This window comes from Mauremys mutica, chromosome 3, assembly GCF_020497125.1.
Source record: "Mauremys mutica isolate MM-2020 ecotype Southern chromosome 3, ASM2049712v1, whole genome shotgun sequence".
Taxonomy (NCBI): domain Eukaryota; kingdom Metazoa; phylum Chordata; order Testudines; family Geoemydidae; genus Mauremys; species Mauremys mutica.
The window spans coordinates 204,354,547-204,425,545 of NC_059074.1; the positions used below are offsets into that span (position 1 = coordinate 204,354,547).

General features: G+C 44.5%; 3 protein-coding genes across 7 annotated transcripts in view; 1 reads left to right on the forward strand and 2 right to left on the reverse strand.

The window, feature by feature from the left end:
* Positions 1–5,977: 5,977 nt before the first annotated feature.
* On the reverse strand, positions 5,978–43,457 carry SNX5 (sorting nexin 5). 2 transcript variants are annotated; one of them, XM_045009918.1, is made up of 13 exons: positions 43,353–43,457; positions 22,629–22,733; positions 19,941–20,051; positions 19,170–19,291; positions 18,514–18,637; positions 16,469–16,564; positions 14,428–14,533; positions 14,266–14,341; positions 12,336–12,375; positions 12,167–12,253; positions 10,193–10,352; positions 7,674–7,759; positions 5,978–6,571 (listed from the first exon to the last, which is right to left on the reverse strand). In XM_045009918.1, the coding sequence occupies exons 1-13, from the start codon at positions 43,368–43,370 to the stop codon at positions 6,521–6,523; spliced, it is 1,182 nt and encodes a 393-aa protein (XP_044865853.1). In that variant the 5' UTR covers positions 43,371–43,457; the 3' UTR covers positions 5,978–6,520. The 2 variants fall into 2 exon arrangements, with proteins under 2 accessions (XP_044865853.1, XP_044865852.1); XM_045009917.1 differs by lacking the exon at positions 43,353–43,457 and adding an exon at positions 43,122–43,266.
* Positions 43,458–43,545: 88 nt separating this feature from the next.
* MGME1 (mitochondrial genome maintenance exonuclease 1) lies at positions 43,546–54,651 on the forward strand. 4 transcript variants are annotated; one of them, XM_045009920.1, is made up of 5 exons: positions 43,546–43,697; positions 47,305–47,912; positions 51,018–51,240; positions 51,855–51,987; positions 53,306–54,651. In XM_045009920.1, the coding sequence occupies exons 2-5, from the start codon at positions 47,372–47,374 to the stop codon at positions 53,465–53,467; spliced, it is 1,059 nt and encodes a 352-aa protein (XP_044865855.1). In that variant the 5' UTR covers positions 43,546–43,697; positions 47,305–47,371; the 3' UTR covers positions 53,468–54,651. The 4 variants fall into 4 exon arrangements, with proteins under 4 accessions (XP_044865855.1, XP_044865854.1, XP_044865857.1 ...); XM_045009919.1 differs by having other exon boundaries at positions 43,652–43,744; XM_045009922.1 differs by lacking the exon at positions 43,546–43,697 and adding an exon at positions 43,768–44,453.
* Positions 54,652–63,306: 8,655 nt separating this feature from the next.
* The window catches only part of OVOL2 (ovo like zinc finger 2), a 13,856-nt gene continuing 6,163 nt past the window's right edge, over positions 63,307–70,999 (reverse strand). The window contains exons 3-4 of the mRNA XM_045010819.1: positions 67,971–68,160; positions 63,307–65,877 (exon numbers count right to left, since the gene is read on the reverse strand). Of these exons, the coding sequence (XP_044866754.1) occupies positions 65,567–65,877; positions 67,971–68,160 (501 nt within the window). The 3' untranslated portion in view covers positions 63,307–65,566. The remainder of the gene's footprint in view (positions 65,878–67,970; positions 68,161–70,999) is intronic.

A 70,999-nucleotide genomic window follows, 5' to 3' on the forward strand; every position in this document is an offset into this window, starting at 1 on the left:
CCGATGCATCACATCCATCTATTATTTCCTGCATATTGCCCGGAGTCCCAGTCCTGCACAGCAGGACCCGCTGAATGGCCCTGGTGCACCTGGAGGACAATCACCCCACCAAAGATTTCCCAGCTCCAAACTCGCTGTCCACAGCGTGATGGCCACCCATTTCTTCACTGCCAAAGCAGCTCTCATTCTAGTATCTCTGCGCTGGGACAAGCTCGACCCACAGATCCAGGAACCTGGCCTTCCCCATCCAAAAGTTCTGCAGCTGAGCCTTCCACACTTTGAAATGAGCATCGGGATGTGAGGGGATCACAGACCCAGAACTGCCACGCTGGGGCATGCAGCTGGTCAGTGAATGCCTACAGCATTATCCCCTCCTTAATGGTCTCATTTTCACTGCCGCACACCTGTCCACCCCAGTGGTGGTTGTAGTTCCCCGAATACAAAAGAATCATCCACCTCGTCTCAAAAAAATGGACCAGAGAGCTCGGCTGATCTGTTCAGTGTCTTTGTCAGCAAGATGGAGGAGAGGTTGAAAACCAGCGAGAGGAAGAGTTTTCCTCCTCCAGGACGACTGCCCATGTTCCTACATCGAGCTCAAAAGGAGGCGAGAGAAGTGACTGTTGAGCTGCAATCCACGCACTGCAGCAAAAGTGTTAGTCTCCGGCATGCGACTTAAGGCCCCGTGCTGCTAACACCAATGCAAAGGCTTAGCTCTAGGCACATGCGTAAAGGCAAGCTGGTGGAGAAGCACAACCAGAACAGACTCATTCCTGAGCAGGATCATACATGAAAGCTGCTTGCTCCTCCATGTAACCCCATGAATCATGGAGCTGTTTTTAAAACCTCTTTATTTTAAGATGAATCACCTCCATTTTGGTTCATTTGTTCTGCCAAAGGCTTAGGCAAGGCCCAGCTCCAAGGAAAATGAAACCAAAGCAAACTTTAGCCAATTACAAAAGGAAGTCTGAGGCAACGTCTTCTGTCATCTTAGCACGGCTGCCCACAAGATTTATGGATGGATGGGTTGTGTGGGCGGCAGCTTGTTTGGTGCCATCACGTTTCTCTAACCTACTGCATGAACGCAGCACTGGCAGCTTAACAGATGTGCCATTTAAACAGCTGGATTGTCCAGCTACTTATAGTCATACAGTAAATCCATGCCACATAGTGTTAGTTACCAGCTGTAGAAGGCTGTCCAAGCCTGCCACCCACAGGACTGGGGGGAAAGGGGACCCCACTACCAGTTGTATTCCCACAACCCATCAGGAAATCCCTTATAGCTCAGGCCCTTTCAGATGTCAAGGCCTGATTGTGATCAACGTAAAGCAGGACCACCTCCCCAGTGCTACTGATGTGTGTTTTATAGGGATGTAGCTATTACTCTGCAGGCAGGGGAGTACCTATACCAGCATAATGTACTTTTTATACTGATAGAACTGCACCCACCAGAGGGGTTTTACCAGTATTTATTTCTAGTAAACACACACACACACACACACACACACACACACACACCTCTAACTGAAACAGCTACATCAGTACAACGTAAGTGCAAATCAGCCATTTAAATTACAGCATTGCAATGACTGATGTCGTTTTAAGTGGGAATCCATCATTAAAGTTGCATGCACATAGCTGGGTTTGAAGCATGTGTAACCTTTCCAATGCTAGCTTAAAAGAGAAAATTCAAACCCCAGGAACTGCAGAGTTATGGTCACATTCCTCACACGAGGCACTTACACGCCGTTAACAACTTTAACTCTGCTCCAGTATGGTACAACACTACAGCACTCCCTGAAAAGAGATAAGCAAATACACCGAGAGGATGTCCCCCGGTGTGCTTCCAAAAGAAACCGAGATGTGTTACGCAGTATCGCCAACTGCCAGCGTTAAAAAATGACAAGACTGGCTTAAAACCTCCCCAGGAGACTTCTAAACAATACATTTTAGGTTCTGTTTATTTGCTTTCTGTGTTTTTAGCCTTTTCAATGCACCGGTGGAGGAAAGTTTGAAGATGTGACCCAACCAGGAGGACTAGAAACTTTGATTTAAAAATAAAAAATGTGTGGGGGGGGAGAGGGAGGAGATAAGTTCTCCCCACTCACCTGATTCCAGAAGCTGGGGCTTTAAGAAACACACCAAATATTGCAAGAGACAGCAATGCTGCTTAGGCAAGGTCCTTGCCCAAAGTGTTAAAAGGCACTAGATCTCCGCTAGGGGAATCAATGGTATGTTAGAAAGAGACAAGGAAAAGAACAGAATTAAGGAACTGCAGTCACCCACCATATATTTCAAGGTGGCCCAGACCATAAACCCCTAATGTGAATCACAGTAGTTGTCAGGGTGACAGTCTCCCAGGGTTACAGAACTAACCCACTGAGATTCAGGGTAATATTTCTTTAAATTTTAGGAGTAGACAGAAGTCAGGTTTACAGTGAACACTCAGTTACAATCTTAGCTGTGGTGGAGCAGCTGCCCCTCTGTAGTGTCACTACTGCTGTCAGGTCAGTAGCCACCAGGCTCAGCCAGGATCATCCAGGTAGTTGCTGGAAAACTAGTGCCCTTCACTGGCCTGAAAGCCAATCAGCTCCCTCCCTATAGGTACATATGGTATAGGGAGTGAGATGCTGGGAGCACAGAGCATCTGCCTGCAACTGCACATGCACATCTCCAGATACAGCTGCTCTCAGAAAAAAAACAAAACAAAAAAACCACAATAGCACCCTCTGCTGGCTGCTATTGCTCTGCAGAGTCACTGCATATACTGTACTCCTCCCAGCTGCAAACTACAGGCCACCGAGCAAAGCCCTCTAAAGGTGGACAGAGGGAGCTCAGGGTAGGCCCACAGCCTGATCTGCAACTGACCATTCCCCTTGAGGGCTGTGGGTGAATCATCTGGCAGTCTAGCATCCATTCAGACCAGTGAGGGCCCCACTCCTTCAGCTCCCACACCCCAATAGAGTCCAGGAACTATTGCCTGCAGGTTGCTTTTGAGGAAGGAGGGAGATTTCAGAGAATAAGGTGGTTACATGGCCAGCCAATAGCTACTTTTCATGGTAATTCTGTTTTTCTGCTGCCCCACAATTCAGCTGGTGACAAGTGTTTCAAGGCACCTTTGTTGGGCTACTATTTCACCAGCTCTAGGCTGTCAGCTGGTGGGGCCCACGGGTTTTCAAGCCCATCACTGCTAGCCCCTACCACCCCAAGCATGAGGGAGAAAGCAGTATCGACTGCTAGGAATTCTCCAACACAAAGCCCCATTGCCAGTTCTGACAGGGTCACTCCCCTGGTTGCGAAAGGTGGCCCAGATGAACTACTTGTGGGCTGGCAGCTTGGAAAGCTGGTGCAAATCATACAAGTCTTCCCAGCAAGGGGTCCCTGCTTCAGAGGATGCGAGGCCAAGACAGACAAAGCCTAAAGGTCATGTCGTAAGGCCTTGTCTACACGTCCAAGCTTACAGCTGCGCCGCTGTAAGATTGCTCATGTAGCCACGTTATGCCGACCGGAGAGCTCTCCCGTAGACACAATAAAACCAGCTCAACGAACAGCAGCAGTTGTCAGTGGGACAGTGTCTCCTGCCAACATAGCGCTGTGCACACAAGCGCTTATGCGGACAAAACTTATATTCCCCGGGGGGGGGGGGGGCGGGGTTCTTTCACACCCCTGGGTGACAAGAGTTTTGCCTATGTAAGTGCTCCTGTAGACATGGCTTAAGAGTCACAATGGAGCTTGAAATATACCCAAACTTGAGATAGGAAACCCCCTCCCAAATCAAACTGATGGGAACAAGCATTGGCCAGCTGTAGCTTTTACCATAGGAAGGAGCTGCAGCCAGAGACCCTACATGGTTTAGGCTGATCAAAGTGAACTGGGCAGAAGAAACGGACCGAATCCTGTAACCAAATGGAACTCATGCGAGTGCCTGAGAGAAAGGGGATAACCATGGTGATAGAGCAGGGGTTCTCAAACTGGGTGTTGGGACCCCTCAGGGGGTCACAAGGTTATTACATGGGGGGGTTGCGAGCTGTCAACCGCCATCCCAAACCCCACTTAGCCTCCAGCATTTATAATGGTGTTAAATACATAAAAAAGTGCTAATGTATAAGGGGGGGTCGCACTCAGAGGCTTGCTGTGTGAAAGGGGTCACCAGTACAAGAGTCTGAGAACCCCTGTGATAGAGCATCACCTACTGCACAGGAGCCTACTATTTTGACATGAACCAACTGGCCACCAAGGCCACCCAATCTAGAAAATTGACACACTGACTCACTTAGAGCTACAGTTTTAAATACTAGTTCTTGCTACAGATCGTTTATGCAGGAAAGAAGTGGGTTAAAGAGGGCAGTGTAGTGTTTCTTTAAATCCACGGCAGGAACCCACGCAGGAGAGGGCTGGAGAAAAGGTTTAGCCAGAACCTTACAGAAAAGCGGAGACACGCTGGGGTTAGTACTATTGTCCCACTTCCCTGGAAACCTCTTGGACAGCGTCAGAAGCAACTTCAGCTCTTGCCAGAGTCAGACACATAGTGGCCAATTAAACAGGAAGCAAAACAGTTGCAGCTAGAGGAGCTGTGGCTACAGGAGGTGTCGTGGATATGCCTTGTGCTTTACTGATGACTGGTGCATAATGAAACCCTGAATTTATAGTCAGAGTAAAGCAGGTTTTGAGAGACCACTCAGCCTCTCTAGTCATAAGCCAGCACAGACCATGCAAGTCTATTTTCCTTCTTTAAAAGAAGTTGTGTACAGATACTTTGTCCATTTTAGGACTGGTCTTATCCTTTCCCATACCCCCCTCCCCAGCAGCGCTACACCTACTTACTCCATCTGGTCAGACTGCAAACTCTTCAAGACAGCACCTAGAAGAAGGCCCCAGTCCTGCTCTAGGGCCTCTGAGATGAGCTGTTGGATTGCCTGTTGGGTAGTTTCTACCCATCTTGGAAAGGTGAAAAGACTAACGCTGGATGGAGGCAGGGACACAAGAACAGGATGTAGCAATGGGGCAGGGAAAGGAGGGTGGCTAGTTATAGGACTAGCCAACTGCATTTTAGACAGGGTCACACTGTCTAAACTGATCCTGCCTAGGTCATGTGGTGACTAATTAAAGCTACTGGATTGGAACTCTGGAGACCTGGGCTCTCTTCCCACCTCTGCCACTTGCCTGTTAGAGGACAGTGGGCAAGGCATGTCATAGCCCCATGCCTCTGTTACCCATTTTACAGATGGGGGAAACTATCCTAGAACATGAGGGCTAGAAGGGACCTCAGGAGGTCATCTAGTCCAACCCTCTGCTCAAAGCAGGACCAATCCCCAGATGGATTTTTGCCCCAGATCCCTAAATGGCCCCCTCAAGGATTGAACTCACAACCCTGGGTTTAGCAGGCCAATGCTCAAGCCACTGAGCTATTCCTCTCCCTCAGAGATATTACTTTCATAAAGCACTTTGAGATCTGATAAAAACACTATACAGGCGAAGTATATGGTGGAATAATGAAATTCAGCTGTTTACAAAAGGTCGTCCCATGAGAGATCAATCTGCCCACCCTTGCACTGACAATACCCAATTCACCTGCCACTCAGAGCATACCAAGATGATGTATTTCTTTAGGACAACCAACCTGAGCTCAGCTACCAGTTGTTAGAGAAAAGGAAAGTGCCAGGAAGCAAAGTACAGCAAGAAAGCAGATCTTCAAGGAGATCAAGCCATTTTAGTTCAAGAAACCCTTCAGGTTTCCTATTGGATTGTGTTGTGCAACAGGTTTTTTTAAATCTTAGTTTGTAAGAAGATAATCAGACCATAAGCAGCTGTACCAACTTCAGTCTTGTTTTTGCCTTTAATTGCAACAACTATTCAGGTTAGATATTCAGTGTGTAACAGGTTTTCATGATTCGAAAACCATCTTCCCCTAAACTACTTGGGGCTTTAAATCCCATATACAGATTATACAAGGCCATTTAGTTTATAGAAACACACTTCATAGTATTAGACATCTTTATTTTTGCTGTATTGCTGAGTGTACAAATACTGAATGTAGTCATAGAAATCCAAAATACACTGTAGTAGAAATCTGTCTATGAAGTGGAATGTATTTTACCTTATAAAATTGCTTAAGAATATACACAAGACCCTCCCAAATATGAACTTCTTTAACATATAATTTAGGCTAGAGAGAAAGATTGCAATACCACCTAAATTTCATTCATACTTGGAGAGAATTGCCCCTTTTTATCATTGGAAAACTGGTCAACATTCTGGAATTTAGTACTTGTAGCCTATCTTGAGATATTAACTCAACAGGAAATTGGCTACATCCAAGTAGTTCATATGCAATTCAGCTTTCATTTATACCATGGAAACCAATACGATTGGCATCAACATGGTTAAGTATTAGTCAAACAAAATGTTTGAGCCAATGTCTTTATATATTTTAACCTAATGAAGTCTAGCTAAATATAAATTTTCCCATGGCTGTGAAGTGCAACCCATGCTGTTTTTTCACATTCTTTCCGATTAAGGCGCCTTAGTTGTTCTTGAACAAGTCAATGCAGCTTTGCAGGAGAGAGACACTGTTCTGGAAGGGAAGACAATTCTCAGTGAGAAGCATGGGATCAAAAACAGACACCAAATTAATTCACACTCTGGAAACAAGTGAGCTTAGCAGTTTTGATGCTTTCAAAAATGGAAAGGCTGAATTTTCTGGACTGTCTGAAAGCTACATGTAATATCAGTACAAAGACCACTAGAAGGATGCTAAAGTTGCACAGACAAGCAAACAAGTTAGGAAGTTCCAAAATTAAGGTTGCACAAGCAACCTTAATTCTGCCCCTTTTGAAATGTGCATATATAGTCCTTAATTATGAGGTCACATACTATCCTCCACCCACAGGGCCCATCTCATTCAGTGATGACTACAGAACAAGCATTTGCAAGATTGTCTGTGCAACTTGAGATAGGAAGTACCCTCCCCATTTTACAGCTGGGGAACTGAGGCACAGGGAGACTCAAGGGCAGGATTTGCAAGTGTCCACTAATTGAGTGCCAGCATGATTAATGCAGCTTGATTATTCAGAGGTGCTGAGCATTTGCAGCTCCCATGGACTATTTGGAGGTCTCAGTGCTCAGCACTCATGAATGAGGCCTTAGGTGTCTCAAGTCGGGCTCTCAGAAGATGAGGAACACAGTGGCCACCTCTGAATTTAAGTGATTGTGCAGTAGCACAGTTTGTGGAAGAGACCCAGGAGAACTGGGTCCTATCTTCTTCCTGCAGCATTCTCTACACCTTTCAACTACTCCAGCAAATGAGACAGGGGTCCTACAAGCAGCCTCATTATCCACACTGGATATTCAATCCCTGAGCAACCTCCATCCTGCACACAGAATACCGCAGAGGCCTGTTGAAAAAATTAGTATGCAATCATGTAATTAAAGACTATATCATGCACACAGGGGCCAACCCAACCTGGCTTTTCCTAGTTTTAGTACTTGACTCAAATTTAACCTTTTAAAAAGGTTATTTTGCATGTAATTTCTTAGCTTTACGAGGAAAGAACAATCCTCTAATGTGCAACCAGAGTAAAAAGCAATTTCTCCAGGAGAAAGGTTTGGGAGTATATGTGGTCCCAGATGTGGTGTTACAGCTGTGCACTTTTACACATTAGGGAGAGAGTTCTTACCTTTGCGTGCTTGATTTCCAGCTCAGCCATTTCAATTAGATTTTTACGAAAGGCTGCTATTCTCTTCCGCTTGAAGCTGATCAGTTCTACAAACACAAGAAGGAGGGAATATATGAATATTAAATTCTGGGGAAGCAGGGAATGTAAAAGGACCTGCCCTTTTCTTTCACCCCCATGCACATGGTATCAGTCTGCCAAACTTCAGTTTTAATTGGCAAAGTTTACATGCTTATGGTTGCAAGTCAAGCCATCCTAATGCGACTCCCAGACTACAGGCAGCATTCAGCACTCAGAACAAGTTTGACACCCCTGCCTAGCTCCTCCTCTGAAGAGTAGTGTCCCCAAGAAGTTGAAATTCTGAAGAGAGCAGACCCAAGGAATAGCCCTTCCGGCCTCCTGTTTCCTCTTAGAAGGAGAGTATAAAAGCAATAGTGTGGCACCTGTACAACAGCCCAGGAATCTGGACTTTGAACTCCTTTGCAGCACAGGGAGACTGACTATAGGGTTGTACCACAGGAAAAAGGGAGCTAACTCCATTTAAACCCTGCTTAACACAGGGCTAGACTCCATGTGTAAGGAATCAGCAGAGGGAAAGAAAGTGTGGCTTCCCTCACCTAGGAAAGCACTTGGAATGGCTGGCAGACAATGTGTTGTGCCTCCTCTCTGCATGGAGGCAGGTCAGACAAAAGGGACTACCCCTTGCTGGGCTGCCCGACGTTCCAGAAGCACCCAAGAGCCACCATGAAGCATGGGGCCCCAACACAGCACCCACTAGATAGCGCTTCACCCACCTCATCTGCTTATGAATTTGAATCCCTTCCCTCATCCCTTGTGTGCTTAGTCCTAGATTAAGCGGTTTGTAGTAGGAACCTAACATCTTTGCAGAATCCCTAGCATACACAAAAAAAAACCTGCTATATAAAAGGACTAAGTTAGAGACAGCGACAAAGTCCTGCAGCACCTTATAGGCTAACAGACGTATTGGAGCATAAGCCTTCGCGGGTAAATACCCACTTCAAACATGCGTCTGACGAAGTGGATATTCACCCACGAAAGCTTATGCTCCAATACATCTGCTAGTCTATAAGGTGCCACAGGACTCTGTCGCTTTTTACAGATCCAGACTAAACACGGCTACCCCTCCGATAAGTTAGACAGACACTGACTAGATACTCTAGACAGTCCAGCAGAAATGGGAGTCAACTGTTTTTTTCCTCCCCTCTCCTTAACAAACCTACTCTAGACTTATGAACATACTCCTAAGTAGCAGTGGTTGAATGCAATGTGCAGTAGATTACAGAATAGCTTTAGTCATTCATGCTGCAATACTACATGAACTTTTATGCAAAGCAAGTACTTTGCAGAGTGCTTAGAAACCCTTAAATCCAGTGTTTACGTAACTGGGTGGGAGGTTATGATTTTATATGCAATAAAACAGCAGCACCAAGAGGCTAAGTGACGTACCCTAAGTGACAGCAAGTTAGAGGCAGCTCTCCAAGTAGAACTGAATTCTCAGTTCTCTGCTCTAGCGGTTAGATCACAGATCTGGAGTTGCACCGTCATGCATCTTAACGTGTGCTGAGTTTGTGATGCACATACTGAAACCCTTAAGTCAGTTTCATAAATCAAGTTTTTCCTTCAGACTAGTCAGAAGAGTCACTCCATGTGTGACGTTCTGAAGTTTCAGCCCTATACTCCTGAAGTAGTGCGTGCAGTTCTCTAGTTTATTTGGCCACAAGAGAAGCTGCAGTCATGTACATTTACGTTCTGGCCAGCAGCACGTGCATTCCCAGATCACTCCTGCCCTTGTGTAAAAGGTGCACAGATGTTCAGGTGAGGGTATGGCAGACCTGTAAGCTCTGCCCTAGAATGCCCCTCCTAGGAGGTAGAGCAGACTTGGGAGTGAGGAGTGTTGGGAAACAAGAATGAGGTAAGACCACTTTCCTCTTGCATGTTTTACTAGCGTGCTTGGGCTCTGATCAGAAGAGTTTTGCCTTGTTTTCCATTAGATACCTCACACTAGACCTGCGTGACTAAAACGTTGCTCTAAACGGACCACTGACCTCCACCCATTTGGGCATCTTGACTTTGTGCAGCTGAAGGGATTTAGTTCCAAAGTTACCCTTGGGGAAGGGAGACAGCAAGAATGAAGTTTCAACCCAAAAGGAAAACGCAGGACCATTAAAGCACCATAAGGACAGGCCCCTGTTCTTTCTTCAGTATTACAATGATCTGCTTAGTTTGAAGAACACCAGATGACTGAACGTTTAATTGAGATCACTGATTATTAGAAAGGAATATTTAGGGATGCTGAGACTTGACCATGTGATGTAAAACAGTTTGCTTGACTACCTTACTCAAAGCCTGCTAGCCTGGAAAGAAGAGTTAGGAGAAATGGGACTTCTGGGTGAGCTGTGGGGCATGGAACTCCATGGAGTTTTACTATGGAGAAATTCCCTCTGAGAGGCCTGGAAAGGATGCAGAGGATCAATGAAACTTAGTGTGCTGTGATGTTTTACCTTCCTTTGCAGACTCGGAAAGCTTTTCAAACTTCTGACAGCAGTCTTGCTGGTGTGCTTCTGCCAGTCTGACATCTTTGCTTTTCAATCTAGCTTTGTCCAGGGCTTTGTTTGAATTTTCATAGTCCGCAAGACTCCGGGTACGTCTGTATAGGAGATCCTTTAATTAAAAAAAAAAAATACTGGATGTTACTCTTACTTGCATCAACAGCATCTAGAGAAATTGGTTCTGGATTCTGGGCTTTGATTGCAGAGTAAAGGAAGCAATAAGCCTAACAAACTGTACTTCTAAGAGGTAGGATCAAGTGCTCTGCTGGCTTAGAAGGACTTTAGGTGCTTAAGGAGTGACATTAATGGCTGCAGAGATGTAAATACAGTAGTAGTGTATACTAATCTAGAAATACTTGTGCAAAACAGTGTTCTGTAAAAAGAGTTCAGGCATCAACAATGCCCTATAAAACTACAAAGGATACTGAGGCCACTGTTTGAGTTGCTAGAGTGTTTGTATTGCATTTCTCTGAATGATCCAATGCAGTAATGTCATTCATTAACACACACACAAGCCTGACAAACCACCAGCTATACTAGGGTTTCCGTCTGCACTATCTGCAGCATCTTCTCCAGCCCACCAGCACCAGTATGATCAGAATGGAACACTGACCTGCAAAAGTACATGGAAGGTCCTGCCATAAACTTGAGTTCAGATTCCATTAATCAAGTTCACACCAAATCCATAACAAAGCAATGAGAAGTGGCAGGAGGCAGGTGCCATTTTTAATCTTAAACATGAAGGGTATTTTTGAAAGAACTCCGTGCTAAGTTAAGCCTCTCCCTGTTGAGGTCAGTGGGTTTACCATTACTTGAATGGGAGCAGCATTAGGACTACACTAAGCATTTCTGAAAGTCCCACCCTAGAGCTTTATGGGAATGGTGACAGCTCATGGTATATCTACACAGCAAAGAGAAACCTGTGGCTGGCAAGGGCCAGCTGACTCAGGCTCACAGGGCTTTTATTGTGGGGTAGATTTCCAGCTTCAGGCTGGAAACCAAGTTCTAGGACCCTCCAACTGTGCAGGGTCCCAAAGCTCAGGCTCCAGCCCGAGCCCAGAAGTCTCTACAGCAATGAAAGCCCTGCAACCCGAGCCCTGCATGCCCAAGTCGGCTAGCACAGGCCAGCCACAAGTTTCTTTGCTGTGCAGACGTACCCTCAGGGGACTTGGAACATAAGAATGGTCATACTGAGTCAGACCAATGGTCCAGCTAGCCCAGTATCCTGTCTTTGGCAGTGGCTAATGCCAGGTGCTTCCAAGGGAATGAAGGGCAATCAAGTGATCCATCCCCTGTCATCCAGTCCCAGCACACGTCTGTCAAGATTGGGGACGAAAGGCTGTTACACACTGAATAGCTAACTGGAGATTGTTGCAATTAAAGGCAAAAACAAGACTCAAGTTGGTACATCTGCTTATGATCTGATTATCTTCTTACAAACTAAGATTAAAAAAAAAAAAATCACAACAACCCAATCCAATAGGAAACCTGAAGGGCTTTTGAGAGACTCGAACTAAAAGGGCTGGTAGACTTGACCTCCTGTCTTGAAGATCTGCTTTCTTACATTAAGTGGTAAAAAGGAAGTTGAGACTACTTGAGAGTCTCCCCTCAGTTGATGACAATTGCTGAGCTATTAAAGCTGTCAGGTAGCAGATCCCTGGTTTTGGAGGGAGGAGAGGCTTGTCAAGGGTCCCCTCAATACTTTGCTCTGAAATTCTCTACTCTGTTCCGCTGAATTAAAGCCCAGAAAACATGCACAGCACATTTATTTTTCCAGGGACAAGGCGGGGGAAGAGACTCAGGCTGTATTCCTTGTTGGGGGGTGGGGGTTGGAACACATGCACAAGCTCGCGTGCTAATTAGCAAGTTCGTAACTAAGTAACTTCAGGGAATAATACAGGATGAGCCTTAGCAGAAGTGGCTCACCTTTGCTGCTTCTATGTTGAGCATGTAGTATCGTAACAGTTCAGACAGCTTTAAGTCTTCATCTGATGACACACGACTCTCTACCTTCTACAGAAGAAAGGAGCAAATAGGAATGACGGAACAAGAGACAATGAAGCCTAGGTTTACAGATCTTCAAAGAAGCTCTTACCCTGAGTTTTTCAAAGAGCTCAGCAACTTTCAACAAGTACCTAAAAGAAAGAAAAAGAAATTTCCTTACATTTCATTGAGATCTGTAACGTAGCACTTAAAGAACAAGATTCTTAGCATGAGAGCAGAAACCTACACAAGTTTGCATACTGGTGTAGGTGCTGGTTTAGGCGAGTCCTTATTTAAATGAGGAAATTCAAGTACAGGTAAGAAAATATATGTCTGGACTGAAACCAGTGAGAGAAGACAAGGCGCTTTTAGCTTAAGCCTGCTTATGAGAGTCTACCCAACGTGCAAGCTCTTTGTTCCAATGGGCTTGTCTTTATGCTCTAGAGCCACAAAGAAGTGGCTAATAATGCTTACAGGACACCACCTTGAGTGGACATTTTGCATTGCACCACACTTATTTATGCAAGTCATTCAGGCCTCAGATACATAATGGTTCTCTCCCAGGAAAAACTGGCCTGATAAATTAACACATTGCTGACTTGCATTGAGAAAGGAGCCTCAGTGCAGACAATTATAAATTAGTGTTTGTCCAAACCCACAAACAACCAATGAATGGTATCAGTGCATTCTGGGAAGACACCGACAGCTATCCCATGCACCTTAACAGCATCTAGGAAGTATCATGTTGTGGGTGCGCCTCTATACGTCCTAAGGGCAATACAACCTGGTTACAGGAGCTCGGAAGATGGAAGACTGGCCAACCTGTTTACAGGTAGTCAGGGGTCCCTTCTACGCTAAAAATTCTGACATCCCCAGAAGGCAGCCATATGTCAAACTACTATGGCTCCAGGCAAAGGACACACACAGTTCGTTGCCACCATGAGTATTGGCTATGTATGGACACATGGCAAGTTTACAGACAAGCTTGTCATATACAGGGTACAAACTTAGTTATGTTAGACGGGGCTTCTAACACATTTTGTATAATATACAAAACGGGAAATGACTGCCTAGAAAGGAGTACTGTGGAAAGGTATCTGGAGGTCATACTGGATCACAAGATAAATATGAGTCACTGTTGCAGAACAGACAAACATCATTCTGGGATGTATTAGGAGTATTGTAATCAAGACTCAAGTAGTAATTCTTCCGCTCTACTCCACGCTGATTAGGCTGCAATTGGAGTAGTGTGTCCAGTTCTGGGTGCCACATTTCAGGCAGGATGTGGACAAATTGGAGAAAGTCCAGAGAAGAGCAACAAAAATGATTAAAGGTCTAGAAAACGTGACCTATGATGGAAGGCTGGGAAAAAAAACTTGGGTTAGTCTTCTCTTCTTCAGACTAAACAGAGAGGGGACATAACAGTTTTCAAGTACATAGAAGTTTGTTACAAGGAGGAGGGAGAAAAATTGTTGTTAACCTCTGAGGCTAGGACAAGCAGCAATGGGCTTAAATTGCAGCAAGGGAGGCTTAAGGTTGGACATTAGGAAAAACTTCCTGTTAGAGCAGTTAAGCTCTGGAATAAATTACCTAGGGAGATGGTGGAATCTCCATCATTGGGATTTTTAAGAGCAGGTTGGACAAACACCTGTCAGGGATGGTCTAGATAATACTTAGTCCTGCCTTAAGTGCAGGGGACTAGACTGGATGACCTCTCGAGGTCCCTTCCAGTTCTATGATTCTATAAGGCTAAAACTTGAGTCCAAATCTGCTGGATTCTACTAGGATTCTATTTTAAAACATTAAGCGGAAGTGGATGGGGGGAGGGAAATGTTAAGTGTGCCATATTGATAGCACCATTAAAAAAAATAAAAAATAAAAAAATCCCACATTCTCAACACCAACACTAGAGATACTAATTACCAAGGAGGGGACCTCAGACAAAGCCAGGATTCAGTGCATTGTGTAACAAAATTAAAAATTGGAGTACTCCAGTGAATACCTACTCTTGGATTTTTGTATGAATTAGTGGGTTTGCTTACTTTTTAGTGACTGTGGGCTCTTCTAAAGCCAAGCTGTTCAAGCAAGCTGAAGTGCTGATGTAGTCATCTGCAACATCTGCGGGAACAAGGACAACGCTGTCAGTTTTGTCTCTAGTGACATACACTGACATTACATAGAAAAGGTTTGTAAAAAGAGTTCACTTTTATGTGATCTTGTCATCTTATCTGCCTTTGCACATGCATCTTTGATTCTGTTGTAATAGTTTACGAGGAAAGTCTTCTCTTGCTCAAAGAAGTCATCCACCTCCTGAAGAGAGAATATGATCTGTTAGACCGATCGCACAGCTAGATTAGCACTGCCTTCATTTACCAATGAGTTCAGTAAGAGACTTTAAACCTTTGCCCCTATGTTGTGAATCTGTCCATTAAGTGTGGCTACACATTTCTAGCCTCCCCTTCACAATGAAACAAGCCAATGCTGCTTAAAAAGTCTCTCTAGTACAAGTTTCTTCTTTATGCAGAAGTGACGAGGGACCCCTACAAAGTCTGGTGGCACTGAATTTTCATTTTCCTTTTGACGTACCTCCACCCAACTTGGGTTGCTACTAAAGAGCCCCAGGGCATCCTGGGCTGCAATTTAGTGATGTTGCAGACCCAATTCTCCAGGCCACTGGTGTGTGATGGGCAGGAATTTAAAACATGACAAAAAAAAGTTCAGAAGTTATGGTTCTTACAGTCATAACTGGCATTACAGCATGTACTATCAAGTTTAGTGTTTTACTACTTATTTAGTGCAGCCAAGTTCATTAACATGGTAATCCACTTAAAAAGCACAACCAAAGGAAGTTAAAGGCAAAATTAACACTGAGAATGAAGAGAAAAAGCTCTTATTCAACTCTTAATTAGTGCAACTGCAACACATGATGCACGTGCATCTGTTGCTCTGCACTTCAGAAGGTTGAGAACCACAGGAAATGTAGTGTAGAGTTACCTGAACTTTTCATTGTCTAAGGAAACTGTGCTACTCTGTGCTGGACATCACTAGTCAGCACCTCCCCAAGTTGTGAACACTTCAAAGATAACTAGTTCTCTACCTACAGTCAGCAGGAGCTGGACATTTAGATCTGATTTTTTGTGGCATTTCCTTAGAAAAAGCCTAGGTCAGGGGAGATTAGCATTGCTGTATGAAGGGGCAGAGGTTCAGAAGCAAGCTCCAGATTCAGTGGTCGGTCTCCTAAGGTTTCACTCAATGTTAACAGTTCTATTGTTCTAGTGCAGGGGTCTCCCAACTTTTTATGCCCAAGATCACTTTTGAAATTTAAGGGCAACCCAAGATCTGCCCCCACCCTGCTCACGCCACACCCACCCCTTCCATCCCCCCCACTCACTGTCACTGGGCTAGGAGAGGGCTCTGGGCAGAGCCTGGGGCACAGTGTTGGGGTGCAGGAGGGGGAGAATTAGGGTGCAGGCTCTGGGAAGGGTGTTCAGGGCTGGGGACAGCCTCCCGCAGGTCAGCACTTACCTTGGGCGGCTCAGTGAGGCTAAGGCAGGCTCCCTGCCTGCCCCAGCCCCACACCACTCGCAGAAGGGGCCAACATGCTGGGCAGGGGGGAGAGGGGTGGCTCTGCGCACTGACCCTCTGCAGGCACCACTCCCAAAGCTCCCATTGGCTACAGTTCCCCGGCTGAAGGGAGCTGCAAGGGTGGTGCTTGCAGGCAGGAGTAGCGTGTATTGGTTTCTGGAGCTGAGTGGAGGCATTCTAGTACTATTAGATATGCAAAAGTTTCAGCAGGCCACCACATTTTTGCCCAAGAGTTAACTACATTCAGAGCAGTTTCTTTAGCAGGATATTACTGTGCGACTCTTCACGGTGTACTGAAACTTTAGTTGGTTTGTTTTTTTTAAGGGAAGGACAAAACTGACTCCTTGGATGCCCACCTCCAGTATTTATATCCTTGGAGCCCAGGATTTGTCAATTTCATCCCCAGCTTGCCAGTCATGTACTTCCTCTAGGCAGGCAGGCTTTACCTATTCAGACACAATCAAGTGTTCTCACAACTCTGCAATGGATTGGCTGAACTGATCCTTAAGATTTGACAGCAAATATGAGGTAGGAAAGTTATTGAGTGTACTCTTGACAAAGCTAGGAGAAACCTGCACCAGGAATAAAGCAATCCTACATAGTGGAAAGCAAGAGTGAAAAGGTATCTGATGGTTGTTGAAGGGGAGCAGTTCTTCTTACCTTCACTCCAGAGAAGAGGACTTCATCAGCACTCTTCACCATGCTTTTTAAAAAGCCACCAAACATTTCTTTAGTATTTTTTCTCCGAACACTTAGCTAAAAACAACACACACAAGTTTTAGGCAAGTAAAAAGCAGTTCAAAGACAAGCTTCAAGTTTAATGTTGTACTGGTGTTGTCACTGCACCAGGCAACGTGATGTTTGTACTGCACTAACTTCCAGGTATATTTTAAAAGTGATTGAATTGCAAGTTTCCTCTAGAATTCCTGTTTTCAAGTTATAGCACCAGAGAGGTCTTCTTGTAATGAAGGAAGGGACTATTGATTAACTTCCGTGTTTCTAACAATTCAGCACAAAGACAAATTTATAACATCCTTGTTCATAACAGTCTTTCCCACAGCTGCAGGTGCATTAGAAGTAAGGTGCATTTCAACAGCTTGTATTTAATCCCTCTGAATAAAGAGGGAACATTACACAGCATCTCTGCTTTGTAATAGGCATGTTACACAGCAGCCCCTACAGCTGGAGAAAGACAAAGGGTCTGAGGTGCACAGGCTTTTCTGAAGAGGCTGAATTTTTAGGGTAGATAAAAAAATCCTTTAAAAAAATTTATGTACATTTTTCTTTAAAAATAATCCTATTGAAAATTAGTTCTGAATTATGATACCTATGTTAAGGCCTATAATTACTCTAACACTTCAAAACCAAGAATATTTGAGAAGTATGTTTGCTGAAGTCTTCCAGGAAGTCACTGGCTAAGCACCTGGAGTCATGGGGGGGGGGGAGAAAGAGAGAGAGAGAGAGAGAGAGAGAGAGAGCACACTCGCTCAGTGGTTTGAGCATTGGCCTGCTAAACCCAAAAAAAGTCTGGGGATTGCTCCTGCTTTGAGCAGGGGGTTGGACTAGATGACCTCCTGAGGTCCCTTCCAACCCTATATTCTATGATTGTTTGTTGAAGGGCTAAACAAGCTTAGCAGTAGCCTCTTCTACAGACGCAGAGAGGTTATTTTCTTTATTTGTGTATTCAACTAGTTCAATTCAATTACTAGTTTATTCAAAGTGGAGGTTGAAAGCTTGTTTCCCGCCCTTCCAATCTACAGAAGTGGGTATGGGAACGAGATCTACAAGGTCTAAAATCTTGACAACATGGGGACCAAAAAGTCAATTCAATTCAATTCCCTTCCTACAGTGAAAGCTCACTTGAATAAGTTATAAATTAAAAACATTTGAATATGTAAGAAAAAAATCCAGTCCAAAAACATTTAAAGCAGATTTAATTAAAGCATTTTTCAATGCTGTTTATGCATTTTAAATTGAATTCCAAAATTTTTAACTAAATGTAGTTTGACACAAATCATGATTAGTGGATCCTCCCAGCTAGCAAAAAGTAATTCCAAATTATACCACCCATGAGAATCAGCCTCTGTTGGAAGACAACTGAAAGGTACTCATGAAAAACAAGATTTGAATCAGTGATTTAAATCAATGTTTCCCATTTGCCAATTTAAGTCCTGATTTAAAGTCAGCGTTTTAAGTCAATTGAGCCTGGTTTGTATGCCTCAAAATATAAATTGCAACAATGATATTTCTGTCATGAATACTGACTCAGTTTTTTTTGTTGGTTTGTTTGAGTGAGATGACATTTTTGGCCCTAGGATATTCTTTGAGACGTTGATTGCACAATCCTACGGAGATTACAGTATAAACCAGTGGTTCTCAAATTTTTGTACTGGCAACCCCTTGCACATAGCAAGCCTCTGAGTGCAACCCCCTCCCTTATAAATTAAAAACACTAATATATTTAACACCATTATAAATGCTGGAGGCAAAGTGTGGTTTGGGGTGGAGGCTGACAGCTCATGACTCCCTGAGGAGTCCCAACCCCCCGTTTGAGAACCCCTGGTATAAACCCTATGTAGGATTGTGTGTTTACATTAGAATTTGCTGTAGTTGTAACAAAATTGATAAAACGAGTTCATGGAAACTGACTGCATTCTTAACATCCTGTCCCAGAAGTGCAGAGGAAATGGAGGAAGATTCCTTACATCCTGGTCATACTCTAGGAAAACATGGAAGTTGCGATCTTTGTTGAGCACAGGATGAGAAGAAAGTCGCTGAAGGAAAACTTCATGTGATGACACAGTCTTCTTAAAGACAGCAAGGTATTCACTGGAAGATCAAGGGGAAAAAACCCTCAAAGTTAAGCACTGATGAAGATGTGTAGTCTGTACCACCTACTTCACTGCACAAAGTGTTGCTCTGACAAAAATAATTTTATTTAACGCTTCAGGTTTTGGCCTAGTGCTTCTGAACAAGCATTCCTGTCTCCACCTGGCCATTTCCAGTATATTTTAGAACTCACACAGTGATGACCAAAAGACATCTTATGAAGGTTAGAGACACAAGCTGGGTAGGGTAATCTCTTATTCTACCATCTTTTGTTGATGAGAGACAAGCTTTTGAACTACACAGAGCTTCTCTTCAGGGCTGGGAAAGGTACTAAGGTTGTTAGGCATTTATATGGTTTATCTAACCAAGTCCAAGACGTTCTAGAAACAGAGACCTGGTTAAAAAAAGTGTTATGGTGAAGTTACACCTCAAGCCAGAGCCTTATTTTAAACAGGGTTGATGCTACCATGCAAGTAGATCCTCCATCAAGATGCAGACTGACTTTGGTGTCTACACACAGCTACATACTTACGCTTCTAGTTCTTGCTTCATTTTTGCAAATTCCTCTTTTGTCATAGAGACTTCTCCTTCCCCAAGTTTCTGCATCTTCTCTCTGGGACCATCAAAGTCAGGCTTTGAAGGCGCTGGAGGTATCTAGTCAATATAAAATAGATCGTATTAGTTGCAAGTACCTATCACTCTGTAGTGAAAGTTCCTGGAATTTCCATAGCTACCTTGTAAACTAATGTACTGCTGCTCTTTTTACCCAGGTTGTGTAGTGCAGTTTGTTTGTGGATGCAATAGGGCTCATCCAGAGTGCCCACAAATCCTGTGTCACATGATGTGGAGACATGGGCCTGTTTATCCTGTGATCAGCATTGGCTCCTGGAGAAGCCGTACTAATGGAGGCTCTCCACCAGCTGCTACCCCTGGACTCAAACACTGAAGTGTCAAGTTCTCAAAAGTCCTGGTAGCAGGGTAATCAATGGCGCTCTCTCCATAAGGGCTTCTATGGGGTCAGGAATGATACCAACATGGGGGCAAATCCACTCTGCAGTACCTGCAGGATTCCAATACCGTGAGCTTAAAAGAGTGGAGGGCAGGGTCTGGCAGAGTTTGCAGACAGTTCAGGGAAGATAAAAGCAAAGCTATGTTACAACCACATTGAATCTGCATAGTTAAGATCCAAGACAGAAAATACTAGCAGTATTTACTTTAGCAGGGTTAGCATCCTTACCAACTTCCTCTTAGGTGCACCATTGTCCCATTATAAAATTCAATCCTAAGCAAAACAAACACTTACAATAAATCCTGCATACTCTTCAGTTTCAGTAAGCGTATCATGTAGCCACACAAAGTCTTCATGCTGCCGCGTAACTGAAAACTCTGGGCTTTGAAAAGTTGGCAGTGTAGTCTGAAAGAGAAGAGATACAGAAGCCCTACTGTTTCTAAAAGCACTAGCTTACAAAACAATTTTGTTCGTTAGTTTCTACAACAGGCCCTTTTGACTAGTAAAGGCCACACCTAATTGCCTTTTCTGGTGTTGGCTAGCCCTCAGTTAAGGTGAGCCTTCTTTGCATAGCTCCCTTAGCAGTGAAAGGATAATTTTGTAGGAACAAGTGTGTTATACCACTTTAGCTGACCAGAATTAAATAATGATACCTACCTGTTATATAATGCTTTCAGCAGCAGACTGCAAACTTTAGAAGAATGAGGCAGGTATTATCCCCATTTTACAGATGAAGAAATAGAGGCATGGGGAGGTTAATTTCAATCCACCACTGCTTAGCAAAGGTAAGAGTGGCAGTACTGATCTGTCTGGAAACTCAAGACAACAACCCTGCATCAGTTACTTGGGTTCCATTTGGACAGTTTTCTTCCCCTTCCTAAGGTGAAAAAGTATAAATAGGCAGGACCCCAAAAGAGAGAGAATTTGAAAAGCAATTAGCAAAAAAGATGTATAACTTTTTTTGCTCATTTTTTAATTACATCAGAAGCAGGAAGCCTACCAAACAATCAGTGGTCCCACTGGACAATCGAGATGCTAAAGGAGCACTTAAGGAAAATACTGCCATTGTAGAGAAGCTAAGTGAATTCTTTGACTCACTTGTCTCTGCAGAGGATGTGAAGGGGATTCCCACACCTGAGCCATTCTTGTGTGACAAATGTGAGGAACCATCTAAGATGGAGGTGTCACTAGAGGTGGTTTTGGAACAGATTGATAAATTAAACAGTAATAAGTCACCAGGACCAGATGGGATTCACCCAACAGTTCTGAAGAAACTCAAATATGAAATTATAGAACTAACATCCATGGTACATAACCTATTAATTAAATAAGCTTCTGTACCAGATGACTGGCGAATAGTGAACACCATTTAAAAAAAAAAAGGCTCTAGAGGCGATCCTGGCAGTTACATCCAGTAAGCCTAATTTCAGTACCAGGCAAGTTAGCTGAAATTATAGTAAAGAACAGAATTATCAGAAACAAGTGAACACAACTTGTTGAGAGAGTCAACATGGCTTTTGTAAAGGGAAATGCTCCACCAATCTACCAGAATTCCAGGGGGCGGGGGCAGAGGAGGAGAAAGTAACAAATATGTGGCTAAGGGGGATCCAGTAGATACCATGTACTTGAACTTTCAGAAAGTTTTTGACAAGGTTCCAAACCAAAGTAAGCAGTTATGGGATAAAAAGGAGAAGGCCCTCTCATAGATCAGTAACAGGTTGAAAGACAGGAAGTGGTCGGATTTCAGAACAGAGGGTTAAATAGCTGGCTCTTCAATGGATCTGTACTGGGACCAGTGCTGTTTAAAGTATTCATAAATTATCTGGAAACAGTAGCAAACAATGGGATGGCAAAATCTGCCTACAACACAACTACTTAAGATCGCAGTCTGCTTTGGACTTGGCTAAGAGTTAAAGGAGTCTCAAACCTGTAACTAGGCAACGAAATGGCAGATGACATTCAGTGTTGAGAAATGCAAAGTAATGCACATTGGAGAACATAATCCCAGCTATACAGACACAATGATGGGGTCTAAATTAGCTGTTAGCACTAAAAAATAAAATAAAAAAAGACCTTGGAGCCTTTGTGGATAGTTCTCTGCAAACATCTGCTCAGTGTGCGGCAGCAGTCAAAAGAACTAAGAGTGATAGGAAAGGGATAGCTAATGATCAGAAAATATCGTCATGCCACTACGTAAATCCATGGCCTGCCCATACCCACACCTTGAATACTGCGTGCCGTTCTGTTGCCTGATCTCAGAAGAGATGCATTAGAGTTGGAAGAGGTACAGAGAAGGGCAGCAAAAGTGATTAAGGAGAGATTAATGAGACCAGGACTTTTCTGCTTGGAAAAGAAACAACTAAGGGGAGATATGATAGAGGTCTACAAAATCATGACTGGTGTGGAGACAGTAAATAAGGAAGCGTTATTTACCCCTTCACATAAGAGCCAAGGGTCACCTAATAAAATTAATAGGCAGCACATTTAAACAAAAAAGGAAGTACTCCTTCACACAATGCACAGTCAACCTGTGGAACTCCAGGAGGATGTTGTGATGGCCAAAAGGACAACTGGGTTCAAAAAAGAATTAGACAAGTTCAAAGAGGATAGGTCCATCAATGGCTATTAGCCAAGATGGTCACAGATACAGCTCTGGGTGTCCTTAAGTCTGATTGCCAGAAGCTGGGAGTCGATCCATGCCCTGTCATCCCTCAATTGCCTTGTTGTTAGTTTCCTCTGAAGCACCTGGCATTGGCCACTGTTGGAAGACAGGATATGGGCTGGATGGACCATTGTTCTGATCCAGGACAGCCTCATGTTTAAAGCCTGTCTTTTTTTTTTTTAAATGAAAGCATAAAATCTAGGAGTTAATGGTGTAGGCCCATTTGACAACAGGATAAGTTTCCTACTTGCCTCATTCAAGTGGATTTTAAGCCTGCATGTGTGTATATTAACCACCTTCTCCTTTCACCAGGAACTTACCTTAGTATGTACAGTGAACTTTACTTTGTCTTTTTCACTCAGGGCATCCGGGATGTCAATTTGGAGGGAAGGATCAATATTCAGATCCACAGACACAGCCCTCACCTGAAACACAAGTTAAAGCATTTAAGCCTAAAGTCAGAAGTCAAAAGTCTATCTTGACTTGCCAATAATCTAAAATTGATAAAAAGACAGTGCACAACCAGAAATTCTTAATACCCTGAAAAGATTCAAATCTTGAGACAGATGTGTCATGGTCATATTTAACTGTATGCGTCAGCTTAAGGGATCCAAAAGAACTACAAGTCTTCCTCACTCTAAACACAACTCCAGGTTCAGAAGCTTCTTGCTAAGTTTAAACAGACATAATCAGTCGCCTTTTGAAGAGACCTTAAAAATACCTATAAAGGGTTTTCAGAAGCCTGGTTTGTGACGACACACACACACACAGAGCTCTGTTTTCAAGTTTTCCCTGCTTGTTTAAACAGGAATAAAGTCTGTTCTTCCAAGATTTTATTGGAGGTCTTGGGGCAGGGACAGAGGCACACAGCAGCACCACAGATGTTTGTTAAGGTCTTGCACTTTTAACTTAAAGTCAGGGGTGTTGAAGCTTGGAGACATTTCTTTCAATTGTCAACCACCAGTAAGTTTTAAAGATGTATTTACAAAAAGAGCAAGTAATTAGAAGCACCTTCCACCACTGCTCGGTTTCCAGTCTTAGGATGTCAATTTACTAGTTTTCTGGTCACTGCAGAAACAAGACTTAAAAAGAAAAAAATCAAAACCAAGCTGAAGAAACTGAACCCCAAGGGTCTTTGCAGGTTATCAGAGTGCAAACTCAGGCACAAACCCAGTTGTACTTTTGGAGCTCACTTTTTAAAATGGAATAGTTATTAAATTGGTCTTTGGAAGACTGGCAGATCCAAAGTTAGGGTTCCATTTAAAAGGCAGATGTTTGGGGGTACGGAAGTCAAGTAACTAACTCTGCTCCATACTAGCACTTCCCCACCTTGAGCCATTTTCCCAACCTGCAGTCCTTTTGGCCACTTTTCCTTAAGATTTCAGTTTACAGTCTTTAGCTCATTTGTGAGCATCCTGCGTTTGGATAAACACACTACCTGTACCATTTACTATAAGCTACAATAAGTATGGAGTACAGAAATCTGTCTCTTCTTGCCACCCTTCTCATACCACAGAAGCGCCCCCTTCAGCTGCTCAACCTCACACTTCCCATTCACTGAGCCATTCTCCCCCCCTCACTCAAACAAGCCCTTCACCAACCCCAACTTTTTTTTTTATTATTAAAGAAAAAATATCTTAAAGTCTGGTAAATAATCTAATGTGGGCTTCCCACCATTTTGCTTGTATCTTTTCACCTGCCCTTTCCAGAGTTTTTTGCCTTTCTGAGGTTATATCTACACTGGCAATTGAACGACAAAACTTGTGTCTTTCAGAGGTGCCCCCCCGGAAAAGTAAAAGTTTTCCCGCGACAAGCGCCAGCGTGAACAGGACGTTGTTGGCAGAAGCGCTCTCCTGCTGACAACGCAAACGCTGCTCGTTGGGGGTGGAAGTTTTTTTTTTTTTTTTGTCGTCAGCAGGAGAGCCAACAGCAGCTACACTGTACCACTTGTAACGGCATGGCTGTTGCTAAAAGCTGTGCTGGCGTAGACCTAGCCGTAAGCTGTAAAGCAGGGATACGCCCGCAGTGTGGTCACAGCATCTAGCATCCCACCTCTCTCAAATCCCAATTAGCACTTTCCTGTGCCACTGCAAAATATGGCTCCGGTCTGTACCTGAAGAGTAGAATATGTAATTCTACAGCCACCATTTTGCAAGTCAGAGGCAGTTCTCTGCTCTAGGATGAGATTTAAAATTTATAGGCCAAGCTGTATAGAAATAGAGAGCCAATGATACAAGTCTTTCCAAAAAGACTGGCCCCCACAGCTCAGATATCGGAGAAGTACACCACGAATATTCCATAAATATTGTACATGAGGACTGGGATGTAATTGATTTCGGGTAGTTTTGTTTTGGCAACAACTTCCCCTAGTTCTGCAGAGATTAGGGTCACACCATGCAGATGGGAGTTTGAAGAGTAATACACCAATTTAAAGATACAGCAGTTGAATCATTAGGGCCAGGAACAAGGTCCACAGGTGGCCAGCCAAGAGACGCAGGGAGTATTATAGCATCTGAACGCAAGCTTAAAATTGAGAACACCCTGCACTGAGCTCTCAGAGGCAGCTAGTTCCATCAGGTTTTAGATCGCAGGCTGAAGAAAGGCGCTTTGGGTGCTAAAGGTAACTGAGAGGAAGAGGCTGTTTGGGCCTCTTCATAACTTAGGAAAACCTTCCAAACCTTCGTGAATTGCCCTCTCCTCTGTTACAAATTCAGACCTTGCTGTCTACCCTGGAAGCCCATTGCTAACTGGAGATCTGGCAGGTTTCTATCACCACAAGTACCATCAGGAGTGGAAGCAAGGGGTGAAGATGTGATTTTAGAGTCCCAGAACTGTTTACATTTATTTCACTGGCCATTTGGAGGAACGCTCTATTAAAGGATTTGGGGGCGGTTGAATCTAAGGGCTAAGAGTGCTCCAAGACTATTTTGAGTCGGGGCATCAACAGGAGAGGACAGACTACACCTGCCAGATGTTTTACAATTTGTGGGTTTTTTGCAGTTGAGTCAAGTCTCAGGCCTGTACCATACACCCTGCAGCAGCAAAGGGAACAATAAAGCTAGTTTTTCCTCCTCCTTTCCAGGAGGCTTTTCCATTTCCATGTTACATTTTAGCACCAGACACCATTTTAGTTGTAGCATGTGCCAATTTGCTAAGCAGCAGAATAGCCGACTCAGCTGGTAGAGCAGTGGGCTGTGCATGCTAGATTCCCAAGGTCAAAATCTCAGACATTCTTTGAAAGGACAAAGCCCAAGCTTTCCCCACTCAAAAACAGATTAAACTTCAGAACTTCTCCCCACACTGCACACCAAGAAGCGACAGAAAGAGGCCAGATTAGTGTGCAAGGACTGTAAAAATTCAGTGTACCCTCCCTTCCATTGGGCCCCTGCCTGCGCGACACACTTACTTAAAGGCTTCCCCGGGCATGAGGGGCATGTTGCTCTCATTTTAAAGAGAGCCACATACAAAAGCAAAAATTCCTGCTGCCTAGCCTAGTTTTTTGGTCAATTTAGGCTCAGCTAGCAGATCATGGGAGTACCCTCTATGCCAGGACAAACAGGAATGGCACATTACTGCAGTAGCTTTTTGCTGGGTTTACAGGTTACAGATGCCTGCACATTGTGAGGTGAAAGCTCCTGCAGGCAAGTCAGACAAATGTTATTGGCCAGCTGTAGTTATCACTTGTAGTTCAGTAACATCTCAGGGCCTCAGCCTAATCGAATTTGGGCCCCTGCTGTGGTACAAACTACCACGGAGAGTCCCTGGCCTCAGAGTTTACAGTCTAATTAGATATTAGAACAGAAGCATTCCCCCTTTTAGGGCTCAGAAAACTGTGACTGAGAGGTTAAGTGACTTCCTGTGGTGTGACCTTGGGTAAGTTTGTGTCAGAGCTGGTAATTTACCCCAGCTACTTAGCCACAAGGCTATATATATATATATATATATATTTTTTTTTTTTTTTTTTTTTTTTTTTAAAGGATTCTGAACATATCTCCAGGAAAGAAAGCAACACTCCAACACTGGAGCAGTTTGGTAGCAGATGCTCTTCCAGATGTTCTTGACTTTTACTCACAGTGCACTGAGTCAAAAAGGGGACCTGACCGTGTCCTGTCAGATCTACTGACCGAACACCCAAAATCCAGATGCTGTGAGCAGAGGAGGCCATGGGTCATCACCTACTCCAGCTCCTACTCAGCCAGGGCCTCCTCCTACCTTTGTTGGGCAGCTGCAGCTCCCAGCCCCATCTCTGACCTGGGCAGCAGCAAAGAGGAGTGGATGGGGATGGGGCCTCAGGGAGAGAGACAGGGCAGGGGAGGTTCCAGCACTCCTGCTGGAATGTCTGGTTTTTAAATATTACCAAGCTGGCAATCCTAGCGCTTCCCCTGCCTTTCATTCTGTAGAATACAAGGAAGAGGAATTAAAGTCACCTTGCCCTACCATGCCCTTTTAGGAATGGAAGGATAAAAAAGGCAACAGAGAAAGCTTGTACCATCAGCCATTATGCAGCAAAACACCCAAGGGCTCACTGCCCCATAAAGCCAACCTATAGGGAAGTCGGACCATTTCACGTCTGTAATAGTCACAAGACCGTTTATTTTAAAGCCAGACATGAATTTGTTTTTTTACTAAACGCATCTGCTGCCTGCAGTACATGAAAGAGTTGTAGGATGTCTGTTTTAAGGTCCCCATTCTTATTTTTTCAGGCTAATCTGTTAGAGGGCCTGGCTCCAAGCCACTTATAGGCACTGTCTACAAATGATGTACTACTGTAAGAACGCTTTGGTGCACCCTGCTACTGTCAAGTGCTCCAACACACTGTCTAGATCAGGGGTAGGCAACCTGTGGCAACTCACCCTGCCCGGTTCCTGGCCACTGGTCCGGGGGGCTCTGCATTTTACTTTAATTTGAAATGAAGCTTCTTAAACATTTTAAAAACCTTATTTACTTTACATACAACAGTTCAATTATTACCATTACTTATAACTAGAGATATACCAATCTCCTAGAACTGGAAGGGACCTTGAAAGGTCATTGAGTCCAGCCCACTGCCTTCACTAGCAGGACCAATCTTTGCCACAGATCCCTAAGTAGCCCCCTCAAGGATTGAACTCACAACCCTGGGTTTAGCAGGCCAATGCTCAAACCACTGAGCTATCCCTCGCTCCCTCCCTCTATAGACTTATAGAAAGAGACCTTCTAAAAACGATAAAATGTATTACTGGCACGCGAAACCTTAAATGAGAGTGAATAAATGAAGACTCGGCACAGCACTTCTGAAAGGTTGCCGACCCCTGGCCTAGATACTGTTTGGCTTAAACTTGCCTTCGACAACTCTGAGTACCAGGAGTCTGAACTGCTATATTGTCAATGTAAGGCAAGTAGTCCTCCTACTCTCCCAGAGTGCACTAGTGGTCTTTTCAAATCTTCCAAAGTTGACAGTTTCTAAGAACTGCTTTGAACCAGAGGAAACTGCAACTGAAATAGTTTGAGAGCACCACTGTTGACATAGGGGGAAGTTGATGGTTCAGAACACAAATCTGCATAGCAAGTGTGGACACGAAAAACTGTTCATGCTTAATCTGGTTCAAACAGGAGCAGCTGAAGCCTTTAACAATGACAGTTTTTGATCAGTATCTGCCTTAGTTCCTGTCAGGCATGGTTAGTTTAACTAGATCTCACCACAGCACAGCTGTCAATCTTGTTAACTGAACCAGTGCTCAGTGCAGTTCTGCTGCATATGGAGAGAAGCACAAACTGTTCAGCATTAGCTAACAATGAGAGTAAAGCAGGATTCACAGTTGTGTTTCAGTTACTGGCAGGGCATTATAGGAGTGTACAGGGATTTTTAAAAGCCTACTCTTTATGTTACTTAGCTTCGCTGTCCAAACAGGATTGACAGGCAAAACAATACAAACTGCTGAGTCTGTGAAGAGCGTGATAAGCCAGAGGAAGCAACTTCCTTTCAGCTCGTTTTTCAAGGAAAACGTTGCACAACCCAGCCAGTCCTGCAGTTGTGAGCTGTCATTTGAGATTATTTTGTAGGGGAAAAAGTTGCAGTGAAAAGGGAGGACCACCCAAAGAGCCTTCACATTAGTTGGTGACTAGAGAACATTTGCAACACATGATTCACTGTTTCACTACAGTGACCAAGGGGAGACATGCAGGGGTCCAAACAAGGCTGGGGAAGAAGGGTACTGAATTCAAGTGACCTGTCACTGTAGGATCTTGACTAAAGCCTACGGTTCAAACTTTTGTGGATGGTTCATTCTAAAGAAAAAAGCTAGTTAAGCTAGTTTAACTTAAGTAACAAGTTTCTCTATAGTATTTAGACTGTGAAGACAGACTTTTTTCTCCTTTCTATAAAGCTAACAGAGGTTATCTACAGCTGCTCATTCCACTAGGCAGGGACACATTCCAGGTGTATGCAATCCTGTGCTAATGACCCACATGCCTTGATCTCTGAACCAGACATGCTAGCAGTGCCACTGGCAACTTAAAGATATGTCCGCACTGGACTTTTGTAGGTTCTCCTCTCCCCCTGAGCTGGCACAGTCAGCTGCAGAAGTACTAATGTCTACACTACAGTTTCTACTGCTGGTCACACCATTGTAGCTGAACGGGCACTGAAAGGCTTACATGCATTTTCCTAATACAGCCAAGGCTATGGAGGGGAAGTGGCTGGACAAAGATCTGCATGTGAAAACATTTGCAGACCTACCTTGTTCAGTACTCCGCTTCATTTCAGCTAGCAACAGGAGACTGATTCAGCCACGGGGGAGGGGAAGGGGGATTAGTATGAAGGTTGTTTTACTCTTGGGTTCTAGAAACAGCTAGTTATTTTCTCCTTCAAAAGAAGAAGGGGGGAAAAAAAAGGGATGTGAAGACACCATGGGGCTTTTTAATCAGCATGGGGCTGCACGCTCAATCTCTGTACCACAATCAAATCCTGTGGAGTTCCTTCCTGTAGAAGCAACCCGTTGCATAACTAGCATGTCATATCCCTTTTGTGCAGCTTATGCCTGAAAAGCTACCACCCCACCAGTCTTGGTGGAACAGATTTTTCCTTCCAAAGTAAAAGAATTCAAACATGTGATTTGAGCAGAAGTCGAATTAAGATGGCCCTCTTTGCCCGTAAAGCCCCAGCTAACAATGCAGAATGGGGAGCCTTTAACTTTATATTAGTCTTAACCAAGGAGTCAGTTGCTATGCAACTGCTGAGCCCAAGTCTGAACTTCCATTCAAAGCCGCCTTCTCTTCCTTCCCGCCCAACCTGTGATTGGAGTAATCAATGTATTTGTAAAAATGGGGTATTGTGATCCCCATAAATCTGATAAAAGATTTGTTTTGGTCAAGCAGCAACTAGTATCTCCCCATCCCCTTCCCCCAATATCAGACCTCGCAAGCAGCCAAGGCCCACATGTGAATCATGGTGTGTGAAAAACCCAGAATAGGGGAAAAAAATAAATCCAGGAAATTTTAAATCTTGTGTTTGTTCAGGGCCTAGCACAGCTGGGCCTTGGTCGATCATGGGGTGCTCTTCCTGGTCCCTACTGCAATACCAATAAAATGCTGTGGGATTCCTTCCTTTAGTACAATGACTCAACCTCAGTTCCGTAAGTCTGTATTTCTGACAGTCAGCTAAAGAGTAGGAAGTAGCACGTTTGTCATGTATGTGGGTAACTTTGGAACTAAACCGAGGGATGTTCATCTTGGACATCCCACTGTCTTTCAGCCCACAAGCTCCCAGTGGTGGGAGGCTTTGAGGACACTCAGTGTCCATCAGCACAGGCAGTTTCCCAGAAACCTTCATCCTTATGGATTGGAGCACAGAGAAGAGGACGGGATCACACTTGAGAGCAACTGATCTACCTTTCCAAACTACTATACCCCTTTCAGGAGTCTCATGTGTCTTGTGTACCCCAAATTTCACACTTATGTCTAATTTTTAACAAGTAGTCTTAATACAAAAGTCACAGCCACTATGAAAAATTGCTTTCTCTCCCTCATTTATACTGCATTATAAAATAAACCAATTAAAATATAAATATGGTACTTACATTTCAGTGTTTAGTCCATACAGCAGTATAAACAAGTCATTGTCTGTATGAAATCTTAGTTTGTACGGGCTTCGCTAGTGCTGTCTCTGTAGCCTCTTGTAAAACTAGGCAAATATCTAGATGAGTTGATGTACCCCCTGGCAGACCGCTGCCTATCCCCAGGAGCACACCTACCCCTGGTGGAGAACCACCGGATAAACCAGTTTCATTATCCTGGGAAGGGTCCCATTAGTTGGCACTCTAATTCTGGGCAACAGAAGACTAGAAATCAGAGAAGAGGGAGCGAGGGTTGAAACTAGGCAGTCTATTTTATATGCCCCACCATTACCACAGTATCTGAGCACATCACAATCTTTAAAGCATTGCTCCTCAACACACCGCCGAGTTAAGCAGCGCTGTTATCCCCACGTCACATGTGGAGACCTGAGGCACAAGCAAACGAAGGGCTAGATTCACAGAGAAACAGGCTTGGTGATGCTGAGAATTGCCACGCTTCACTTTTAGGTGCTTAGAAAAATTGTTGAGACTCACAAAGCCCGAGTTCGGTGCCTAGGACCCCTTCACAATGGATGGGGAGAGACAGGCACTTCAGAATGGGGTTCACAAAAGCCAGCATGCTCGGTGACTTGCTGTCTAAACTAACCAATAGGACTCACCCCTTTCCCTGGGATATCCCAAGCCCCCCAGCCAGCCTCCCCTCTCAGAGTTCAGCACCTAAATCGAGGCTGCAAAGAGACCCCTCCTGCTGCTTGGACTTCTCAGCTGCCACTCCTTTCCTGGTGTTATGCAGCTGTACGATTTTTGCAAGAAGTTTGGTGGGAGGAGAAGGAAGAGCAGAGAAGGCCTCCCTCATCAACCTCTAGCCCAGTGAGTGGGGTACTCACCTGGAGCAGAGACACCACCAGTTCAAGTCTGCCCCCAGGGGCGGCTCCAGGAACTAGCACAGCAAGTGCGTGCCTGAGGCGGCAAGAACATGAGGGGTGGCCTGCCAGTCACGGTGAGGGTGGTAGTCAGGCTGCCTTCCATGGCGTTTCTGCGTGAGGTTCACTGGTCCCGCAGTGATTCAGCGGTGGGTATGCTGAAGGTGTGGGACTGGCAGAGTTTCTGCGGGAGGTCTGCCAAAGGCTGCCTGCCATGCTTGGGGTGGCAAAAAAAACAGAGCCACCCCACCCCCATCTTCTCCCTCAGGAGGGAGAGGGGGGATTTGTCACCTTTCAGATGAATGCTCCAAGCAGTAGGCTAGGAGATAGTCTGATGTGGAGATCCCTCAGTCTCTCCTGTTGAAGCTATTCTTGTGGATAAATAATGAAACAATCATTGGACCAGAGAGACACCCAAGCATGAGAATAACTCTGTACCTAGTGGTTAGAGCCCATTCCTGGGAGGTGGGAGCCCCAAGCCCCAGGATCCAGTCCCTCTGCTCCAATGGCTGCTTTTAATCACTTTCTCCCCTTGAAGCGGTTTCACCATGGGTGACTCGGGAAGCTCCACACTAGAACATACCAAACCAAGCGACTCAGGTTCTCATCTGAGTGGTGGCAGATCCCTGTTCAAATTTCTCCTCTTCCTCAGGTGGAAGGGCGACTTGAATCAGTGGTCTCCACATACCAGGTGAAGACCCTGACCACTGGGTTAGAAGTTCTCAGGCCCTAATCCTCCTCCTCCCTCACCCATTGTGTAACCTCACCTATAGGGGCCCAATTCAGTAAGCCACCTCTGAGCCCATGGACCAGATCAGGCCCTGCAGGCAAGTTAGGTAGAGAACACCCATCTTTCCCCGATTTGTGCCTCACTGTGGGGCTTAGGTGTCCAGATGCCTGGTGTGAGGCCGCAGTGTGCATCCACAGAGGCAGAAACAGGCAGACTGGGAACTTTTACTGTAAACATTTAAGCGCAGAGGAAGTTGAGGCACCTACTTGGCTCAGTGACAGCTCAGTGGGAGTTTTGTGAATCCCAGTGGGGCTGAATTCTAGGATTTCGAGGCCTGAATTGGCAGTTTGGTGCACAAGTCCTTTTGTGAATCTAGCCCTAAGTGACTTACTGATAGTCAAAAAAGTCTGTGGCAAAGCAAGAAATGAACCCAGATCTCCTGTGTCGCAGACGAGCGCCCTGACCACTGGACTGTGCTCTTAGATGAGAGGCATTCAAGGGGAACAGTCTCTCTCACCTTCCCAGAGCGCCTAGACCCCCAGGGTTAGTGAATCTGTTGTGTGTGGGGCTGTTCCATGAGAGGGCTCTCAGACAGGACCTCATCATTTCTGCCCTCCAGCAATAAACTATGGAAGCAGGTGTGGAGAAGAGAAAGGAACCTCTCCCGCACCCACTACCCAGAAACAGATGGTGGGAGGGCTTCCTCCATCCAGTGACCCTCTCTAGGGAGGCTGGGAGAGACAGCTGGAAGATATTACTTCTTCACTCATGCAGTGGCACTTTAGGCAGCTGAGTGGGTGGAGGAAGGTGCTGGGGACAGCTTGGCAGGAAAAGTTGCCTGAGGTGGCTGACTAGTTGCCCATGCTCACCTCCCTTTGCTACTGGTGCTTGTGTTTCCTCAGCTCCGGCATGCTGCAATCCAGTAGAGGGAGCGGCAGATGCCACCTGTCACCCTGCAGAGTGCACTCTAGCAAGAGGGGCAGAGTTAAGGTTGCTTAGATGCCTTGATTATGCCTTGAGTATTTAGATGCCTTGAGTATTTTTAAGCTTTCAAGTGTTTGGGTATTTTGAACTGAATCCTGGATTTAGTGATTGTTTCAGTACAGAGTGTTCATAAGTTTACCCAGAAGTAGTAATACGTTCCCTCAACTCTGACTCCAGCTTATACTCTTTTTTTTAAACTTGGTTTCCAGACAAAAGTCAACTGGTACCATCAAGGGCAAGTGAGACTCCCAAAGTCAAATGCATTTGCCTACCATAGCTGCAAATTCTGTCTTTAAGCACCACATGACAAAGTCAAGTGCTTTCAGCAACCCACGTAGTATAACTATTGTGCAAGTCCCTGAATTCTGTTATTGATTTTATACAGTACTACATATTTGTAACACTGTCTATTTTCCCAACATTAAGGATGCCAAACAATTAGATGTTACAGTTTAAGTTATTGCAATAATAAATGATCCCATTGTTTAGAGTTCCAAGCCATTATTTAAAGTTTCAAATAACCACATCAGTAAACTTGCTTTGCAGAACTTGGATACAGCATGTGGACACTAGCAGGAAGAATATACAGCCCATGCTTAAAATTGATGAGAAGTATGTGCAAGAGCTCCTGATTAGGAAATTTAGTTATTAGCTAGGCCACTGGAACAAGAGCCAATTGCTACTAAAAGTGTAAACAGGATGCATCTCATTTTATGAAGTGGCTTTGCTTTTAACTAGTTATCTTTAAAGCCACCCCTCTTTTCATGCAAAGCAAGATCACCTAATTTCAATGAAATGTATGCCAGCTGCTAGATCTTAGAGATTGTAGCCAAGAAACAAATATGGAAGAAATGTTACAAGCAAGCTTGGTTGTATTTCTATTGGACACACTATAGCACTATGTTCTAGAGATCTTAAATAGAGAGAAAAAAGATCTCAGTTCCATTTAATTTCTGATCCCTGTGTTCTTTAGATGAGGTTTTTCCTGCATCTAGTCAGGAAAACATACTTTGAAATATTCTAGATGGACATCACTAGCAGTAATCTGAAACATTAAGTGACCTGAAGATACTAATATAAATAATTCAAAAGTAAAGCTATGCTGCATGCTTCAAACACTATGCATCCAGTTCCTGATTTCCTTTTAGTTTTACTAGAAGATGTACTCAAACCTTCATTTATTAGAGTCTATACAGTACAAAGAAACAGAAGGTTATGCAATATTGTAAATAGTTGTGCAACCGGAATAAAGTCAGGACACGCAAAAGTTAGTTCCAAAAGCAACATTAGCTTTGCCACATCAGTCCTGAAATTTTAATATGTTTTATAAGCAGTCTATTCAGTGAGGCATTTAACCAGAAAAACAGGACCATGCACTACATATGTGCAATGCATGTTAGTGTTGCTATTAATACCTGAATAACTGCATTTCCCATTACAGATTTTAACTGGGGAAGCTTAGAGTTGCAATTACATTAATCTGTACTTTAAGCAAAGAAACTGAGGGTATGTCTACACCAGGAGTTCTCAAACTGGAGGTTGGGACCCCTTGGGGAGGGAGGGGGTCACAGTTATTACATGCGGGGGGTTGCAAGGAGTCGGCCTCCACCCCAACCCCGCTTTGCCTCCAGCATTTATAATGGTGTTAAATAGATTTAAAGGAGTATTTTTAATTGATAAGGGGGAGGTCACACTCAGAGGCTTGCTATGTGAAAGGGGTCACCAGTACAAAAGTTTGAGAACCATTGGTCTACACAGGGATAAAAGACCCACAGCACAGCCATGGCTGGCCCACATCAGCTGACTCTGGCTCATGGGGCCAAAAATTGCTGTGTAGACTGTCAGGCTTGGTCTGGGGACTCAAAAGCTCGGGACCTTCCACCCTTGCAGGGTCCCAGAGCTCAGGCTCCAGCTCAGGCCTGAGCCCACATGTCCACACAGCAATGTTTCAGCCCTGGAGCCAGAGCCCTGTGAGCCTGAGTTAGCTGACCTGGGCCAGCCATGGGGTTTTTATCCCTGTGTAGACATATCCCGAGAGCAAGACGACATTGCCCCGTTTAGTGTTACTATTTTAGCCTTATTTGTTAAGCAGCTGACTGAGGTGACTGGACTGAAGGACAAACTCCCATCAGTGTTACTACTGATCCAGATTGTTCTCCAAGAGAAGTCAGAAGGGCTGTGCCTGCGTAGTTCTGACAATATCCCACTATTGTAATTCCACTGGTGCTAGCACCAGTGGAAGTAGGGTTAGCGATGGGCTACCAGTGGTTCAGGTTGAACGACATGGCAGAATGCTGGCAGCCAACCTATACTAATGCTCCCAGCCAGTGAGATTAAGCACAGTGAATAAAAAGCATTTTTATTTTTATTTTTTTTAAAAGGGGGGGTTAATTTAAATTTGATTTTTTGATAAACCCTCGAGGAAAAAACCTCTAAAGATAGTTTTAATTAAGATACATTATAGCTTAAAGATGCATCATGGAAGAGGTATTATAAATTCTATAGTATGAGACAATATATTCATGTAATGTTTAATAAAAGTTTTGTAAATGAGTTCCAATAGTTCATGGATTAGAGACCCAATTTTATGGGGTTCCACAGGCTTCTGTATAGACTATTCAGGTTAATCTTTCTATCTACCCAATGGGACTCAGTGCTCAGTCTGAAAGATACCATCAGAGATGCTTAGTTTTGCAGTTCTCAGACTGTGGATTTGTGTCTCCAGAGGTAACATGCTTGTTAACAGCACAAATGTTTTTCAATAAATATGCAGAGGTGAGAAACAAACAGACCTCAACTCTATTGTCCCTCTGCAAATTTGTGTACACAGAGTCAATCCCTTTCCTCTCTCTAAAAGCGAAAAGTTTCAAAAAGCCCAATTAATAAAAGATTGTTGGGGCAAAATAAATCTGGACAAGGAGCAGTCTGAAGATAAATGTGAGAAGGGAGGGACATATGCTTGTTTTGTTAAAATATTATGTTTGCTGCTAAAGAAAAAAACAGAATACATCATGTTTTTAGTCAAATAAAACAATTTAAATGTCTGTCTGGTGATGTTCTCCTCCTAATATAGCATGGCAAGAAAATCCTCCAAATATTAATGATTAGCATGTTGAATTGGAGATAGTTCACCTCCCAATGACTTCATAAATATCTGCTTCAATTTCCTTTGGTAAATGAAATAACCAAACAATCATTTTCTGATATAGCTGTAAAACTAATCTGGAGTTCTCAAAATAAAATCACTGTTTAAAAAATGTATAATGTGTACCTTCTAAAAATGAAACCTACATCTACCTCTGATTTGTGAAGAGTATGTATTGAGGTTATAACAACCAACAGAATGCACTTCTATGTAGAAAATGATTAAATTGAGTCTTCCTGACTAGTGATTTAAATCAATTTGATTTAAATCAAATCCAACCTGAGATTAAGTAAAACTCTCAGCCCTTCAATGTATAGAATTGATTTAACAGCAACAGAACAGGCCCCTGTCTCATTTCACAGCAGCTCGGGTGGAGGTTTGAGACTCTCCGTCCTGTCATCAGCACTGACGGTTGAGAGTATAGCAGCATGTAATCTCTGTCTTACAGTGCATGGGCAGATCTGCATGCAGGACAGAATCACTAAGCAATAAGTCTTGACTACTGTAAATGTCCAACCAGACATACCATAGAGCAGGGGCAGGCAACCTATGGCACGTGTGCCAAAGGCAGCACACGAGCTGATTTTCAGTGGCACTCACACCGCCTGGGTCCTGGCCACCAGTCCAGGGGGCTCTGCATTTTAATTTAATTTTAAATGAGGCTTCTAAATATTTTTAAAACCTTATTTATTTTACATACAATAGTTTAGTTATATATTAAAGACATATAGAAAGACCTTCTAAAAGTGTTAAAATGTATTACTGGCATGCGAAACCTTAAATTAGCGTGAATAAATGAAGACTCGGCACAGCACTTCTGAAAGTTTGCAGAACCCTGCCAGAGAGGTTATGGATCTGCTCCAGCTATGCTAGGAGTTGTGCAATAGGTGCAATAATCCCTAAACCCTGCAGATGTTTGCAGAGATGCTGTGCATAGATGATGCATGGTCATCATTTGGATCCATTTGTGTTTCAGTGGTGCAGTTCTCCAGCTCAGAGAATGGGTCAGGAACTGCCCAATCAACTATGACAGCCAGCTTCTTCAGGCAGAACCAACTCAAGCATTACTACAGTCAAACTCAGGTCCTAGGGTTTGGGCCTCATAACACCTGGTCCGTACTACAAAGCTCCCTTCCATTGCACATGAAAATGTGATGCAGCCAGCACCAAGCAAGGAGAAAGCTGCTGAATAGGGCTTACCTGCCCACCCTTCCTCTCAGCAACAGGTCTCAGTAGCCTCATCTACCAGCAGTGCTCTCTACAGGTGGAGCAGAATTTAAGAAAATTCATTTCCCCCAGAAGAGTCCTAGCAGCAGCAGCCGTCACCAGGAGAAGGAAGCAACTTTTGTGTCTCCAGGAGCAGCACTATTCTTGGACTGTTAGTACAGCGATAGCTCTGCTAGGAGAACTATCTGAGCACCCAGTCACTTTCCCTCTGATACTTGCCACTCACATCCTCCACTAGTATCAACCCAGGGCATCAGGGAACGGGAGTCAATCCACTTGTCCTCAAAGGTTAACTTCTTCACCTAAGAGCACCTAGGGCATTAAAGCGTACCCAAAAAGCAACTTGCCCAAGGACTAAGCCTGCTAATACCTAGGACCATCACACCTACACCACCACACTACTGCTCAAGTACTATCCCCTGTAATTTAAGCCAGCAGTTCTCAACTAGGGGTCTGGGGCCCCCTGCGAGGCTGCAAGCAGGTTTCAGGGGCCTGCCAAGCAGGGCTGACAGACTCACTGGGGTCCATAGCAGAAAGCTGAAGCCCCAAGCCCCAAGCCCCACCAGATCTAATGGAAGCTAAAACCTCAGCAACTCAGCTTTGCTGAGCCACCTGTGGCATGGGGCCTCGGGCAATTGCTACCTTCTAACACCAACCCCGGCTTTTATATGCAGAAAAAGTTGTGTCACAGGTGCTGCATGGAGATTAATAGCATGTTGGGGGGACCTCAGAAAGAAAGTGGCTGAAAATCCCTGGTTTAAGCAATACAGTAACTGTCTGGTCGTGCAGCATGCCTTGCCTTCTATTTAGGGCTTATTTAGAAGTGCAACATACTGTTAGGACTGATTCTATTCTGCTGTTCAATCAGTTTCACTGGTATTTGCTCAATATATTCCTGTTCTAACATCTGCCCAGCTATAAGGCCGTTTGAGCACTATAGGACAGTATTTATCAGATAAGTCTAAGTACTGGTGAAGTCTGTCAAGTAAGTGAGTTGACTGAATAGTTACTTTTAAAGTTCTGTATCTTTTCCTTTCCTGGCTTCACACCACTTTTCCTTCCTCTAATAGATCATGCTGTCCTTTGCATTCCATTTCCTGTTCTCTTTATTCTACTCCTTTCCCCACACGTACCCCTCCTCCTTTCCATGTGTTTTCTACTTTTCTGCTCTGAAAGGTGTGCTGTGAGAGTGGGCAAATGTATGCCTATCCCAGAGATCCAGCCTCACATGGGTCTTGGAAATTGTTAGCCACGTGATACCACAGAGCCAATGCAAAGTTGGGTGGGAGCAGGCACTGTCTGGAAAAAGCCAATTTTCTCTCAGCTACTGGAAAAAGGTAGAGTGAGAATTCTTACCAGCATGTTGCACCTGAACCCTGCCTGGGGATTGGTATATCAGCCTCTTGCCACCCCAACTCCTGGGGAAAGGAACACACTTTTCTCCCATTCCCCAATCCCCACCCCCTTCCAGATCTTCCTGACTGCTATGAAGGTTGGCAGTGCTGTCCACTACTCTACCACTCCCTCAGCTTTCTAGCTGTTGCAGGGAGTATCTCCAGTACCTTACTCCTCATCCACATCTGTCTTGGGATCTTCTTCCCCAGTAAATAACTCCACTACCTGTCTAGGCTGTTGTGCCAAGCTTTTTCAAGCAGCAGACCAAGACTGATCCAACTGTCAGTTTTCACAGCTAGGTAGCAGCAAAGACAAAGCTGACCAGTTTACAGTCTGCAGCAGCTAACTGATAGATGCACAGCACTGGTTTATTTAGGATGTTCTTTTGCAACCGTAAAAGTTAAACTCTTAAAGAAAGCCAAGGTTCTGCAGCAGTTGATGGGAGGCTTTCCAGAAACCATGTCGTAAGCTAGATCTACACTTAAATCATTGCAGCTGTAACACTTCAGCATCAACATGAACTACAGCAGTGGATCTCCTATCGCTGTAGTTAATCCACCTCCTTGAGAGCAGAGAGGTAGGCTGCTGGAAGAATTCTTCTGTCACCCAAATTCTGTCTATATACGGGTTTAGGTTAGCTTAACTATGTCACTCAAAGAGTGTGGATTTTTCACACCCTTTAGCAACTGAACTGAGTCAACTTAAATTTTAGTGTAGCCCTGGCCTTAATCACCCTGGGCAAATGATCACTCCATCCTCAGCCTCCTTGAAACCAGGAGTCTAAAGGAAGAGGCAGGTTTGATTTCCCCTCTGGATGACAGACTTTTAAGTTGCTAGGGACACCACCTACTCCAACTCTGGACCACTTTGCCATCTCTAGACATCTTCTGGATTTTAATAACTTTAAGCAGCTTGCCACTTGAGTTTGTTTTTAAATCAGTTTACTTAACTCCTAATGCTTTCCCCAAGCTAGACCAGCACACCACTCCTCCCAGTCCTTTCCCACCTCCAATCTATCCTACTCACACACCCATCCCCTTCCATCACAGTGTAAATACAGTCTCAATTCACATCAAGAAACTTAACTTATGAAACAGAGGTCAGACACCCATCCTGCTCGATATTTAGGGCCCAAAGACATTCAAGAACAAGCAGAATCTAAGCTTTTGTTTAAAGTACTTACCTAATCCTTGAGTCACAATCAGAAGGTTACACAAGCATTATCAGCACAGTTGCCTCCCTGACCCTGCCAACAGCTTAAAACAGTGACTGAAACGCTGCCTCCCACTAAGTGCACTGGGATATTAATGCCACTTTAATGTCAGCATAACCATTTAATTACAGGTTTCAACAGATTGTGGCTTTCCCTTTTGGTCTCCCCCCTCAAAGAAAGAAACCAAGGGAAGACAGAGGGAGTAGGAACATCTGTGGTCCTAAAAGGGAGCCAGTTTTCTGACTACATGATGCTACTTCTAGATGAAATATTGAAGTAAGCAGCAGCGAAAGAAGTTTAGTTACTACAGTGAGACCATGTTCTGTTTACCCTTGATCTTCATGCAAGTCTCTCAAAGACCCCAGGGGAAACTCCATCACAGATTGACAGCTGGGAGGTATCGTAATTTTAAGTTTATGGCCTGTGGGCCAGGAATAAGAACTCTGTCCTCCGCACAACACAGCTGAAAGGGGCTTTGTCAACACTGATGCAGACAAGGCTTTCTAGTCGTTTTAAGACAATTCCATTGAGCTAATAGATGAAGAAAGCACCTTTTTTGTCCATGCTGATAATCTCAGTGTACTAAAAACGAGCTTGAGACGGTATTTAACTTTTGCTTTCCTCTACATGTTCTAAACAGAACGTGGCATTTCAGAACCAAAGTAACAAGGGAAGCCAAGTGAGATTTCGTGGTTGCTTTGAAGTGTATTACAAAAATGTGCAGGTTTAATTTTCCTCATTTTTACTGGAGTATTTAAATGTAAGGAGCCCCTTAAAAGCCACTCTCTTCCAGAGGAAAATTTCTATGACTCCAACAGGAGACACTGCTTCAGACATTTATAACTGTCCCCTCTCATCTCCCCCACACTGCCAAACTAGTGATGGTGGTCTGATCTAAGGGTAAGACTGCTACATTGTCCAGTGTGCACTAGAAATATAGCAAGCATGGCAATTTTCACAGGAAACGCTCAGATTAAAAGCCACCACAACACACAAAAGTTTACATTTTGTACAGCCAGCCAAGGGGCTTGTTCAATGCTAGGGCAATTTACTGCTACAAATGGACATTCATACACCATTTTTCCAAGATATTAGCTAAAGAAAGTGTAAAGTGGGCTCTGAGTCATGGTGGGGTGTGCCAGATAAGTATAATACTATACATTTCTGTTTTAAAGTTAATTTGAATTGGCACAACACTGTTAGAAGTCTGCCTGTCCCAGCAGATACCACACTAAGCTAATGCCAGTCATATCCAGGATCATGGTGAGTGTCCTGTCCTCCCACAAGAGCTCTAACATGACAAGTCCCTTAGGGCTCACTGCTTCAGGGTATCAAGATACAACCATTAAAAGAAAAAACTATCAACATGAACTGATTAAGGACATGCAGCCTGTGTTTCATCTAGAAATCATGGCTGTCTCACAGGTAATAGCATGACTCTGGATCATGAAAGAAGATCAGCTGTCTTGTTCAGAGACTGAAGCAATCTTGTTTGAGCACCAGCAGTTTATATGCATTATCTGAACGTTCAGTTATTTGTTCAGTACTTCCATGAAACATTCAATATAGATTATGACATTTTGCTCCCTTTTAAGACCACTGCTGTTTCTGCCCTCTTCCTTCTCCAGCCTCCTTTCTTTCTTTCCCCTAAGTTTGTGCATCACCTCCTTTCTCCCCTGTTTTCTTCCCTGCTGCAACTCACATTTTCCCCAACCCCCTTGCAAGCTTCACTAACACCCTATCCCTCAGTCTGTTAAAATGATCGGCAGTTAAACAGTGCTGACATAAGCTTTAGAGTTCAAACCCAAAGAGTTTAATGGGGGCTGGTAGAAATTCACCCCTCTGCATCATTACTTCAGCTGCCTGCAGACTCAGGAAGGTCACAGCACATCAGTTACACTTTCCAAATGTGATCAAAGCTTTCTTTGCAACCATGAAGGCTAGATAGACCAAGTCAGCCACATACTTAGAGAGGCCAGAACCTGCCCACAGGTCAGGTATTTGGCTTAAGTCATGCTGTTTTCATGCCCTTAAGCCCTCCCTTGGTACTTCACTGGAGCTGTGGGTATTAAGCTGAAGTTGCCTGTTCCTCCCTACTGTATAAATACAAAATCCTAGAGTACAGGGAGCATTTTGTTTAAGGCATTTTGGTTTTCAGCTTTCAAAGAAACCAAAATCACTCAGCAGTTCCAGGGCAGTTATTCTGTACAGGTCTGTCGCATCTTACGTGCATTTAACATGTACGATTTCAGCTTTAAGCAGTCAGCAAAAACAAAAAAGAGAAAAGCAACCATTGTAATACTGTACCTGTAGTGCAGGCAGTTCCACCCACCATTACACTCAATGTTATTTTGACTACACGCGATTTTCACTTTACGCGCTGACTGCGGATGCAACAGATCTGTACTGCCGCCACAGGTCTCAAGTGGCTAGAGTCAGTTCATCACTGTGCCCTGGGGAGGGGCCATGGTGTGTTAGTTACAGCACCAGTACAGCCAAGACCCACACACACTCACACGGGGAATTTAAAGCAGGGCCAGTCAGCAGCACAGGAGGAAAGCAGCAGAGCAGGGAGTGAAGGCATGGACAGGGCAAAGGGCACAGCACAAGGAGGAGGCAAACAACAGATCTACCCCGGGCAGAGCCTAGCCAAGGGGAAGAGGCTCCAGGACAGGCAGGAAGGCAGCCAGCCCCACCGGTGGGGGGAATCGGCCCCCAGCAGGGCTGGCTCAGCCAGCAGCCCCTTGGCAAGGAAGGCAGATGTTGGGGGGGGTCACAGCCCCACTGGGAAGAGTAACCAACCCCCCAGTATGAGGCTCTGCCATCCAGCCCAAGGGTGGGGGGGAGCAGCCCCAAGGGAGAGGGAGTCGGGGGGGTCACATCCCCCCCCAGGAAGGGGGACGCAGCCCCAAGGGAGAGGGAGTCGGGGGGGTCACATCCCCCCCCCAGGAAGGGGGACGCAGCCCCAAGGGAGAGGGAGTCGGGGGGTCACATCCCCCCCCAGGAAGGGGGACGCAGCCCCAAGGGAGAGGGAGTCGGGGGTCACATTCCCCCCCAGGAAGGGGGACGCAGCCCCAAACGGGGGCCTGGGGGGTCTCAGCCCCCAGGGCGCCCCACAGCAACACGAGCCCCCCCCTCGTACCTTCCTCTTCTCCTCCACCTCCTCGGGCAGCGCAGCCATAACGCCCGCCGCTCCGTGCCCACAGCCACCCCCTTCCCTCAGCGCCCGCGGCGGCTCATATAGGCTCAGGCCACCTGACCCACGCGAGCGGGGCCGGGCACCGCCCCCTCAGCGCCTCCCCCACCTTCCCGGCAGCACGCGGGCGGCCACCATAGAGATCCAAAAGCCTTTCCCAGAAGGGGGAGCACTCGCCTGGCTTTGGGAGGCCATTTTGGATCCGGGCGGGAAAGCGTGGCGGGGCACGTACGCTTGGTGACCCTGCCCTTAGGTCAGAGGGCAGCGGAAGACGCCCGTCTCCGTCACGTGTTCACACTGCCCCTCCTATCACAACCGTGGCCTCCCGTCGACGTAAATCTCAACCGCCGAGCTCCGCGCCGAGGGGGAGGCGAAATGCATTGTGGGTGTTGTAGTTCTGGGGAATCCAGGAGCTGTACTGCCTATAGGCTGAGGGAAGGGAGGAGAGAACTACAAATCCCGAGAGCCGGCGCGCCGTTCTGGCGGGAAGGCAGCGGCGGGCCGGGCGCTGAACGAGCGGAGGTAACGGTACTAACGGCTGAAGGGAGGGCGCTCGGATGGGGAGCGGGGTAAAGGCCACGAGCTCGCCGGCTGGGGGAGCCGCCCCAAGCCGCGTGGAGACCGAGCTCTCCTCAGGGATGGAGGCCTCCAGTGCTCTGCAGCCCTGGACCTCCCGGCGCTCTGCAAAGGGGACAGCGCCATCGTCCCCATTGTAGGGATGGGGAAACTGAGGCACGGAGCGGGGAAAGTGACGTGGCCATGGCCACCCCGCCGGCCGGTGGCAGAGCTCTCCGGAGTCCCCGTTTGCGGCTGTAGGCACCAGGCCGGGCTGCCTCATTGCAACACACAGCCCCGGGGAGAAATGTTAACTTGCTGTGTTTAAAGTCAGCATCCAGGAAGGGGGACTCTCAGCCCCATGTAGTGAAAGCTGGCCACACGTGTTGCCTAGTGGTTAGAGCACCAGACTGGGATTCAGAAGATCACTGGACTGCTCAGGGATCTTGGGCAAGTAACTTTGCCTTTTTGTGCCTCAGTTTCCCCATCTGTGAAAAGGGGATCGTGTCACTGACGTTCTTTATAAAGGGCTTTGAGCCCTATGGATGAGAAGTACAATATCAGAGATAGATAGTATTGTTATAAATAAGTTGAGCAATGCTCATTGCAGTTACCCCTGAGGTGAAATTAGTGGCTTGTATTTGCTACCCAGTGGGCAGCAGTCTTCTTGGCATATGTCAGCTCTGAGGCACGGGACCAGGATTCATCACCAAATTTGAAGGGGTAGGGCTAGATTTTTTTTTTCATTGTCTCTCTGTACAGCGGGTGTAGGCAGAGTTTAATTTTCCTTTGTAAGTGATCATGGGTTCTTTACACACAAACGTGATTCAGGGCACAGAGCTTAGTATTCTCCGTAAAAACTCAAGAATGTCCTTTAGTTTTTATTAGGCAGAAGACTTTCTTCTGTGTGTCAGCCACTAGAGGGCAATGGGCATATTAGCAGGTAGGTTGCAAATTTCCCCACAATCCCTAAGGTTGGTAGTGTGAGCAAGGGAGAACAGATTGTTTCATTATAAAAATCTGAGTAGGGAGACAGTGCTTCCCTGAAACAACTTGCTCCTGGTAACAAAGTCTGACCTTTAGATATCAATTTGCTACGCGCACCACTTCCCATCATTTCATACACAAGGTAGTACATTTTGACAGTCTTTAGAATGTATACCTCTGTCATAATTTACAAACATCACTCCTTATTCTTTGTCTACCAAGTAGCAAATTATGACAGGTAACTGACCTAAATCAGAGGCTGGAAATAATTCTATTAAAAATGAAGAGTGGGCAACAGGATTAAAGAAGAGTGCCTATTGGCAAGAACAGATCGTTTTAATCAGTTCTCTGTTTGTTAAGCTTCTGTTCAGTGATTTATAGCAAACATGAAATATAAGGTTCACAAGAAGCCAAAAGGTGGACTGACTTAAAAATTGTGTCTGAGAAGAACAGAAACTGATGTGTACTTAATGCAAAGTATAGTATTTTTTTACACTACCAGAAAGAATAAATGTATTGCTAAAAAGAAGAGATAAAGCCCGTATTGTAGGAAGAGCAAAACTGGCAACAACAAAAAAACAGCCTGCCACCAAGTAAAAATGAGAAGTAATATGAAAATTGATATTGTTCAGATTTTACTCAAAACCTGTGCAATTAATTTCAGTGAGATTGAACTGGGCAGAATTTAGCCCATTGCGTAAAACCAATCGTTACTACTCATGATCTAATTTTGGCAATAGTTACACACCTTGTCTTAGTAAGAAAATGATTGGAATGGATTGATTTGCCCTTCCCTACTACATACACCTGCCTGCTCTATTCTTGTGTGCAGACAGAAAACTAAACTTGACAAGAGTCTGAATGTCAGGATGCTCAGAGCAAGATTCATGTCAATTTCCCATTGTTGCACACTGGAAAAGAGCAAACAGATATAAGAGGACACGGCAAATGTAACAGGACACAACACAATCCTAATTTATTTTTTTTAAAAGGTAAATCAAGATTTTGACATCCCTTCAAGCTTGAATACTGACTTCTCTGCTATACAAATGTAATAATAGGGAAACTGTATATTTTGGTATTCAAAATATCTTAGTAGGAAAGGTTTCCTTTTTAATGTACCTTGTTTTTATTCTAAACCAAAAAAAAAAAAGACAATAACTATTTTGACCAGGAAGTTATGATTTATTTTTCATTTCCACTACATAACTTACATTATACAAACACGTGCAAACAATTCTGGGATGGAACAGCTTGTATTGGGAGGGAGTTCCCCTCTTTCTCTTTTGTAGTCCATGATGTAATCCTGAAATTACTAGCAATTCCCTTGATGAATTGGTAGTAAGGGAAGCATCTTAACTAGGACTGCATAAGGTCCTTTGTCACTAGGACTGCTCCATCTACTAAGCTATAAGTGCTTTTGGGCACAGATCTTGCAAGTTGTTCTGTGAGCCCCATTGACTTAATCGGGACTTTGTGTGAGCGCAGGGATGTCCCTTTCCAGAATAACTTGTAAGATCAAGACCTTTGTATTTTTTTTTCCTAGTACTCCTACTGTTTGAACAGTGCGTGGAGTGTTTGAGAAATGCAGTGAATGAAATGAAAAATACTGAAGTGTTTCAAGAACAAAGCAATCCTGTTAGCTTAGAATACATATTGCCTGCATGTTTTATTTGCAAAACATGGAATGAAGTAACTTTGATTGCTAAGTAGATAGTTTTCAATAGAAGAAAACTTAGGCCCTAATACTGCAAGGACTTGTGACTATGTTTAATTTTAAGCATACTAGGAAACACACTTGTTTGAATGCAACTACTCAGGCTCAGAGCCAAAAATTGCAACTACAACATACTTTTCAGAGCCAGGCTATAAACTAGATTGTCTTGGTCTGCAGCTTCTATTAAAGAAATATCCTAAAATGTCTTTGCTTAAAAAGAGAACTTGTTTTATTCTCAGTTTGGAAAAAAAAATCTAACATTTTAATTTAAAATATAGATTTTCCAAAAGAGCTTAAACTGGTATTTGAAGATTGCAAATATTTTTAGTTTATCTCCCTTCTCTTAGGCATCTCCAAGTCTCAGCTCTCCAGATTCTAGGCTGTACATAATACTGCTGGCTGCCTTCTCACATGTACAGAGAACAAACACATCCACGCCATTCCCGAAGAGCTCATCTGCCCTCTCTAGGCAGTTCATTCTGATCCAGGGACTTGCTTTTGTCTAGCCCATGTAGCTTGTCTCTTTCTCCCTGCGTGCAGTACCATCTTCTCTGTGCCATCCTACAGTTTTGCTACTGTAAGAGCCTTCTGCACTACAGCTTCTCCCACTTGCAACAGCCTTCTTTTATCTTTCCACCACATTTCAAATCTGAAAACATTTTTTCCTCTTGTCTATACCTCTTATTTTATCTTTCCATCTGCTATTATTTCTCACTATTACTGTGTTGTTTAACTCAAAGTGGTTGGAGTTCAGTTGATATGAAAGGCACTAATGAATACTGTGCAGCTTTAATTTGTAAAGTGAGATGATAGCTTGATGATACTAAAGTGCAGTAACTCTTCAAAATCATGGAAATTCTTTTTCTACAGTAGGAAATTATAGAAGGTCATGAATGCTCCTAACGGAAGAAAGAAAACTCTGTTTAACCATCTATAAATGCTGCTTCTGGGAATGAAATCCATCGAGCTATTAACCAGAAAATCTGGGAGACTAAAAATGCTGTTGACAGAACATTTTTGCAAAAATCAAGTCCCATATGTGCGCCTGTGTATCTCCTCCTACCTTTGTAGCAAGAAGAAAAAAGAAAATGGTTATGAGCAAGTTGACCAAGAAAGATACATGAACTTGGTCCGTTCTGTCACATCTTCTAAAGCCAGCCCTCAGACACCGGAAACATTGTTTGAAGAAGATAATCTGATATACGGACCAGTGAATAAGTTTAAGTCTCCAGTTAAGGATGTTGAAGCAAAATTTCCAAAAAATTGGGTCCCTCTGATAAACTCCAGTAAAAGAACTTTGCCTCCAAACAGTGACCGAAAGCACCTGCTGCAAATCGGTTTACAAAGGCACAAGGTGCCCAGTGTGACGAGTGTTCTTCAGCAGACCATGCCTTTGGACCAGGCATTCTACCTGAAGAGGTGGAAGCAGCGGATGATTCTGGAACTTGGAAAAGATGGGTTTGCAGAATATACCAAAAGTAAGTCTAACCAAAATGCTCCTAAAAATAATGGGCAGATAGCTGTCAGATCTGGCCCTAGAAGACACACACTTTGCATATCCATATAGCAGCGTCCATTTCAGAATCCCAAAGCACTTAACAGGAATGCCTGGTATTAATGGACCACATTTTGAGGCCTTCCCTGATTGCTTATTCAGGAACACTCCCATTGACTACAAGAACCACAGGGGTTGAACCAATAACCTAATAGTACTTAGTGGTAAAGTGGGATTAGAATTTAGGAGTTCCTTGCTCCAACCCCGATTATGTTGGTAGTACCTGCGAGAATCTGCAACAGGTCGATACTTCCCACCTGATTTCTGGAGTTTGACTAGCACTTCTACAGATAGAATGATTTGTTTTTTCATGTTTGGGAATAAAGTGGTTCACTGCACTACATAACACCACAGTAACAATAATTGTCTGAGGGTCATGGGACACCCAGAATTTTTAGATAATTGGAGATGACAGTTCTGGAGACTTTGATATTTGCACTCCAGGTCTGGGTCCTTGAATGCAAACTTCAAAGCCTGCTGGCCAGTTACTGTATCTGATTATAGACCACTGGCTGTCTCAACAGCCTGAGGCTCTTTAGCTAAGTGTCTTTGGTCCTGCTGTGTGCTCCAAACCAACCAGCATTTGGGCAGCCACCGCGGCTTGCTTGGTATTCTGAAGTCCTTAACTTTATATGTGAATTCCAAGTTTTTCTGTGAAGTCCTAGTGCATGTGAAGTCTTTAATTCATAAAGGCTGTCAATTGATTTCCCCATGGTCAGTGGAGCTAAGGCACTGTAGTCCTGCTGAAACGCCCAGTCTTGACGATGTTGGCTAGCTCTTGTTATACCTAGAGCTTGGTTAATACTTTGACACTTCTTACATAAATTTTTGCTCAACTGAAAAGCTGAATTTGCTGTATTCACACCCCGTCTGTGTTCTTGAATATTTTCATGAACAAACATACTAGCAAGAATGTTCTACAGAAACAGCACATTTTAAGCAGCTATCATTCCTAACTCAGACCTTATCCTAAGAGTTATGTTCAGTCAGGTAACAGGTGCATCCAATTAAAATGAACCATCACAGCTTTGATATCAAATGCAATGAACTGCTCACAAGCATGCTACAGGCCTAGACTGATTCATAGAAATTGTATGGCATAAGGGTAGGGCACTTGGAGCTAGAGTGAGGGTTCCTATGGGTAGGGCTTCCCGACCTAGGGTTAGGGTTCCTAAGCGTAGGGCACTTGGAGCTAAGGTTAGGGTTCCTATGGGTAGGGCGCCCTGCCCTAGGGTTAGGGTTCCTAATGGTAGGGCACTTGGAGCTAGGGTTAGGGTTCCTATGGGTAAGGCTTCCCGCCCTAGGTTAGGGTTCCTATCGGTAGGGCACTTGGAGCTAGGGTTAGGGTTCCTATGGGTAGGGCTTCCCGCCCTAGGTTAGGGTTCCTATCGGTAGGGCAGTTGGAGCTAGGGTTAGGGTTCCTAATGGTAGGGCACTTGGAGCTAGGGTTAGGGTTCCTATGGGTAGGGCGCCCTGCCCTAGGGTTAGGGTTCCTGAGGGTAGGGCAGTTGGAGCTAGGGTTAGGGTTCCTAATGGTAGGGCACTTGGAGCTAGGGTTAGGCTTCTTATGGGTAGGGCTTCCCGCCCTAGGGTTAGGATTCCTAAGGGTAGGGCAGTTGGAGCTAGGGTTAGGGTTCCTATGGGTAGGGCGCCCTGCCCTAGGGTTAGGGTTCCTATAGGTAGGGCTTCCCGCTCTAGGATTAGGGTTCCTATGGGTAGGGCACTTGGAGCTAGGGTTAGGGTTCCTATGGGTAGGGCTTCCCACCCTAGGGTTAGGATTCCTATGGGTAGGGCACTTGGAGCTAGGGTTAGGGTTCCTATGGGTAGGGCTTCCCGCCCTAGGTTAGGGTTCCTATCGGTAGGGCAGTTGGAGCTAGGGTTAGGGTTCCTAATGGTAGGGCACTTGGAGCTAGGGTTAGGGTTCCTATGGGTAGGGCGCCCTGCCCTAGGGTTAGGGTTCCTGAGGGTAGGGCACTTGGAGCTAGGGTTAGGGTTCCTAATGGTAGGGCACTTGGAGCTAGGGTTAGGGTTCCTATGGGTAGGGCTTCCCGCCCTAGGGTTAGGATTCCTATGGGTAGGGCACTTGGAGCTAGGGTTAGGGTTCCTATGGGTAGGGCGCCCTGCCCTAGGGTTAGGGTTCCTATGGGTAGGGCACTTGGAGCTAGGGTTAGGGTTCCTAATGGTAGGGCACTTGGAGCTAGGGTTAGGGTTCCTATGGGTAGGGCTTCCCTTCCCTAGGGTTAAGGTTCCTAAGGGTAGGGCACTTGGAGCTATGTTTAGGGTTCCTATGGGTAGGGCACCCCGCCCTAGGGTTAGGGTTCCTAAGCAGGGCTGGCTTTAGGCCAATTCCCCCGAATCGGGCCCCGCGCCTAAGAGGGCACCACGCCCAGTGAGAATCTCTTCTCTGGCTAGAGGCGCCTTTTTAATTTTTACTCACCTGGCGGCGCTCCGTGTCTTCGGCATCACTTCGGCGGTGGGTCCTTCGTTTGTTCTGGGTCTTCGGTGGCACTTCTTCGGCGGCACTGAAGGACCCACCACTGATCTGGAGCAAGTGAAGGACCCGCCGTCGAAGTGCCACCGAAGACTCGGAGCACCGCCCGGTGAGTACAAGCCCCACGTGTTTGTTTTTTACTTGTTTTTTTGATTTTTCATTGTTGTTTTTTTCTTCCCTGCTGGGGCCCCGTCGAAACTGTTTGAATTGGGCCCCGCACTTCCTAAAGCCGGCCCTGTATGGCAAATATGTTTGACTAAAGAATAATTGACCACATCGTAAATTGCTCCTGGACAATTCATGAATACAGAGGCTAATTTAGATTAATACCTTAAATAATTCCATTATTTGTTCCCTTCCCCTTCCTATACCCTTGAAGCTGTTTCGGCACCAAAATGGGGCTGATTTTAGAGTCTGATTTTTAGATAAGCTAAGCTGATTTTATAGTATTCTTTAAAATATGTATTTATCCCATATATGAGCATTGCTTATTCAGAAAGGGGTTTTAAAGATCTTTTTTTCTGTCATCTTTCATAGATCTCTTCCTTCAAGGAAAACTATTCCATTCAGCTTTGGAATCTGTCTTTTTGTCTGAAGAGGTTCCATTGAAGGAGCAGGAAAAAGATACCACTGTCTCTGGCTACTTAGCAAGTGTGCAGCATGTCCTGAGAGACATCAGTGGAGTAAAAGCTCTTGAAAGTGCAGTTCATCATGAGACTCTTCACTATTCAGGCCTTGTAGATTGTGTGGCTGAGTATCGGTGAGATGCTGATTCTCCTATTATATCCCACTGTGTTTTATATGACTGGTGACCAAACAGCTGGCTTGTGGGCCAGATCTGGCCTATTTGATGTTATGTGGCTCAGATGGTAGGACACATCAAGTAGCAGCTGAGAGGTTGAGTGGACTGGGAGAGGAAGCCAGAGAGACTGTGGAGCTGAAGAGGCATCAAAGCAACAGCAGCAGGGATGGAACAGGGGAGGTCAGGCAGGTTCAGGATGAGAAATAGGGATGGGAGGAGAAGAACAGGGGAGATCACAGATTGCCCTGCTAACAGCAGTGCTGCTCTTTTAGCGAGTAACCTCTGCACGCCACTGGAGTGTCACGTTAGCGCGAAAGGGCTAAGTGAACCAAAGTGGTGTCATCTAGAACTGCCACTGGTATTTGTACTTATTGGTCCCTGGATCTGATCGAGCCTGTGCAGAAGGAGTTCATAACTCAGGCTGGCACCAGCAGTGTAATAATTACAAGTGACACCTCATCAGCAGGAAACAGGAGAAATAGAGTAAAGTGAATGACTTACGTGTCCGATGTCATGTTTTGTCATTAGCACTAAGTTTTACTAAAATACTCCCCTTTTGCTTGGTTTGACAGAGGCCAGTTATGTGTGATTGACTGGAAGACTTCAGAGAAATCAAAGCCGTATCTCCGGAACACATTTGACAACCCACTACAGGTTGCAGCATATACCGGAGCCATAAACCATGATGCTAATTATGACTTCCAGGTCAGTAGGCCTACTGCCTGCTGAGACAAGCAGGAGTGCTCACATCAACTTCATTTTTCCCACTCACGTCCTCTAGTGCCCCCTATCCCATATAGAACTGCAGCTAGCATTTACACGCTTGTACCTGTCCCAGCCTAAGCTAATTCCTCCATCATTGCTGCTCCTGCTGCCTCCCTTGGTCCGCAGTATGTCGTCAGGGTACGCAAGGAACTTTCCACTCAGCAGGCCCTTAGCTAATGGCGCAGCTATTGAGAAGTGCTGAGCTCCGAATCTCCAACTGAACTCAGTGGGAGCTACAGGTGCACGGCCCTATGGAAAGTCAGACCCTAATGCAGCAAGCCAGTTTACAGTGAGAACGTAGCATCTGGGCAGTGCACAGCGGGGGAGACGAACCATCCAGCTCCATGCTGCTTTGCGTGAGCGTGGCATGTCAAAGGGGAGGAGAGGAATCAAACTCTAGAGCAGGCAGACAAGGAAATGAGCTAGCAACAAGCAGCCTTGATTGCCTTAGTCAACTGGCAATTGAATGGATGTGGTTAAATGCTCTCCTTAAACCACCCGGGAACATTACTCCGTTCCTTAGCGGTGAAGGGAAGTGGTGCCCATTACTCAACAGCTGAGGAAGGGATGTGTGTTTATAGACTCTAAAGAGGGTCTGCTTGGCCTGAAGGAAGCAGTTCCTGATTTGGAGAGGGAAGATTAAAGCAGGAGAAAATGAGAGGATACCCAAGGCCCTGTCGAGGATTTTCTAGGAATGGAAAGAAACAGATCAGTTAAGGACATGTATAATGCTATGGCAGGATCATTTCATGGAGAAATATAGGAAGTAGCTACATCGTTCTGTTCCTTTTAAAAAAAATGGCTCTGATAACAGGCCAATGATATCACTTTATTCTTCACTGTTAACTTTTTATGTTGTTTTATTTGACAAGTCTGTTAGGTAGTGGAACATGCAGAAGTAACCATTTCCTTACAGCCTGATTTGCTGAATGGCATGGGCCTGAATCTGTACTGGTACAGGCAAAAATCTACTCAAAGTCAATGGGAATTTTGTCAATGTCCAGAACACAGGATTAGACCCTTAAGGCCTGATATGCAGGATTACGGAACACCTACAATTCCAAGTCAGTGGGCACTCCATACCTTGGGAAACCGGGCTCCTAGTGCTTTATTGCGAATAACATTGCTTAGTAAAGTTAGTGGTTTTTATTTTATCTTTACATTGATCTACATGGTGAAAATGCAATTTAATCTTTGGAATAGTCAATTGAACCTGCATATTGATATTGAACTACTGATGTGATGCTTTTCATTGCAGGTTAATTGTGGCCTCATTGTGGTTTCTTATAAAGATGGCTCCCCTGCACATCCACATTTCATGGACTCGGATCTGTGCTCTCAGTATTGGAACAAATGGCTCCTGCGCCTTGAAGAATACACAGAGAAGGAAAAAAACAATAATGCAATTGAGACAAGTTAGAGGGGTGTGGTCTGTGCACAGAAACAAAGCAGGAAGTCCTGACTTTTAATCTAGTCTCCGATACTGACCCCCTTTGACCTTGGACAAATCACTTAATATCTCTGCCTCAGTGTCCCAATTGGGTCTAATAGTTGCCTACCTTACAGAGGTGCAAAGAGGATTTAATGGGCCAACTTAAATTGGGCTGATATTTACATTTTGCAGCAAGCTTTTATAAAACCTGAAATCAATAGAAGTGTTCCCACAATTAAAGAAAAAAATCCAGTTAAAAGTTTATGTAACTAAAGTATCGCACTCTTGCTGAACTGACAACAAGAAAGTGAAATTGACTCTGAATGAAAGCAAAACTTGCATTGTCAGAGCTGAGTGAAATGCAAACAATAGAGAGCATAAGTAGGGACAAGTAGACTGGATTTTAAACATTTCAGCTCTTGTTAATCTCTCATCTGTTTACAAGATGTGATTTTTATGTTGACAGTGTCCCTTTGAAGCCGGAAAAACTGCAAGTGCTAAGAATTCTAACTAAACCTGCATTAAGCAGTCACTCAGGATGTTAAGACAAATTGGTTGCTTTAGCAGAAGTGGCCCCCAGAAGAGGAGCAGAAATGTCATTGGCATAGCTGAAGACTACCCGTAAGAGCCCCTAAGCCAAGAGTGGACTCTCTCTCATGCAGCTTTCTCTGCCTTAGTACAAAGCTGGGTCTCTCCCATAAAGCAAAGTAAGAATGACACTGAGGCTTTGTACCTTAGGCCCCAGTTGGGCAATAAGTCCCATGCAAAGACTCTTGTGCCAACACAGCTCCACTGATTTCACTGGGGTGTTGCATAGATTAAGGAGGCCCACCCATGCAGAACTAACTGCAGGATCAGAACCTTGGGATGTATATTGATGACAGTATATTTTTCAGAAGCCTTATGTTGTGATTTTGAAATTTAAGAACTGAACGCTGATGCCAGTTCTTAAATAAACAAGTAAAAACGGCAACCATATCCTTCACGGACTACAAAGGTATCTTGCTTTCTGTTGAGTATGTTAAGTTGACTAAACAACACGTTTTTCAATTCATAATTAGTCCTAAAATACAGCAGTCGCATTTGAGACTCATTTCATAAAAACGAGGTTGTAAGAAGAGACGGTAACAAGATAGTGTTGTAAATGTTGAATAAACACTGAGCGTTTCTTAGGTGGTGTGGCTTTGTGTGTGTCAACTTTTCTTATTTGTTTCATTCCTTTGAATCATACACTTGAGCTTTTCTTGTCATCACTCAGGATTATGTATTTAAGTACAGCTGATCTATAATTTAAAAAGACTACCAACCAGACAGTGCTTGAAAAGGACTGAACAGGTTTGCTTTTGAACAGAAGAAGGGCCATGCTGGGTCTGACTCATAGCTCAGCGGTTCTCAACTGTGGGTCAGGACCCCAAAATGGGTCACGACCCTGTTCAGGCTGAAGCTGAAACCCAACGCCCAGGGCCAAAGCCCGAGAGCTTCAGGTTATAGGCCCCCTGCTTGAGACTGAAGCCCTTGGGATTCTGCGGTAGGCTCCCCCTCCCCCCCCAGGCCAGTGGGGCTTCAGTCCCCCCTTCTGGGGTCTTGTAGTAATTTTTGTTGTCAGAAGGGGGTTGCAGTACAATGAAATTTGAGAACCCCTGAATTGTAGCCTAATATCCTGTCTTCCAACACTGACCAATGCCAGACACTTCAGAGCAAATGAACAGGACAATTATCAAGTGAGCCATCCCCTTATCTTGTTACCAGTTACTGATCCATGAGATGACCTTCCTTCTCCCATGACTGCTTACTTTGCTTAAGAGATTTTGGTGTGGGATCTTGTCAAAGCTGTTCTGAAAGTCCTAGTATACAATGTCAACTAGATCACTCTTGTTGATGCCATTAAAGAATTCTAATAGATTGATGAGGCATGATTTTCCTTTACAAAAGCCCTGTTCATATAAGTGTATGATAATTCTGTTCTTTACTATAGTTTCAACCACTGTGCCTAGTACAGGCTGTTAAGACTAACTTCAGTAAGTGCCAAGATCACCTCTAGCGTCTTTTTTTAATAATCAGTTTTACATTACCTGTCCTCCAGGCATCTGGTATAGAGGCTGATTTAAACAAAGGATTACATACCACAGCTAGTAGTTTTGCAGTTTCATATTTCAGAACTTTTGGGTGAATCCCATCTGGTCCTGGTGGCTTACTACTGTTTGTCAGTTTGTTCCAAAACCACCTCTACTGACACCTCAATCTGGGATAGTTCATAGGTGCTGGAACTACAGGTGTTGCTGCACCCCTCTGGTTTGAAGTGGTTTCCATCATATGCAGGGTTTACAGTTTGATTCAGTGGCTCTCAGCACCCCCACTATAAAAATTGTTCCAGCACCCTGGGACTGTTCCTCAGATTTATCACCTAAAAAGAATGGATCAAGTGTGGGAATTTCCCTCACATCCTCTGCGGTGAAGACCGATACAAAGAACTCATTTAGGTGCTGTGCAACAGCATTGTCTGCCTTGAGTGCTCCTTTAGCACTTTGATTGTCCAGTAGCCCTGCTGACTGTTGGGCAGGCTTCTTGCTTCTGATGTACTTTAAAAAAAAATTGCTGTTTTTATGTCTTGCTAGTTACACAATTCTTTTTTGTCCTGACTGTTACAATTGACTTGCCAGAGTGTTTTTTTTTTCTAGTTTCCTCAATAGGACTTCACTTCCAATTTGTAAAGGATGCATTTTTGCCTCTAACCACCTCTTTTACTCTCCTGTATAGCCATGGTGGCATATTTTTGGACCTCTTACTGTTTGGTTGGTTGGGTTTTGGGTTTTGTTTTGGTTTTTGGGGGGGGGGGGAGGATATATTTGGGCCTCTATTATGGTGTTTCCATGCAAGCATTTCACACTTGTCACTGTTCCTTTTAAATTCTGCTTAATTAGCTTCCTCATTTTTTGTGTAATTCCCCTTTTTGAAGTTAAATGCGACTGTGGCACGTTTGTTTGGTATTCCCTCCCCGCCTTACAAGGAGATTAAATGTAATTGCATTATGGGCGTTATCACCAAGTGGGTCAGCTCTATTCACCTCTTGGACCAGATCCTTAGAGCCCTGTGCAGATACAAAATTTGGCTCTGCATGTGATCCGTGTACGTGGCCCATGGATATAAAGCAGATAGCCGCAGATTTGCAGGGCTCTAGATATAAAATTTGGATCCGCATCCATCCGTGGTCCGCAAACATGGTGTGCGGATAGCCACGTATTTGCGGGGCACTACAGATCCTGTGCTCCACTTAGAACTAGATTAGGAATTGCCTCTCCCTTGATGAGTTCCATAACTAGCTGCTCCAAGAAGCAGTCATTTAAATGGTGCATAGAAATTTTATCTCTGCTTCCTCTCCTGAGGTGACATGTATCCGTCAATAGGGGGATAGTTGAAATACCCCTTTATCGCTGGGTTTTCTGTTTGTGTAGCTTCTCGAATCGCCTTCAGCATTTCACTATTGCCATTCTGCTGAAATGGGTCAGCAGCATATTCATAGTGCTATATTCTTCTTATTGAAGCATGGACTTTCTATCCACAGAGATTGTTTATTCAAGCAAGTTGGATAAGCTTCTAGCTGTAGAAAGCCAGACTTGAATTTGCAGTTCCTGCAGAGCACACAGCAGTGTGGAAAACAATGCAGTGAAACTCCAAATCAGCTATTATGGCACTTCCTTGTTCACAGCTTGCCTGTAAATTGTGTGTTTAGTAAGCACGAATTAGCTTCATACCTAAAAGGACAACTGTGATCCAGATGCGCATTTGTAGTTCACTACTTTGTGTCAGCAGCCCTTCTCAGGCCTGACATACTCACTGCACCTACCACTTGTCATGAGCTTGACCTAAATGGTGTCTCATAAGATATTAGTAAACCAATAACTCACCGATAGTTAATGTTCTTACATGATGCATGTACGGGGTGTGTACAAAGAATTATGAATGTGCTAGAATTATTTTCTTAAAATGTGTTGGGCAAGCAGTGCATAAGCCCAGTCTGGCCTGGACAAAGGACTTTGTATTTGCTTGTCAGGCAGAGACAACAAAGGTCTAATTACATAAAAGGTAACAAAGCTGTCAAGAGGGGGAGAAGACAGCTTGACATCTGCATTCCAGCAAGAAAGAGACCTTATCTGGACTATAAACACAGGATCTAAACCTCAAATGATAAGTAATTCAGACAACTGACTGTATACAATATTACCGTATTATAAAAGTATCTGCTAAGCAAGATCTGTCCACAAACAATAGAGGTCCTTCTTACATACAAATCAGCAGGGGGATGGGAAGCCCACAGGAAGGGAAGAACTCCCTGAGTCAGCCTGAGCCAGGGGACAAAACAGTACGTTTGGGAAGAGGTACGGAGAAGCCATGTTGGCACCCATCAGAGGGCAGACAAGGGAACAGAGCTCTGGCAAGTGAAGAAAGAGGAGTTCCTTCGACCAAGGGAGTCACAGTCTCTGGGACTGGAAGTCGGGGAAGAACGTTGAACAAAGACTGTAGCTTGTTAAGTTAGGTCTTAGCCATTAGAATGTGGATTTTTACTTTTGTTTGCCACCCTTTCTAACTTTCTTCCTTCTACTTGGTGTCACAACCTGTGTCATTGTGTTGTTTTTTGTTTTATTTTTACAATACACCAACGCCGAGCTGTGCTTGAAGGGAAGGGAGCATTTGCCCCCGCTAAGTCAGTAAGCTGTAATGTGTAATGTCTCTTTAAAAGGGCAGACCGATGTTACTGGTGCTCTGAGTGTTCTACGGGAGGGCAGCGACTCTGCAGGAAATTCAGGTCTGGCAGCGTGTTGGGGGTCATCTTACCAGGTGTAACCAGAGTGGGGCCAGGGCTAACAAGCTGGAATCAGAACTGCTGAATTAGAGCTAACCCAGACACTCAGACCAGACTTGTGTGCTGGCTGGGAGCGTCTAGACAAGCACCACAGCAGCAGAGCCTTTTGAGGCACGTAGGGTTACAGGACAGGCAATGATACAACCCCTCTGGACTGCACTCCAGAATGTGCCATTAACATTTAGGCCAGGCCCAAAAGCTCTATTTAGATGGCTGAGCAGATGCCGAGTCAGGACTGCCACAGTAATTCTACCTGTTATGCAGGGATGTTCCACAACTCAGAATTGCCATGTTCAGGTGGGTGGTTTCAAGTGCATTACTTGATGGGCAATATTTTGTGGAAGGGTGAACCTGTATATAGCAAAGGGATGGCACAACAGAAGAACAGCTAAACAAGGAAATGAGAGACAGCCGCAGGCGCTAAGCTGCAGTCAGGTTGGATCATCTATGTTACAGATGCAGTAAAAGTCAGGAGAATGGCTAATAGGAAAGAGAGCACCGAGAGTTCCAAAAACAGATGCACAATATTAGAACGCTGAAATTGTTTAATATAGGATATGACACAGCCGCTAGATGTCTGCATGCAGTATGGAGTTCTACTCTGGAGGTGGCCAAAGGAGGCAAAGCTGGTCCAGGGGCTGTTTGCATCTGGCTGCCATTGATTTTATTTACTAAAACACCGTCTGTTTAAAGAGGAGAGGTGATTCTGCCTCTCAGTTGATAAACAACAGTAACAAGTCACCAGGACCGGATGGGATTCACCCAAGAGTTCTGAAGGAATTCAAATGTGAAATTGCAGGACTACTAACTGTAGTCTGTAACCTATCATTTAAATCAGCTTCTGTACCAAATGACTGGAGGATAGCTAATGTGATGCCAATTTTTAAAAAGGCCTCCAGAGGTTTATCCTGGCAATTACAGGCCAGTAAGCCTGACTTCAGTACCAAGCAAACTGACTGAAAGTATAGTAAAGAACAAAATTGTCAGACACGTAGATGAACATAATTTGTTGGGCAATAGTCAACATGGTTTTTGCAAAGGGAAATCATGCCTCACCAATCTACTAGAAGTCTTTGAGGGGGTCAACAAGCATGTGGACAAGGGGGATCCAGTGGATATAGTGTACTTAGATTTTCAGAAAGCCTTTGATAAGGTCCCTCACCAAAGGCTCTTAAGCAAAGTAAGCTGTCATGGGATAAGAGGGAAGGTTCTCGCATGGATTGGTAACTGGTTAAAAGACAGGAAACAAAGGGTAGGAATAAATGGTCAGTTTTCAGAAAGGAGCGAGGTAAATAGTGGTGTCCCTCAGGGGTCTGTACGGGGCCCAGTCCTATTCAACATATTCATAAAATGATCTGGAAAAAAGGGGTAAATCGTGAGGTGGAAAAATTTGCAGATGATACAAAACTACTCAAGATAGTTAAGTCCCAGGCAGACTGCGAAGAGCTAGAAAAGGATCTCACAAAACTGGGTGACTGGGCAACAAAATGGCAGATGAAATTCAATGTTGAAAAATGCAAAGTGATGCACATTGGAAACGTAATCCCAACGATACATATAAAATGATGGGGTCTAAAGTAGCTGTTACCAGCCAAGACAGAGCTCTTGGAGTCCTTGTGAATAGTTCTCTGAAAACATCCACTCAATGTACAGCAACAGTCAAAAAAACAAACAGAATGTTGGGAATCATTAAGAAAGGGATAGAGACTGAGACAGAAAATATCATATTACCGCTATATAAATCCAGGGTATGCCCACATCTTGAATACTGTGTGAAGATGTGGTCACCCCATCTCAAAAAAGATATATTGGAATTGAAAAGGTTCAGAAAAAGGCAACAAAAATGATTAGGGGGATGGAATGGTTGCCATACAAGGAGAGATTAAGAAGACTGGGACTTTTCAGCTTGGAAAAGAGGGGAATATGATAGAGGTCTATAAAAATATGATTGGTGTGGAGAAAGTAAATAAAGTGTTATTTACTCCTCATAACAAGAACTAGGGGCCACCAAATGAAATTAATAGGCACCAGATTTAAAACAAAAGGAAGTATTTTTTCACACAATGCACAGCCAACCAGTGGAATTTCCTGCCAGAGGATGTTGTGAAGGCCAAGACTATAACAGAGTTCAAAAAATAACTAGATAAGTTCATGGAGGATAGGTCCATCAATGGCTATTAGCCAAGATGGACAGGGATGGTGTTCCTACCCTCTGTTTGCCAGAAACTGGGAATGGGTGACAGGATGGATCACTTGATGAGTCCCTGTTCTGTTCATTCCCTCTGGGGCACCTGGCACTGGCCACTGTCGGAAGACAGGATACTGGGCTAGCTGGACCTTTGGTCTGATCCAGTACGGCCGTTCTTAAGACGTTCTTAAGTTTCTAACGCCATATTTAGGATCTGATGCTGCACCGCTGAAGTCAAAAGGCACATGACCAGCACTACACCAAAGTGGTCAGTATGGTGGCAGGAAAGGTTGTTCAGGACTTTTCAAGGTCTAGCCACTTAGGCCTGGTCTACACAGGATTTTTTTAATTTAATTTAATTTTTTAAACACCACAACTATATTGGTCACTTTTTTCATTAGTAAAATACTTATAGCAGTACAACCCTAGCATGGCTGTGGTTATACCAATATAAAGATGCCATCTACGGATATAACTTATTCCTCTTCCCATGCAAGAACAGCTATAGCAAAGTTTTATACCAACAACAACATCCACACAGCAGGCTGTACTGCCTCAGCTACACCAGCAGAGTTTAAGGACTGGCATTTTCAAAAGCGTCTAGCAAGACGTTGAGGTTACAGTGCAAATTTAAGCAATTACTCTAAGCCTAGAGAAAGTTACCTTACGATTGACCTGTGACATGCTCTAATGATGTAGTTGCTCATCTCCATCCAGTTTGAAGAGCGGAATGCTCACCTTGAGGGGTTTTTTGGTTTGATTTTTAAGTTATACTAACTTTTGGATGTGCTTCCTATTTCCAGAGGAAATACACTAAACTCATTACCAGGTACATACAAACCCCAGTTAAATATATATATATATATAAAAAAAACATTAAAAAAAATCCAAGAACAGGAGCAGCTGCAAAGGACAGTGCAATATATTGTAATTAATTTCCTAAGGTGGGAGAAGACCATGGGAAATATGCTGCATAGTAAATAAATCCCCATTCTGCCAGTTGAATTGATTCTAGAGACTGTCTGCATGGACCTTAAGCATTTCAACAGGAAAGGGGAGACTTGATGAATTTGTGGCACCTGTGGGCCTCTCAAAGGAGCTTCACAGGGTTCTCACTAAGAGATGAATACATCACATGGCATAGACAGTCCGCAAGCCTGGGTGGAGGAGGAATACAGCACCCCCTGCTGGAGAGTGAGAGGAAAACACTCCCGGAATGGGGAGGATGAAGTTTGACACTCACCGCTACTGAAGGCTTCCTCCTCCCATTGGGGAGTGCTGTGAGGAGGGATCACTCCCAGGGGAAGAGGGAAAATCACCCCCCTCTTGCGAAAAGCAGGGAGAGACTAAAACAAGACGGCCAAGGGCTCCCAGGAATCCCTTCCCCACAGCTGCAGATACCTAGCTTGTACGTTTTTTGTTCAGCGCAGGGGGTTTCTGGTCCATGACTAGGGCTCCTAGGTGGTGCCCCTCCAAAGGGCTCTGAGCACAGCGGGGACAAGACAGCATTTTGATTTCAACCCCGTGTCATGGGGTCCTACTCACTGTTAGGGTGCCTCCTCCTGGTTGCTCTGGGGATCAGCTCTTTGCAGGTCCAATCCCCCCTTCTGCCACTTGTTGTGTGCCTCTCTCCCTGAGACTCCAAGTGCTCTCCCTTCTTGGCTTGGCCCTCCCGCCAGGTCACAATGGTTTCCCCCTTCTGGGGTATCAAAGTCTTTCCACAGAAACTGTCTCCAGCAATCTTCTTATTCACTGCTCAGCTGGTGGCACTGCCCCAGTGGCTGGTAGGGGGACGTAGGCCCACCCTCTACTCCTGGTTCCAGACCAGGGACCTTCTACTCAGCAGCCAAGGCCTGCACTATCTTAACCTTTCCTGCAGTTTCCCTGAGACTTTTCCTACATCCTTTCCCTAGATTTCTCACCCTAACAGCCAGAGGGCGACTGCAGCCCCTTTCCACTGCCAGCTCCCTGGCATTATCCTAGCCCCGTCTGATCCTTCACAGCTGGGCTCGGTCATCTTTCAGGGGATTACTTGGGCCACCTAATTCCCCTCAGCTGTGGCCTAGTTGGTTGATCTGCCCCCCCTAGGCTAGTGTGGGATGAACACCCCATCACACCCTGCCATTACCATTGCCTCCTCCTGAGCCTCAATTGAAACAAGCTCAAACATTTCAAAACGTGTATCAACCACTACCCAGGCCTCTGGAGTACAGCTGATGCCTTGTGATGAAGCTGCTATACTCTGGCTCTGAACTGTAGCTGTTGGGGGATTAAATGGAGCGTGGTGAGAGGAGAAAAACATGCTCTGGAAGGGCTTTTATAAGTAACCCCACTTTAGAATTCCCTGGCGTTCTAAAGTTTGTGATTGCAAGCGACACTGTTCTCTTCGGGCCTTTTTTCTTTTACATTCCTGCTACTTAGGACAGAGTTAGGGTTGAAGAAGTAAGTTGGTCAGGAAATATCCTTAGTTGTTTTGTTTTTTCTGTTTAATAAAGTTGTCAGGGTGACTGGCGTTAGCTCTTGCCATATAGAACTGTTTATTCGCCACCAAATAAATTACATTATTTCCTGGACTACAGGTATGTCAAGTATATTTTGGCCTAAAATTTCTGCAATTAAAAAGAAACAGAATTAAATACAATTATCCACCTTTATTTTGCTAACCCATGTGATCAAACCTAAACTTTACGATCTTACACTCTCCAATCTCACGTATCAGTGTGCTTGCAGAGAGGCAAACCTTACTAGAAAAGAATAATCTTTATTTTGGATGCTGTTTCGTGCCAGTCCTTGCCCTAGCTAAGAACTCAAGCCGGCTTTCATCTCTGAAGCCTAAGACAGTCATGACCAGGGAACAACTAAGAGTCAAAATATAATCTGCAGCCAAAATGTCACTAAGTGAATATTCTGTCATTCATCTCGACACTTTGTACTTGGAATTCTGTTTATGAAAGTATCCCTTGCAACCTTTCCTGTTACATAGGACAGTAAGTTTCTTATTCGTTACATCAAAGCTTCACTTTATTAAGATTCTTTCAAGGCCCCAAGCACCCTCAGTCTTGTTGCATAAAATAGTTGCTTCATTAAGAAATGCTTAAGAACACCCAAAAGCTTTCCCTCCCCCGTCCAAAGCCCTCGCAGATGTCTGCACCAGGACTGAGGCAATCAAAGAAAATTTAGTTTTTACAGACACAACCAGAATCTGACATCATTTTCCTATATTAACCATGGAGGTGCTGATGAGTTCCGTTCCGTACTTCAGGCTGAGTTCCATTTTGCATTAAAGCCAGGATGCAATCTCTGTTTTGTATACAAAATAAGCGTGTGTCCTCCCCAAACGTCCAGCACTCACTCTCTGAGTACACAATGAGTTTTCGGATAATTTACAAGTAAATTCATTCCTTGGTTTATGGAGTCAAACTGGGTCCTTTAAGAAATTACTGTTGGCATGAGTCTTTTCTCTGTCCTGAGTGATCTTAGCAGAGTAGAGCACCAATCGCCACCCTTCCTGGACAGCTAATTTGCAAGCAACGGTACTATTGGCTGTAATGACTCAGTGGTACCAAAGCACACTGGACACATGTGCCATGAGTTCTGACTGACGGATGGCTTGGCCCAGCTGGCATTGCTCTTCAAAGGTTCCATTCGGCGGCTGCACACTTGTTTGGGCATCAGTGTCTGTAAGGCTCCCCAATGGCACTGCTGCTTGGCTCCATTGAGCACTGGGCCAGCACCGCCAAAGGAACCAGAGGGGGAGCAAAGGGGAAGCAGAGATATTGGGACTCCGGGCCTCGGGTCTTTCTCTCCCTGATCCTGCCACACAGCAGAGTGGTGGTCTCACTAACGCAGCCTTCTAAACCAATAAGTCAATGGCAAACCAAGGGCCAGATTCACCAGTAAGCACTGGTTGATGTGTGCCGCTCTGGCGATGCAATGCAGTTCTATAACTAGATGAACTGGCTAATGCCCTCTGGCTGCTTTGCATTGCTTTGGTATCCCAGCAAATCCAGCCTTGGAAGTTTAATTTTTTTTTTAAATGATTGAAGGTTGGTGCTGTGTATCTTCAAGTCCTTAGAACTATCTGGTAGCATTCTCTTTGGGTTTCTTATTTAGTGTTCATCTATGAAAATGTTTTAGAACTAGGGAAATTCCCAGACAAAAAAATATATATTAAGATGGAGTTAAGGTTAAAAAGAGGCCTCAGTAATTAAACAACTGCCACAGGGATGTGATAGTGATCTCAGAACTAAGCATTAAAAAAACAGGCAATTCAGAGTTAAGGTTACACTCAAAAGAAATCCAAACATGTTAAGGTAAGAAATGCACAGTCAAGGCGCACAAAAAAACCTTAACTCTGCCCTGGAATCATGCCCCGGGGGGGGGGGGCAGAAATAATATGAAAAAAAATCTAACATCTTTAAAATTCATTTTTTTCTAACCTGGGATTACAAATCCTAACAACCTTAATCATAATCACATGGTTTCTGCATGGTTTCACTACAGGGCAGAGTTTAGGTTGTTTGAGTGTATTGACTGTTCATTTCTTACCTTATGATACATACTCTCATCCTTAACTTCATTTTACTGTAGATTCTCATCTGGGAATAATATTAAGGATACCTAGCTCTTATCTAGCACTTTTCACCCACAGATTTCAAGATTTCAAAGCACTTTACGAAGCTGATTAGTGTCATTATCTCCATTACGCAGTTGAGAAAACTGAATCATGGAAATGTTAAGTGACTTGCCCAAGGTTACACAGCAGGCCAGTGGCAGAGCTGGGAACTGACGTGGAGTCTCCCGAGTACCAGTGCAGGGCTCTATCCACAGGTGATGCTGGCTCCAAAATTTTCCCTTTTATTCTCACGATTAAAAAAGCCTTGTATTTGCATTAAGCTGAGAACATTTCTTTCACATTCACAGCCTGTCATTACCAAAAGGACAAGATGCCTGCTATTACACGGATCCCTTTCAAAGCTGTTTGAAAAAATACCCGACATGTAAACTTCATTGCATGTGACCGCTGTAATCCACTGCGTTACTCGTCTTCCTCATCATCTTCAGGGTTCCTCTGCAGGACAGAGGTCAGTTTATTCTGTAAGACGGCTGCCAGCTTTTTAGAGGTTTTCTTGAGGAAAGCACTCCCAGGGTGAGCGTTATTGACATGCAGATACAAGTCCTCTTGCGTTGGGCCCGTGTAGCCACAATCTTCGCAGACGTAAAGTTTATCGCGCCGCTGTTTGTAAGCATATTGCTGCTGCACCCCGTGGATCTTTTTAAGGTGGGATTCCAGAGAACATCGCTGGGTAAATGCCTTGTTGCAGATCTCACATTTGTAAGGACGAATTCCTGCAAGGCCAGACAACGTTATTTATTATTAATTATGATGACTCACATTTATTGCAATAACACTTTAGGACCAACCAAGAAAAACGCCCCATTGCGCTAGGCTACAAACACTGATTAGTAGACAGTCCCTGCCCCAAACCGCTATGCCACTGTAGCACCATAGTGCAGATTCTTCCTACAGTGACACAAGGGGGTTTTCCACTGCAGTAGATAATCCATCTCCCCAAACGACGGCAGCTAGGTCAACAGATTCTTTCGTCAACCTAGCCGCCTTTACGGGGGGGGAGACCAGCATAGCTACAGCGCTCCGGGGTGGGAATTCTTCACAATTCCCATCAAATCCAGTTGGAATTCAGGGAAAACAGTCAAGTTTCAAATTGTATCTAGAACAAACAAAATGTACCTCTTTTACAAACAATACCTTTGATTAAACTGAAAGAATTTATGCTGGTTACTTTTTACATCGAATGCAGCTCAGGCAATGGAAGATGACTAATCACTTTCACTTTCACAGATTATCAGGGTTGGAAGGGACCTCAGGAGATCATCTAGTCCAACCCCCTGCTCAAAGCAGGACCAATCTCCAAATGGCCCCTGCAAGGATTGAACTTCACAACCCTGGGTTTAGCAGGCCAATGCTCAAACCACTGAGCTACCCCTCTCATGCACTATCAGAGAGCTGCAAAGTTTTGGTTGCAAACACTGCAAGGAACAATTGTTTCACAGAAACATCACACTATACTGTATATGGAACTGTGTCTGCTGGTCTTAACTTTTTTTTTTTTTGTCCTTAATAAAAGTTTGTTTTTACAAAATCTAAACTCTGGGCCAAACTGAACCTGACGGTGTGTCTCAAAATGTTGTTCCCTGCTGTTCGTCTCCAACAGCTTTCCATGCACAAATTGAAGATCCCACAATGCTTTTCAAATGGAAAGATGAATATCTTGGCCAACGTTTTCTCAGTACATTAGATGTCAGTGGCTGTGTGGGAGCGACTGCTAAGCCATAAATGCCGTGTTTGCCTACACAGTTATTGCACCTGGATGTGCAGTGGGATACCTGGCTAAGGACTCTCTGCTTGGGGATACCATAAACAAAAAGGTTGATCAGGGTTGCACCGCAGCATCCCTAAGGTCCTGGCTAGTACTGAAACCGAGAGAAATCAGGGAGCTTGTCCAGCGGTCATAGGGTGACCAGACAGCAAATGTGAAAAATCAGGACGGGGGTGGGGGTAGTAGGAGCGTATATAAGTAAAAGACCCAAAAATCGGGACATCTGGTCACCCTAAGCAGTCACTGGGTGTCCAAATCCTGCAGCACAAGCTAAACACCTGCTGGGTTAATGACCCCTATTTTATAGGGTAGCCAGCTTGCCCAAGACTGTCTGCAGTGGGGAGGCTGGGTCAAGGGGTCCCTCAGAATTGCACTGGTGTAACTAGATTGATTTAGTGAAACCAGGGTAACCTTCCAGTGGACACTCTTAAAAGTCAATCAATCCATATTTACTGGGCTTAATTCAGTTATCTGCCACTCTTACAAGAGTGTCCACATAAGGGGTTATACCAGTTTAGGCTCCCTCTGCGTTCACACTCGCACTGGTTTACTTAAATTGGCGCAAACACTCTTATTCCAGTCTGACAGCAGCTTATTTTGGTTTAGCTTAATCCTGTTCCTAACTGAGTGAAGCTAACCTGGAACAACAGTGTCCACACAGCCTTTTGTACCTTAAATGTCTCCACACCGAGCCGCACAAGCCCTTCATTGAATAGCTGCAATTTCTGTGAAACCCAAAGGAGCGCGATTCTGCCACAGCTGGCTCTGTGGGGCATCTGTGCTCAGGGCTAGGAGAAGACACATTTGCTCTCTGGCTTCCCTCAAACCAGCCAGTCTGGAGGGGAGGCGGAGTGGGATGTAACCAAACCAAACCGTACTTATCTGAGGTTGTACTGAATATAAAATCCTGTTCTGTGGTTCACCCTTTGACTATTCACCAAAACACTGCTTTCTGTTGCCTGTAGGGGGCAGAGCACTTTAGTTTTAAAAAAAGGAACACCACGTGGTCGGGCTGCAGCACCTTCTCCCAGCTGCTCTCACCTGTATGGGTCCTTACGTGTCTCTTCAGGTCAAAGGTGTCATTGAATCCTTTGCCACAGAAGGTGCACAGGTGTCTCTTTACTTGGCTGTGACACTTCACGTGACGGTTGAGCATCCTCTGCAAGCGAAAGCCTTTGCCGCACAGCTCACAATTGTGCAGCGCCGCATCATCGCAGGTGCCAGTCGTGAACTAGCAGATGGAAATGAAACATGCTTTGATTCGACTGTGGGTCGACAGGCAAGAGCAAAGAACAGGGGGATTCTCTCTCTGCACAGTGAAAAAATCCTCACGGTAACAACACAGGAGAAACTGAATAGTATCGCAAACGAGAAATCGGCTTTTATTGTCTGAGGTCTTAGCTTCCCTCTTGCACCCACATCCCTCACACCGACCTCCCTGCATTATCAGGGCTTTCATCTCCTAAAACGTTAGGGCCAGAGATCCATTGCAGCCGATATGTCCCTGCATTACATGCCCCCCTCCTGTGCCCCCATAATCCGTGTCACAACCTGGATCTGAAAACAGAGCGCCATTTCACAATACACTGAATTACCCGCCCACCTGTAGCCAGAGCACAAAGGACGGCCAGGTGCCCCGCTTCCATTGATGGTGCGCCTAATTCTGCCCTTTAGACCATAGTTGCTAACACATATTGTGCCTGAGGGTTTGTTTTTAGCCCTATTTTTAAAAAAACCGCTAAAAACGCTCAAGTCCCACTAAAGGAGCTGTAGTGATTTGAGTCTATGGGTTATTACAGGTAGTGGAATTGCATCTCAATAACATAGATTTGGGTGGAGATTATTCCATATGGACTTGGGCAAGATCTTCAGCTGGTGTCAATCGACTTCTCTCCATTTAAGTCAGTGGAGCTACACCAATTTGACATATATAAGAACTGAATTGCTCGGAGTGGAGAGTTCTGCAGACACGGCCTCAAACATTGTGTGAGCCTCTGGATATAGTTAATAAAATGAACTGAAAAGGTGAGCTCATGTGGGGGTGGGGGGGTCAGAGTGAAAAGTGCTAAGTGAATTTCTAACTCTTGTTCAAACTTATATGAGAGAGGACTGGCTGAATGGAAGAGAACAGGGTTTCTAAAGCATGTGAAACAATCTTATTTGGGATTTCTTGAATTTGTAGTATGTCAGTTAGTGAGGCATGGATACCAGCTTCCTTACTGCCATGTTAATGTGGGTTGTTTGTGTTGGAAGAGAAACAGCTAGCACGACATTGGGTTAGACATTGAGAAATGAGGATGACTCCATCCACCATCACAAGGAATTATACAACCTAAGGCCCGGACCACAGACTCCGCACAGATCTGAGGAGTTCCGCAGCTTATGGGGCAAAGTCCGAAGCCCAATTTAATGGACAAGGAGCAATCTCAGAGTCCCTGCAGGTTTTTCCACAGGACAAAAGGGAACCTGTCCCATGAGTCATAAACCGAGATAATAGAAACATGGGGTCATGAGAAAAAATGAAAACATTCCGAAGTTTTATGCCCTAATCCAGCCAAGCACTTCAGCACATGCTTTACTCTAAGCCTGTGAGTAACCCATTAGCTTCAATGGGACTCCTCATACTTAGGTATTTTGCTGGATCAGGACCTTGGTCCTTGTCTCCATGAGAGAGTTATGCCGGTCTAACTGAGGCCTCATCGTCACAGGAAAGTTTTACCAGTTAGAGAGGTAGAACCCCCTAGATCAGTGGTTTTCAACCAGGAGTACGCGTACCTCTGGAGGGTATGCAGAGGTTCTCCGGGGGGTACATCAACTCATCTAGATATTTGCCTAGTTTTACAACAGGCTGCATAAAAAACACTAGCAAAGTCAGTACAAACTAAACTTTCATTCTATATACTATACACTGAAATGTAAGTACAATATTATACATTTATAATTCTATGGTAAAAATGAGAAAGAAAGCAATTTTTTAGTAGTAGTGTGTGTCTGTATTTTTATGTCTGATTTTGTAAGCAAGTAGTTTTTAAGTGAGGTGAAACCTGGGGGTACGCAAGACAAATCAGATTGCTGAAAGGGGTACAGTAGCCTGGAAAGGTTGAGAGCCACTGCCCTAGATAGACACACGTAGCCACTCTGCTACGGGTTATTTTCAGTTTAGCTTAAATCCCTTCCAAGCAACATACAAAACACAAAAAAGCCACCCTTATACTGGAATAAGAGCATCTACACAGAGGATTATGAGTGTATTTGACTTAACACCTTAGTTTACACCGAAAAAAACGTCCCAGTATAGACAAGGCTTAAATCGGTTTAAGATCACACCGTTAGTGAAATCATATAAACAAGATTTCAGTGTATCTCTAAGGACTTCCTTTTGCTGTGTTTGATGGAACAGAAGATTTGTTTACCAAAAAGTTTCTAGAGGTTTTGGTTGTGAAGATAATCCTTACAAAGTAAGCCAGCATGCCATTGTGTTGACTCTGCAGAGACTGAAACAATAGAGTCTTCCCCAGTTTATCTCACTTGCCTGTTAATTAACTTGAAAGTGTTATTATGAGTTAATGTTTTCATTCTTGAGTCTAACACAAGAAAGGTCGAGCTAATGTGATTATCTGAAGTGGCTGGACCCGATGCTGGCGATTCAGCTATTTGGAAGAACGTCCTTTATGGGGGAGGCTCAATGTTTTGATTATGCTAATAGTTAAACATTAATTTGATAGCCCGCTGGCCACTAAGGATATATCTATGCTGCAGTAAAAGACCAGCAGCTGGCCTGGATCAGCTGACTCAGGCTCCTGGGGCTTGGGAGGCAGGGTTATAAAACTACAGTGTAGACACTGAGGATGGGGCTGGGACCTAAGACCCCATGTGGGAGGAGCATCCCAGAGCCCAGGCTCCAGCCCCAGCTGGACTGTCTATATTGGAATTGTCTAGCCCCATAAGCCCAAGTCAGCTGACTCGTGCCAGCCCTCTGTGCCCCGGGTCTCTTATCACAATGTGGACATACCCTAAAACACAAGGTGAAAGGTGAGTTTAGCAGTCAGAGCAAAAAAGGAGTTTAGCAG

Coding starts and splice junctions, on each gene's coding strand:
- MGME1 (XM_045009920.1), top strand. CDS start 47,372: ATGCTGCTTCTGGGAATGAAATCCATCGAGCTATTAACCAGAAAATCT. Junction 47,913..51,017: donor GTTTGCAGAATATACCAAAA/GTAAGTCTAACC, acceptor CATCTTTCATAG/ATCTCTTCCTTCAAGGAAAA. Junction 51,241..51,854: donor GATTGTGTGGCTGAGTATCG/GTGAGATGCTGA, acceptor TTGGTTTGACAG/AGGCCAGTTATGTGTGATTG.
- SNX5 (XM_045009917.1), bottom strand. CDS start 43,160: ATGGCTGCGCTGCCCGAGGAGGTGGAGGAGAAGAGGAAG. Junction 19,292..19,940: donor AAGAGTATGCAGGATTTATT/GTAAGTGTTTGT, acceptor TATATTGACTAG/ATACCTCCAGCGCCTTCAAA. Junction 12,376..14,265: donor GAGCCCACAGTCACTAAAAA/GTAAGCAAACCC, acceptor TCTTTCTTTTAG/GTACTTGTTGAAAGTTGCTG.